The sequence below is a fragment of the Quercus suber genome, unplaced genomic scaffold (genome assembly GCF_002906115.3).
Source record: "Quercus suber isolate HL8 unplaced genomic scaffold, Cork oak 2.0 scaffold_659, whole genome shotgun sequence".
NCBI lineage: Eukaryota > Viridiplantae > Streptophyta > Magnoliopsida > Fagales > Fagaceae > Quercus > Quercus suber.
This window is the reverse complement of record NW_027070100.1, coordinates 172,944-245,032: the sequence shown is the minus strand read 5'-3', so window position 1 is coordinate 245,032 and position 72,089 is coordinate 172,944. Positions and strand designations below refer to the sequence as shown.

General features: G+C 34.7%; 1 protein-coding gene and 1 long non-coding RNA gene across 3 annotated transcripts; both read right to left on the bottom strand.

The window, feature by feature from the left end:
* Positions 1 to 56,345: 56,345 nt before the first annotated feature.
* On the bottom strand, positions 56,346 to 67,175 carry LOC112031479 (nuclear transcription factor Y subunit A-7). Of its 2 annotated transcripts, XM_024064172.2 has the most exons (6): positions 66,949 to 67,175; positions 63,167 to 63,237; positions 61,595 to 61,740; positions 57,733 to 57,834; positions 57,414 to 57,578; positions 56,346 to 57,107 (listed from the first exon to the last, which is right to left on the bottom strand). In XM_024064172.2, the coding sequence occupies exons 2-6, from the start codon at positions 63,192 to 63,194 to the stop codon at positions 56,922 to 56,924; spliced, it is 627 nt and encodes a 208-aa protein (XP_023919940.2). In that variant the 5' UTR covers positions 63,195 to 63,237; positions 66,949 to 67,175; the 3' UTR covers positions 56,346 to 56,921. The 2 variants fall into 2 exon arrangements, with proteins under 2 accessions (XP_023919940.2, XP_065621945.1); XM_065765873.1 differs by lacking the exon at positions 63,167 to 63,237.
* Positions 58,337 to 59,697, bottom strand: LOC136064298 (uncharacterized). Its single transcript, XR_010625938.1, has 2 exons — positions 58,762 to 59,697; positions 58,337 to 58,640 (listed from the first exon to the last, which is right to left on the bottom strand). It is a non-coding gene; the product is annotated as an uncharacterized LOC136064298 (long non-coding RNA).
* Positions 67,176 to 72,089: the final 4,914 nt, after the last annotated feature.

Here is a 72,089-nt window from a genome sequence, read left to right as displayed (position 1 = left end):
CAAGGCTGGGCTAAATTTTAGATCTGAAAATTCTAAAATCTGATCAAGTTGCAGTCAAACTATTTATCAAGCTTCACATTAAATTTCAATAGCAGGCATTTGTCGAGCTATCTACCGAGACTTAATAAACAACTTTTCTTCACTTATTTCTTGGACCAATCTCCATGTCTTTAATACTTGACTTAAATAACATGTTTCTTGAAGTACTAAACCCATTTTAGATCTACCCAATTAGAAGTAAAGTACATTTTATCAAAAGATTAGTCAATTACACAAAATATAACCCTAACAATGTTTAATTGAAGTGAAAATTTGTTTGGATCAAGTTATTTTTATTAATTAAAGCTTTGGAACTTACTACCACAAAGAATTTTGGAAGTCTCTCGAAAAAGAGAGACAAAGAGAATTGCTCTCAAAGGCATCTTCACACCTCTGTACAAAAGTGCACCTAAGTTGACATAGGGCAAAATTTACAATTTAATTTTGTAATTCATTCATTTTGGTATTTTTATGTAGTTTTCGTTATTTTAGGTTTAGAGTATTTATTTCCTTGTATTTATGCGCTTTTAATTTTTAAGTCGAATTTGGTTCCTAAAATGGTTAGATATTAATTATGATTTATTTTAGAATATATTTTTTGTATATCAAGTTTTACAAAGCTTTTAAATAGACCTCCAAATCTATAAACGTTTTTTTAAATAATTATTCAATTAATAAAAATTCAGACTTTAATCTCTCTATTTTCTAGTGGATTTCATATTATCCCTCCTTGTGGATTCAAGGAAGCCTTATGAATTCAAGGTTATTTTTTAGAGGAAAACATGTTTTGTTTCTTATTTTCTAAAGGTAGACATGTTCTACTTTTTGTCGCTTATGCACCCCACATCATAAGTCTGATAGGCCAAGAATATATTGACCCCCTTAGGTAAATTAACCAATTAATTAGCCAAGTGAATTAATTAAGTCAATTAACATGCAATACACGTGGTAGTACAAACAAATCACCAAATAATTAAATGCAGCGAAAATTAAATTTAAAGCCGTTGATTTGTTTACGAATGGAGACAACCACCGAAGCAAAACCCCACTAGATGAATTTGAGGCCACCACTCCCAAAAATCCACTATTATTAAAATAAGCAGGTACAAGTAAAGGAATCCCAATACCTTATACTAACCTACAGTTAAACCCTTACCCCAATACACAATTGGACCTGTAATGTAGCGACAATCTCTCCTTTCAATGCACAGCTCCAAGTACATGATTAACTAATCGATACATGGATCCCAATACGTGACTAATACACTAACTTGAGAAGAATGTTGACTGCAAAGTTCTTCAGTTCATCCACACGTTGAAGATCAAAAAACTCCTTTGTTACAAAACCCTATGTTGTACAAACACGACAACTTCTTCAAGAGAAAGATGAATTAGGGTAGATTGTATCCAATCACAATATGCATGTAACAACAAGTGCAACAACCTTTGCATCAACTAAGACAACCCTTAAAATAATCCTTATATATGTTTAGGGTTGTGAGAAAAGAAATCATACACAAATAACTTAGATATGCATGAAAAACAGATCTGGAAATCTAAATTTCTTAATTTTCGATAGATACAGCTGTCAAGTTATTTGTCAAGTTTCAAATATTAAATCTTGATAAATACATCTGTCGAACTTTAATGAACAGCACTTCTTCACTTGATTCTTGGACAGATTTGCATGGCTTCAATACTTGGACTTAAACTTTTGTTCTTTGAAGTGTGAAACACATCCTAGATCTATCCAATTATAAGTAAAGTGCATTTTGTCAAAGGATTAGCCAATTCTAAATGACATATGTTCATAACATGTTCCACATATGTCCTAACAATCTTCCCCTTTGACAATCCGTGAAAAAACCACAAAAAAACAAATGAAATATGAGAAAAATCATAAATCACTCAACTCATACTCATTTGTTGAATACAATAAAATCTGATCCTAACACAAACTCTTGAAAAATTTTACAAGAAAAGAGTTCATGGCATGATATATTTTGACAACCTATATTTCTGAAACACTTTAAACAAAACTCATTAAGGCATCTTAGTGTGAAACAGAAATTAAAGATTGCATACAATAACAAGAAACATGTGTATAAAGAGAGGAAAAAAAAACAACACATGGAGAGATAAGTGAAATGTGATAACAACATCATCAAATATATATATCAAGGATAAATACAATGTTTACTATCACTAAGTGGTCACAAGACCGATGGACAAGAGATAATGTATCTAAAAAGAGAAAGAAAAGAAAAGATACATAAGTCCTCACTACATCCCTCAAAAATAAAAACACTCCCCCTAACAAAAAGGTCATATGCTAACTCTCCCTCAAAGTACATGACTACTTTAATACTCAAAACTAATCTCCCTTTTTGTCACGAATGACAAAGGGCAAGTCACTGAGAAGTAGGCATCTCCTCATCACCAAAAGAGCTAGCATCCTTATCCTCATCATCATCACCGGAGCCATCATCATCGTCCTCATCCTCTAAAGCCTATGGAGATGGAGAGGGAGAAGCAACAAAGCCACCAAGGCGAGCTTGACGTCGTGCAATACGACCCACACTAGTGGTCACCTGAGTCATCTCATCAGTGAGAGTATTAAGGTGAGCATCCATGTGCTGAAATTGCGTTATGATTGCCTCAAGCATCACACCACCCACTTAAAAAGAAGAAGAAGAAGAAAAAAAAAAAAGCAGAGGTAAATGAAGTGGAATGGGCTAGAGAAGTCACCATCTGGTCCACGGCCGCTTCGATTGAAGATGGGCCTTGCTTCGTCTATCAGACACCGCACTGATGGCAACCATAACGGTGAAGTGAGTAGACTCAGGATAAGAGATAGAAGAGTGGCAAATGTTCGAGACAGTTTGCAGACGAGGACATCTGGGGTAATCAGGATGTGATTCCATCAGAACATGTAGCATATCGGAGATAAGCTCCAGAGTAACTACTATACAAGTACCTCGAACAAAAGTGATGAAATGAGGTATAGAATAGTCAAAACCGTGCATATTGGAGTAAAACTCTTGTATGATCATGGAGGGACAACTCACAGGTATCTCACAAAGAGATTCCCAACCCCACCTATGTATAACAGTCGAAAGAGTAGTATCGGAGAAGTTTGATAGGGTAACATGGCATTTCGAATGAATGCCACGTTTGGAGAAGTTCTCCGAGAAGACCTGACAGGCCTTCTCATCACAAAACCTAACATGGAGAGGTGTGGAATCAAAAGAAGATGCCCCGGAATGAAAAAGGTTTTGGGACGGAGTAATTTTACACTTTAGGCGCCATACACAGAATATCTGAGAGAGAGAGAGAGAGAAAGAGAAACAGAAAAGCACAAATCAACAGAGAGTACCAAAATAAGAAATGAAAAGGTACGTATGCATGAACAATGCATGAGCATGTGACGTGCAACAAAAATTTCATCATGGGCTCGGCCCAATCCAAACCTACTAGCACACAAGGTTCCAACATAGAAACATACATCTCTAATGCATGAAACATAGTTAAAAATGCAAATGAAATGTAATGTATGAGCACATAACATCATTTAAGCAAAACCCAACCCAAAAATTAACAAAATATTCATCAGTTTTCAAAAACCCCAAAAAAATTTCAAAAACCCAAAACCTAGGTCTAAATGTATGAAATGCATGAAGAATGAGAGAAAAAGGAATCATACCAGTGAAGAAAAGATCACACTAGGCCAAAATCCAAGTGGGTTTAAGGTTTAGAGAGAAAAGAAAGTGTTTGGGAGAGAAAAAGAAAACTTTCTATCGAGAGAAATCGAAGAGGAGTGAAACAGATTTCATGTTGGATCTATTTAAAGAAAACACGCCTTAATGGATCAAGGACCTATCAAGATTCTATTGAGCACTAATTCTCGATAGATGAATCTGTCAAGGTGCTGTCAAGAATCTGTTGACAGCAAAATGCCTCGATGGATCGAGAAGCTATCGAGAATCTATTGACCAGAAAAAAACTTTCTTGATGGATTGAGAATCTATTGAGAAGCTATTAAGACAAATTCCAGAAAGTTTCGATGGATTGAAGATGCGTTAAGATCTGTTGAGAAATATAAGTCCAAGGGTCTCGATAGATAGCTATCTATCGAGGAGCTGTCGAGATTGATAAAAATAGTTTTTCAAAGATGAGAAAAACACAGAAATGAATGCAATCAAGCAAACTACTCAACCAAAGATCCAATCAAAATATTAAGCTCTTAAAAATATCTCTCAACAAGAAAAATGTAAAGCATTTAGGATCCAAACACACACACACACACACACGCACTCTCTCTAAATAAGTCTAACCAATTTTATATTTTAAAAACAATTCAAGACAGTTTAGTGAGCATATAGTAACTCATGTATTCCTTGTGATGGCCAATCACATTATAGCTGTACATGTACCAAAAGTAGCAAAGAATTTTGCATGTTGTGTATGAAAAACATCGCAAGATTGCATAAATGTCTATATATTATGACGATTTGAGATATGAGAAAATCAATTTAACTCACACATAATCATAACTGCTTAATGGAGACTATCACCTTCAAGATACATCCTATAACTCTCACATCTCCTAGAAACACGCTTGCAACCATATTTAAAAGTATTTTAATTTTTTTTGCTTTTGATTTTTCTTTGCATATTTTTTCTTTTGAACATATCATGCATGAGCATATAAAAGAAAGAAAAGAAATACTCAATTATGTTAAGCTTAAACATCACAGTTTTACTATGCCGAAACACACAAATGTTATTCATGATTAACAGGCTTTACTGGTGAGATGGTTATTTATGCTTTTCTCTTAGGATTTTGTAGTCCTTCCTGTCAAAAAGAGTGATATGTGTGTTAAGTACAAAAGATTACTTAATCGTACTCATCACAAACACTAGCCACAAAACTCACTTGCTTAGTTGTGCATTGAGATACTCATCTAAGCTACAAAAGATACAAAATTTAGAAAATTTTGTTTCAATGACCATCCAAGGTACACAAGTACCAAATGTACACAATACACACACTGTTTTTGTATTTTCTGATTTTTCAATTTTTTTATTAAAAAAAAATAAAGCAAAAATTGAAAACAAAAAAAATAAAAACATGTTAAACAAAACATAGCATAAAACTAGATTGACTTAAAAAAAGAAAGCAAAACACACAAGTAAAGCATAAACGAAAAGAGAGAGAGAGAGTGACTAAATCACTTTGAGCCTTTTTCCTTCCACACATTGGAAGAATTTTTCCATTGAGCAAACCTTTGATTCGGCAGTGAAGGAGAAGAATTGAAACCGTTCAAGTTCGAAAGGAACATGAGGACCATAAGCAGATCTCCAAAAGGAGCAAAAGAGGATGGAAACTGATTCTAGTTTTCAGATGAGATCATACTGTTGCTCTGTTGAGTGGCTAACCACTTATAGCAATTAGGTCGAGTATGTCCTGAATCTCCATAGTGATGACAAAGATGCTGCTTCTTCTATTTAGACTTTTGATTACTTCCCTTCTTAGTCCTAGGGTTTCTAGTCTCTTTCTTATCAAGCTTAGGAGATGCTCCTAAGATAAATTTACCCTTATCTATGTTCACACTAGCTAAAATAGTTTTAATATCATTGTTCTTAGAATTAACATTATTAGCAGGTGAAACAAACACAGTAGTATTAGAAGAAGAAATATTAGAAGAAGACAAATCATACCCCAAACTGGTTCTATTAGAAGCAGATTTTTGAAAGCTAAGCACCTCATCAAGCTTTGCACTGGAAGTCCTCTCCAATTGAGCTCTGACTTGAAACAGCTCCGCTTCAAGCTTCTTGGTCTTTTCAGCCAAGAAGTTGTTCTCAAACTACAGTGCTCCAATAGTCTGATTAGCTTCGTCAAATTTTGTGGAAAGCTCTTCTCAATCAAGTTCCACATCACTTAGTTTCTTGGTGGCCAGCCTATATAGTTTCTCATGCTTCTCAGAAACTTTGTACAATTTTTCATAAGCTGTATAGATGTCATTTGGATCGTCCATTTTCTCAAACTTAGAGTCCACCAAGTCCTCTTCATCATCTATTATTTCGGAACCCCCATCAGTAGGATCAACTATAGCAGTGAAGGCATTCAAGATTCCCTCGTCATCTAAATCATCCTCAAGCTTGATGTCACTCAAGGTAGTAGCAAAGGCCTTGCTTTTCCTAATAGTCTTGAGATAAGTTGGACATTCTTGTTTCATGTGTCCAAATCCTTGACATTCAAAGCATTTTGGTCTAGAGGGGATAATATACTTACTGCCATCCCTAGCATCCTTCTTCCCTTTATCTTAGCTCTTGAACTGTGAAGAACTGGATTGCTTTTGATCTTTGTTGAATCCTGTTGCATTGGCATTCTTTATGAAGTTTTTGAACTGTCTTGTGTTATAGGATTTCATCTTAGAATTTTCATCATCAGAATACTCATCAGTATCATTGCTTTTGGCCTTTAAAGCCATGCTCTTGCTCTTACTTGATTTCCCTATCCTAGACAAACCCAATTCATAGGTTTGCAAGTTGCCAACTAGTTCTGTCAAAGGAATTTGGTCAATGTCCTTTGCTTCCTTAATGACTGTGATCTTTGCATGGAATCTCTCTTGAAAAGATCTGAGCACTTTTCTAACAATCTTGGGTTCTAGAATGGTTTCTCCAAGATTAAATGCAGGGTGGGTTCACTATGCCCTTCAGTTTGGCATAAAACTCATCAAAGAACTCATCCTCCTTCATCTTAATCTCTTCAAAGCTCGCGGTAAGCCTTTAAAGTTTTGAATCCTTGACAGCCTTAGTTCCTTTATAGATTGTCTGGAGGATGGTCCATGCTTCCTTCACAGTTTCAATAGAGGATATCTTCTTAAACTCCTTATTTATGACTACACTGAATAGAGCATTCAATGTCCTACTATTGAAATTTGCCACCTTGATTTTAGCAACATCCCAATCAGTCGACGCTTCCTTTGGCTTGGTCTAACCTATCTCCACAGCTTGCCACACCTTTTCATCTAAAGACTGCAAGAAAGCTCTCATGCGTACTTTCCAGTATGCATAGTTAGTGCTATCAAATAAAGGAAGTATAATTAAATATTGCCCTCTATCCATGACAAACAGGGGTCAATGGATCACACAGCAAAGATTAACCCTAATTAGAGTGTGTCTGCTCTGATACCACTTAATAGGCCAAGAATGTATTGACCTCTTAGGTAAATTAATCAATTAATTAGCTAAGTGAATTAATTAAGTCAATTAACATGCAATACGCGTAGTAGCATAAACAAATCACCAAATAACTAAATGCAATGGAAATTAAATTTGACACAGGTGATTTGTTTATGAATGAGGAAAACCATTTAGGCAAAACCCTACCGAGTGAATTTAAGGTCATCACTCCCGAGAATCCACTATTATTAAAACAAGCAGTTACAAATAAAGGAATTCCAGTACCTTATACTAACTTACAGTTGAACCCTTACCCTAATACATAATTGGACTTGTAATGTATTGACAATCTCTCATTTCAATGCATGGATCCCAGTACGTGACTAACATACCAACTTGAAAAGGATGTTAGCTGCAAAGTTCTTCAGTTCATCTACATAATGAAGATCAAGAAGCTCTTTGGTTACAAAACCCTACAGCATACAAACGCAGCAGTTTCTTCAAAAGAAAGATGAACTAGGGCAGATTGTCTCCGGTCACAACATGCATGTAACAATAAGTGCGACAACCTTTGCATCAATTGAGATGACTCTTAAAATAATCCTTATATATGTTTAGGGTTGTAAGAAAAGAAACTCTACACAAATAACTTGGATATGCATGAAAAACATATTTTGAAATCTAAATTTCGTAATTCTCGATAGATACAGCTGTTGAGCTATCTATCGAGTTTCAAATATTAAATCTTGATAGATACATCTATCGAGATATCTATCGAGTTTTAATGAACAACACTTCTTCACTTGATTCTTGGACAGATTTACATGGTTTCAATACTTAGACTTGAACTTTTATTCCTTGAAGTATTAAACACGTCTTAGATCTACCCAATTATAAGTAAAGTGTGTTTTGTCAAAGGATTAGTCAATTCTAAATGACATATGTTCATAACATGTTCCACACATGTCCTAACAAAGTCCTTAATGACTTCATTATGAGTGTCATTCTCAACGTGAGCCCTCCTCAACCCTTACATAGGGCCCAGTTATGGGTGTCTTGCAGCACTCAGTATCACTTTTTGGTGTCTTTGTTGCGCGTGTCCAACCGACCTAAATCAACTAGGTCTCCTTTACTAGTGGTGATCAAGCCACCTTCTAAAGCCCTTGGAGGGAGTCTCTAGTACATGTATAACTCAAACCGATTCGAATTTAAGTTCCTTAGCACCAAACCTTAAAATATTTCCGTGGGTTCTCTAGCTATAAATGGTTTCCTCTTGCGCTAAACCCCATTGTCTTTACCATGTGGTAGGATTTCTCTTCTGTATCTAGTTTTTGTGTCTTTAGGATGGGTCAAATTGTAACATTCTTCTTAGAGAGCATAGAAAAGTCTACCAAATTGAATTGGTTTTCTAAGAGCATTCACACTCGATGATGTAAATGGTATATGTTGCGATTATTTAGCATTTAAGCATCAAAAACACATGTTACTCGGTATTGTAATGGTAAAAAAAAAAATTGCAATTGTGCTACAGTACCTTAAAAATTTGCAATGGTATTGTAGCACAATTGCAAATCAATTTAATATTTTTTATTCATACCTTTAAATATCTACGTCTTTCTCTCTCTTCATCAATCTCTCTATCTCCTCTCTCTCTCTCTCTCTCTCTCGACATTCCAAGCCTCTCTCTAACATATCTCTCTCATGGTGGTGATTTTTTCTAGCGTGGGTCTGGTGGTAGTGTGATTTGGTGGTGGCATGGCGTGAAGGTTTTTTTAGATCAACGATCGGTGTGGTTGATGGGTCTCTCTCTCACGGTGGTTGATGGGTTTGTTGTTGGGTTTGGTTATGGGTTGTTTATGGGTTTAGCTAGGTTTCAGGTTTGATGGGTTTTGGGATCGGTGGTTATAGGTTCCGATGGGGTTTGTGTAGCTGTGGAGATTAGCGTGGGTTGTGGCAAGGTAGTGTGTGGTGGTTCTGATGGGGTTCGTGCAGTGGTGGAGATCGATGAGTTGTGGTTGATTTGTGGGTTTGTTAAGTTGTGATTGAATGAGCATGCTTTTTGTAAGAGAGAGAAGTGAGAATATTTTTATATTTTTATATTATTTTTATTTTTACTTTATATTATTTTAATGTGTAGTATAGTAAAATAAAAGTTAGGATATTAGGTGTGTTGTAAAATGGTATGATATGGTATAAATGAAAAAGTAGATTTTAAGATGGTAAAATATAATTTTTTGTATATTTCGGATATTAATGCTCTAAAAGAGCCTAGGAATGCTTATCATATTGTATAGATTTCCTAAGAGATTGTATTCATTTTTCTCAAAATGATTTCAAATTATTTTTAGTTATAACAAGTTAATTGTATTAAATATAATTTTTATGTTAATTTTGTAACAAAAAACTAAGGGGAAAAGTTAACGAATGCCCTCAAGGCATTTGTTAACAAAGTATTTTAGGAAAGTTTTTATAGGTAAAAAAAGAAAAATAATTAATGTTTTAACAGTTTTTTCAATTTCTCATAAAATTGCTATAAAAACCTTCATAAAATAATTTATTAATAATTGTCCTAAGGATATCTGTTAACGTTAACATTACCCAAAAACTAAGAGCTACTTTATTTTATGTAATAAAAAAAATAAAAACTAAAACTAAAAGTTACATTATTTGCACAAAAAAAAAAAAAAACACTAAAACAAAAGGCAAAAGGCAAAATTATTTAAACAAAACCCAAACACACACCTAGTTAGTTGAGTCAAGTTTGGTGGACATGTGTGAGTGTTGGTCGGCAATCAGTCATGCGACCTTTGTGTCCAGATATCTGCCGTGTTGAAAAAACATTAACAAATTTTGGTGAGAAATGCATAAATTACAATCTCAATGCTAGTTTCTATACTTTGTAATTACACTCATGCTTATAGAAAGAACTAGTGTTCATCACAAAACAAAAATAAAAAAGAACTAGTGTTTATAAAATAGGTAAAAGCACCACATATAAATGGGTAAAACTATGTAAATTTTGCCCATTTTTAAAAGTTAAGGTGTGAACATGATACACTTTTGAAAAAAAGAAAAAAAAGCACATAGTAAGGGGGAGTTAAAGGATGTACCTAGTCATAACTTTTTCACTGACTTTTTTCACACACGACATGCAAGTTTTATCACATATGGTACATTGCACTACTAGTGTGGGTTTGGATAGAAGGTTTAGTTGCGGCGCGTTTTCCTCCTGTGCGTTTTTTTTTTTTTTCGCACTTGTTGACTTTGGAGGACAAAATTCACTGTGTGTGTACTGTGCGTGCACTGTTCACACACTGTTCATGCACTGTTCACGCAATATTTAATATTAAAAGTGGGTCCCACAATACTATTCACACATTTAAAAATTATTTTGCTACAGTGTTTTCAGCAACAATCAGTTTTTATCAACTTTCAGCAACAATAAGTGCTATCCAAACGGACCCCTAATGTGACTTTGATAAACTATTGGTTGCATGACGTCTTTAATCTTACTAGGCTTTGTGCATCAATTCTGCAAGTTCTGCTTTGCAGAATTGTATTTCTGCATTATTTTATCGACTTTTGAGGTTTGAAATTCCTTCAGTTGATTAAACTCGTTCCTATGATCGCTTGATCAATTCTCGATCAATGAATTGAAACAATCTTCGACCATGCCTTGAGCCTTAATTTTATAGATAAATAGTCAACTGCCATGACTCTGATTCTTTATAGGAGCACTTGAAATGATTTGGTTTAATCGAATGCTCTCGTCAATGTTGATGAGCCCTTCTGCTCGTTGAATCACTAAGAACAAAGTTTCTACAATCCAATAGTGACTTATCATAGCTAACGGATGCTCTTCACCAAATTTGGTCAACACGTAACCTAATCCGAATGCGACTACAAGTCTCAATACTAACCAAGTGGTGGCAAAATCTGACACGATTCATGAACATGACATGACAAGAAGTTGCAAGTTATGAATTGAGGTTTAATGAGTTCGTGACATATTTAGGTTGACACAACTAATTTGTTTAATAAACATATCATGTTCATGTCCAACCACAAATCAAATTTGACTTGTTTGACTAAATTTCATTTTTTCAAGCCCCATGGTCACCTCTCACACTTAAACCTCAAACTCACCTAACCTCACTTTATTTTCTTAGCCACCATTACCCTTATGCCACTGCAGTTCCAAGCTGCCTTTGCCCTCATCTGTCAATTCCCTCTATCACTTAAAACCTTAGTTGACGTTGTCCTTTACTTTCATCTCTAAAATTTTTGTCACCATCGCATCATTGTCGTTGTCCTTTATCTATTTTCCTTAAATTGATTGCTAGGATTTAGCATTAGCTGTTGAGATTTAATTTGTTTGACAAGTTTTGATTAATTATTTGTAATATTGAGATATACTTTATTTTTTTAATGATTATTTGTTATGCAGTTATTATTTAAGTTTTGAATTTTTTTATTAAAAAAATCTATTTGTTTGGTTTTTCATAATTCATATCAATTGAATTAACACTTTTTTTTTTTCACTTTGATAAAATCTGATAAGCATGTCAACATGACTAACCTATTTAATAAAGACGTGGTATTAGAGTTGAAGAATTTTGACCCATTTAATAAACATAGTTAGTGTCAACTCATATAGTTGAATACTTATGAGTTGACACGACCCGAATCCAACACACAAACATGAATATATTGTCACCCCTATACTAAGTGCCTTCACTAAAATGCCAAAAAGAGGCTAAAATACTGCATAAAGAATTGTGGCCCTATACCGAGAAGCTATTTGCAAGTAAGGAGGCGTTTGGTAATGTTGTTCTAATAACGTTGTTTGTATTTTTTGAAAATATGTGTGGGTGAAAAGTGCGTGAAAATACGTAAAATGTTGTTTAAACACTGAAAACTATTATTGAAAATACCTTACCAAACACCCCTTCTCCCAGGATCTTTGACTCTCTCTCAATCAATCAAACAATTATGGGAATTTCTTTGAACTCTCAATGTTCTTGATCGATCATTGATTGGTCAAACTCAATTTGACTGATGTTCAACCATTTGATAGTCAAGAAATTTAAATAAACTACATCAGTTTCCAGTCATTTTATGCATTTCTTTTTCTTTCACATCTTTTGACTCTCTCTTGACACTTTTTGCTCAGTTGTTCAAGATTGCCCTTGAGGTATTTAATTCATCAAAATTCTTCATCTTTATGATTGGTAAGTCATCTCTTCATTTTCATAAATTCTTAATACTTCACATGCATTAAATCTAAGGTTTTTAGATTATGATTGTTCATGTTCTTACATTATTTGAAAAAAATATGACGATATAACTTTTTTAGTAGCAATTTCCACAATACTATTTAGTTTAAATAGTCAGCTTATTTTACTATTCAGTTTATTTTTGCTATTATTCATAGGTCTCACTGCACTTTTTTATACTATTTATGAGTCTCACTGTACTATTTCAGCTTTTTAAGCAAAAAGTTTTTAGGATCCCAAACAAACCCTAAAATTCAAATTTTAACATTCTATATTGATGTAAACTTTTGTTCTTTTAACTGAAACTTATTCATGGGTCTCACTGTACTATTTCAGCTTTTTAGGCAAAAAGTTTTTAGGATCCCAAACAAACCCTAAAATTCAAATTTTAACATTCTATATTGATGTAAACTTTTGTTCTTTTAAATGAAACTAAGTGATCGATTTAATTAACCACTTCTAGTTCTATTGGAGCTACAAAATTAATACCAACTACATCGACCTAGGGTAGCATAACGACTATCAAGAGCAATATATGTAGTATATTTTGAAAAAAATAAAAATATATTGCTCTTAGAACTCAATGTTTCACAACTCCGGTACACAAAAGATGTATGTAGTATATTTAGGGGTGTGCATGGGTCGGGTTGAGGGGATTTTTTGACCTAACCCACCATGGTGGGTCAAAAAAAATTCAACCCAACCCAACCCATCATATAAGTCCAACCCAACCCAACCCAACCCAACCCAACCCAACCCACATGGGTAGAGTTGAACCCATGGGTTTGACAAATTATTATTATTATTATTATTATTATTATTAAATTTATTAAATTTATTATTATTAGTATATATTATATATTTTTTAAAATATATAATAATATTATTAGTATATTTTATATATATATAATATTATATATAAACACTTATAGTATATCATATTATTATTAGTATATATTAAATTTACAGCTGATTTTAAAAAAAATTTATTCAATATATAATATATTTTTAAATATATATTAAGTATGGGTGGGTCGAGTCGGGTTTGGCGGGTTTGTAATTTTATGACCTACATCCAACCCAACCCGCTATAAAAAATTTTTTTGTGACCCAACCCAACCCACCAAGCCTTAAAAACCAACCTAACCCGGCGGGTCGAGTTGGGTCGGGTCGGTGGGTTTTCTGCACACCAATATTTTTATTTTTTCAATATTACCCTTTAAGTAGTAAAGTTGTTCCAAAAATATATAGACTGAGCTAGAACTTAGAGAAATAGGTTGACTTGGTTTTTGTTTGGTAAAGCATGCAATTCCTCTAGCCCCTCTCATTCAAGGTTTTAGTCCCTTTTGTGCATATTGCATGTAAGGATCATGTTGTCGTTGTTGTTGTTTTTTTTTTTTTTTTTTTTTTTTCATTGTGTTAGACTGTTTTCCTTTCCTTTGTGGCTTTGATTTTTCTTTTTCTTTTTTATGTGGCTTCTTTTTTCTAATTCGATTCATGTATCAATTATATTTTTATTCATTTTATTATTATTACCTGTTGTAATCATCATTAGTATGTCATTTACTCATTTATTATTATATTTTTCTCCACTTTATTTTTTGTCCATGTAAACTTTTTTTTTTGAGAGAGTTTTAACCTATGGCATCCGCTTCTGATGATAGCTCTTTATCATCAAACCAAGACACCAATCGGTTTTTGGTGTAGGCAGAGATTGAACCTCATATCTCTTATTCAACCATATGAGATTTTCCCAGTTGAGATAACTAGAACCCACTTATCCATGTAAACTTAAGTATTCAAATTTTCCGTTTCTAGTTTTGAGGAATATTTTCATTCTCTTTCTTTGCCTCATATATTTTACCAACCTATCATGTTGTTCTTTGTTTACATATATATATATATATATAAGTATCTTGTTTTATTACATTGAGCTTACAAACGGATGTGTCACAAATTATAAAGAGGCAATTCAAATATATAATTATGAGATTGTTGAAACACACCAATTAGACTCATTGCCACATAAGTTTGTAAGTTTTGTGTAATAAAAGTTGTAGTACCTTTACCATTTTCCTTCTTCTATTCTATCCATTTTGCTTTTTTCTGGATTTGATTATTCTCCTTTTGTGTCATATAACATTGGATTTTTGGGGATTTCTTCATTAATGGTGTTCAATCAAAATTAGCTAGGATTAGATGTCTAATTTTCCTATTCATCATCAATGAGAATTCTGCATTGAAACATGAAATTTAATTCTAGAGTGGTTTTAACTCACATGCAAGTTAGTTCACTAGAAACCATGAAATGCAGCTCAATCTCTAACTGGCATCTTGATGTAAGATATTTTTTTCTATTGTTAAAAATGGTTGACATACAAAGTTTCATGTGCCAATTTCAAACCAACCATTGAAATTACTCTTTCAAAATTTACCTATTGAGATGGGAGATAACCTAGATTTTTCGGAACATGCGTCTGATATTGTTCGGGCCATCTATGTTTTACAATTTGCTTCAAATACTTCGTATAAACATCCTATCAATGTTGTGGGACAAAATGGGCTTCTGTCCTTTTCGGGAAAATTATATAGGGAAATTCCCCTCTTTTAAAACTCGATTTTTGATAAATCAAGTTAGGCCTTATAGTGGCGTTTTTGAGGAGCCTATAGTGACGTTTTAAGGACTTATAGTGACATTTTTTAACTCGACTTCAATAGAATCGAGTTATAGGCAATGAAATCGACCTATATTGGCATTTTTTTTTACCTATAACTCGATTTCTTTGAAGTCGAGTTAAAAAACGTCACTATAGGTCCTTAAAACATCACTATAGGCTTCTTAAAACGCCACTATAAGGCTTCAGAATTTTTTTTTCTAACTCGATTTATCAAAAATCGAGTTTAAGAGGGGCATTTCTCTATTTAGTTTGGGAAGGGGGGCATTTCCCTATATAATTTTCCCGAAAAGGGCAAAGCCCATTTTGTCCCAATGTTGTGTTTATATTTTATGTGGATTTAGGTAATGATGCTTTCATTGTTCCTCACAAGAAGCTAATGGAGTGGCAAAAAAGTAACATCTTATGTTGATAACTCTCTGAAAATTTGTACTAGGATGGAAGAATTGACTTGTCTAGTTTATGTAGATGTATTTTCTGAAGTTGTACATAAAAATAAGAATTGAGTATTAAACGATCTTATATCTTTGGATAGAAAATTTGTCGAACATTTGGCATACATCAATTATGCTTGCCAAATAATATTCTTTGGCTAAATTTTTTAGTGTTTAATGGTTATTTGAAAAGGATAAAATATTTAGGGTAAATTGCAAATTACACCCCCTAAAGTTTGGAGGTGATTGGATTTTACATCCCGAAATTTCAGAATTTGGATTTTACTGCCTGAAGTTTGGTGATGCTTGGATTTTTCACCTTGACGTTTACTGCCTGAAGTTTGGTGATGCTTGGATTTTTCACCTTGACGTTGTAGAATTTGGATTTTACCCCTTATGTTCAAGAAGTGTTTGGATTTTACTCTCTAAAGTTTTTAGAGTGTTTGAATTTTACATCCTAAAGTTTCAAAATTTTGAGGGTATAAAATCCAAACAACTCTAAACTTTAGGGAGTAAAATCCAAATTCTAAAATGTCAGGATGTAAAATCCAAACACCCCAAACTTCAGAGGGTAAAATACGAAATCTAAAACTTCAGGGTGTAAAATCCAATTACCTCCAAACTTTAGGGATGTAATTTGCAATTTACCCAAATATTTATAAATATATAGAATCCAAAACAAATCCATAACATATAAGCAACAATATTTATTTTTGGCAAACTTTATTTCCATACCAAATTTTGTTTCTTAAACATCACCATTTTTTAAATGTTCGATCCAACATTAGTATGAGTGGTGCTGAGAAAACTGAATTTGAAATTGGACTTTTCCACTTGAAGTATTATCTATCTTGAAAATATTTTTACACATATATGCAGCAGTAACAAGTACAAACACAATAAAATTTGCTTTCAATTTCCTATAGATCTCCTAAATCATAAAACTTATTTTCAAATAAGAAGATCATTGCTCAAATCTTATATTGAACATATATTTAGACATAAATACAATTAGAATAATGAAAATATAACTGTAGAGTCAAAATTTAGGGCCCAAACCCAAAGAAGAATTGGATGATGGCCCAATGAGCCCAATACAATAAATTTGTAGAGAGTGGGCTAAAGAGCTAGACCTTAATGAAGTTAATAACAGCTAGTATGGATTTAGAAGATGATCAAGCAAGAACAAGACTCATTGGATTGAATAAATTCACTATCCGAGGAGATAACTCGGAGTATAAATCAATATATCTGTTTATAAATACAACTTTGATTACTACAGTGTTTCTTTTTTCTTTTTTCTTTTTTTTTTCTTTTTCGATCCCCCTCTCATGGGAGATCTTTCACATTATATAGTTTCTTTCAGACCATCTTGATCCTACACTTATTAATCATTTAAGCCTTCACTTGAGTACATGTCCCATCAAACATCCTCTTTGGCTTTCTGTGAGTTGTGGTAGCTGAGACTGCACTGTTCAAAGGTCTTCTCCACATAAATGCAGTCAGAAAAGTTGCTGCAGTGTATTTAATGCGGTGGTAGCAGCTTTTCCTTTAGATATTTCTGAGTTCCTATCGCTTTTGTATGTGCATAAGACTCATCCTTATCGTTGAAACTTCCTGGAAGGTCACCTAAATTTCCGAAATACAGTTTTGATCAGTATTCATCGTATTCGAGAAGAAGTTCCTCCTCGGACTATATTCCTCAATTCCTTCCTTATGTGACTCTCAACTTGGGGCCTCTCCCAATCATTTACTCCTTTTCGGATATGCCCACATCCCCAGATAAGACCCAAGGTCTAATAGCCCCTCAAAATTCCAGTTTTTCCCTCGCCTCTGAGGAGAAAAATGAGGTTTTGATTTATTTCAAATTCATGGATTAGGAATATCAAAATCCCTGAGTTTACACATGTGGGAGTATGATTTTATGTGTTTTATAATTGCTATTGATGCTTTGGAATTCGCGATGTGTCATTAACTGCTCCAGGCAGCATTATGTCCCTTGCATCTAACGGTGAGGTCTTAATCTAATGGCTGATATTTTTCTTCAGGATTTGGGCGGGATAACCCCCACTCATTTTTTGCCCTCTATATAAAGCTTTGAAAGGAATCACTTCTCCTTTGCTTTTTGAACTCTCAAGCTCTCCAGCGATCTCCAGCATTCAAATTCACAAGACCTGCTAAATCATTAAACTTCTCATACTCTTTTTTCAAGAAATCTTTGAAATTTTTTCTAAAGGTTTCATGGATCATCATATATTTTAGCTTGCATAAGTTTTAATTTCTTTCAACCTTTCATTTTCTCCTCAGCTAACCTGCTCGGCCTTCGAGTTTTCATTTCTCCACTTATTGGTTTTAGTAGCTCCCTTTTAGTTTGTTGAGATGGGAGGTTTATGCACTTAGTGGACTCCCCTGCCAAAATAGAGGCTTTTAAGGAACAATACCACATACCACAGGACGTCGTCCTGCGATATTGTCTCTCGAAACAAATAGAAAGAAACCGAGAAGAAGGAGAAGTTGTTATCCCCATGATAGCCTTTATAAAAGGGGGGATGACCCTCCCAATGGGTAATATAACAAGGGATTATCTCTTTAACCATAGGTTATGCCCCCACTAATGCATACCCAACCTATTCAGAGTTTTGGGTAGCGTTGATGCTCTCAACGAGCATCTGGGTCTACGGCTCACTTGGCATGATGTGATTCACATGTATAAGTGTCATTCCCAAAAATTCGTTGGATACTATCTCAAATCCAGCCCGAACATGGTGAGATTGATATCGTGTCTACCCAAATCCAACAAGGGTATGAAAGATGATTATCTTATAGCTTCGGAAGTGTGGCACGATAGCGTTCATTGCCCCGTCCGAGTGGGAAAACTAGGTGGGGTGCTCTAGAATTAGGTTCCTTAGTGATAGATTTGGTCTCTATAACCCTGACCTTGTTTTGTTTCTTTTTGTTTCATTCCTTTTTGATTACGGCTTTTAGCTTTTTAACCACATTTTATTCTTCGGTTGTGTTTACAGATAAGAGGCACGTAGCTTCAAAGATTAGGTTGACCAACGTTCAAGCCCTCAACTACTTATTGAGATCCGAGATCTTTATAAGTGAAGACAGGCAATTGCGAGCTGTTCATCTAATATTGGACTTTCAGCCTATCTCGGAGACATTCCAATAAGTCGACCACGCTATAAGAGCAGGTGACCGTCAAATAAATCGGATTGACATATCTTGGCCAAGCTTTTTAGCCTAAGACGACCTTCCACCAGTACCACACCCCTTCCCACAAGGCGTTCCTCTGGTCGTCCAACCAATTCAATAAGTTCCTCTTGAAGCAACAACAGTCGGAGAAGGGGTCACCTTCTCAAACTCTTTGCTTGAAGAAGAGATTGAAAAGTTTCATTTTGGAGAGGAAGAGCCTGACAGACACTCCAATGTTCATGCCCCAGTTCTTGTTGTTGCCTTTCCAGACGATACTTTAGAAGAAAAAGAAGAAGACAGGATGACTCTGAACAAAAGGAGCAAAACTTTAAAGGAACTTGTGGCCACGAGAAATCAAGTGTCCACTTCAAAAGAGGCCAATAAGTCCCAAGTCCCAGCTAACCTTCCTCCTCAAGTTCCTAAAGACCTCGAATTGAAGTCACTTCACGAGTTGAAAAAGAAAAGGCCAAATGAGGCTTTGGTGGAAGGCGAGGTGAGCCCTCAAAAGGGGAAAAAACAACAAAAAGTGGCCAAGGACAACCGAGGCAGGAGATCCCCATCCGTTGAAAGCCAGGATGAATCACTTGGGGCTAATGTGCACCGACCATCGCGCATTTGGTCCCTCAGGTTAGAAGTGGATGGTGCCGCCATCCCTTGGGATGATTCAGTTCGAAGTTTCCAAGGAGGGCACTCGGGTCACATTACTGAAGCCTTGGAGCAGCCACTTTTTCTGCCAAAAGATATGGACGCTTACAGGCATTTCAAGCAGCCCGATCTTTTCTTATCCCTCAAGAGGGATCTTGCTATGGTAAGTGATTTAACCTATTCTTCTAATTAGGCACTTTGTCATTTTTATTCATTCCTTCCCTTTGTCTTACATGAGATCCTTTTGTTCTTTTTATGTAGATTACCCAACAAGTTTTTGTGGCCAAGGAGTGGGTCAAGGATGCCCGCAATGAGGCTAAGGCAGAGGCCCAATCTCGGTCCGAGGTTAAGAAAGCGTTGGGGTATCTTAGGCAAGATCAAACTAGACTATTCAAAAAATTGAAGGAGACAATTAAGGCCAAGGACAGCGCTGATGCAAGCCTTAAGACTACAGAGAAGTAGGCCGAGGATCAACATTAGAAGTTGCATGTGACCGAGATTATCTTGGCCACAGAAAGGCAACTTGTAAAAGATCTTCGAGCTGAACTTTAGAAGGCTAAAGAGGTGGCTCAGTTAGCTAAGGAAGCGGCAGAGGCGGAGAAGTCAGCGTCTTATTTACTCGGCGTGGAAGAAACGTAGATAAGGCTGACCAAGGAACTTTCAGGGGTTTGCCGGGAATACTATGGCGTATCATGGGGCAAGGCCCTTGACGCTACAGGAGTCCCAGCAGACTTCGTTTTAAGGCAACCTGGGAGCATATACTATCATCCAAAAATTCGTGAGCTCCCAAGTTCTGATCCTTCTCCTCCTGAGCATCTTCCAGAGGTATCAGAGTAGCCTATAACAAGCCAAACTGCTCTCGCTTTTGCTAAGGCTTCAAAGGGATTCGGCCAGGCAGATGATCAGGGTGAGGAAGCTGAGGGAGTTCAAGATAAGGAGAAAATTCAGGCGAAAGGAGCTGCTTCCAAGGTGAAAGCAAAAGAGGCTAAAGGTAACCAAGTTGATCCCAAGGCCAAGGATGTTGCTTCTTCTCAACCGAGCCAAGCCGTCGATCCTCCAGCCCCCAAGACTAAGATTTAGTTATTAATACTTTTTGTAATAGTTTTTTTTTTTTTTTGAATTGTTGTCATTGAGTATAATGTATTTTCTCTCTTTTTTATTGATGAATGTACTTTTCTTTCTATCTCTCGCGTCATTATTTCATATACTTTTAGGCTTTTTGTTGTTGCAAATAATTTTGAACTATTGTCACTTTAGTTTCAATAAGAACCAACCAACAATATTACTCCACTGATAATACAAGTAATTTAACTAAGTACCAATGAAGGCTGATTCTAATAAAAAATAAGCAGTGAACTTGGTAAAGACTGAAAGAAGGAAATACCTTTCACATTTATCAATACTTGAATAAATAATCAAGAATTTTACCTTATTCAGATTTATCAAACTGAGGATTCAGTCATAGACTTAAACATTTATAGAGATGTCATTGAGTGTTAATTTCACCCAAGTATGTGCTCCGAGGAATCTAACATGACTTAGGAGTTGTTTAACACTTATAGAAGTTGTCATTGAGTGTTAAACGACCTATATCATCTGGTCTGAAGACTTCAGGTATGATCGAGTTTCAGTTTAAACATTTATAAAAGTTGCCATTGAGTGTTAACATACTTATATCATCTAGTCCGAGGACTCCAAGCATGATTGGTTTCAATTTAAACACTTATAAAAATTTCCATTGAGTGTTAACCTACTCATATTATCCGGTCCGAGGACTTCAGGCATGATTGAGTTTCAGTTTAAACACTTATAAAAGTTGCTATTGAGTGTTAATATACTCATATCATCTGGTCCGAGGACTTCAGGCATGATTGAGTTTCAGTTTAAACACTTATAAAAGTTGCTATTGAGTGTTAACCTACTCATATCATCTGGTCCAAGAACTTCAAGCATGATTGAGTTTTAGTTTAAACACTTATAAAAGTTTTCATTGAGTGTTAACCTACTCATATCATCTAGTCCGAGGACTTCAGGCATGATTGAGTTTCAATTTAAATACTTATAAAAGTAAAAATAACAGAAAGTACAAAGCCTTTATATAACAAATAAACATATTGATCAAGGAAAAACTCGTTAATAATAATACATTTTCAGGTTGTTTATATTCTACAGGCGAGATATTACATGATCATTTAAATCTTTTAGAAAATATGCCTCGATGCCATCCCAAGAGGTAGTACGGTATGACTTTTCCTAATTGGGCCTTAATTCTCCCCATGCTGGGTTCTTTGCAGCACCCAAAACTTTCCTCAACACTAAATCACCAGGTGTTAATGGTCTCAGGTTCACGTTGGCATCATAACCCTATTTGAGCTTGTGATGGTAATATGCTAGTTGGACCATTGCATTTTCCCTCCTCTCTTCAATCAAGTCTAAATTATTCTCTAGTAGCTCATTGTTATTGCTCGGACTGAATGAACTGGTTCTTAATGTTGGGAAACCAATTTCTAGGGGGATGACAGCCTCAGCCCTATAAGTCATTGAGAAGGGGGTCTCCTCGGTAGATCTATAAAATGTGGTTTGATATGTCCAAAGAACATGTGGCAGTTCTTCCACCCATTTTCCCTTCGCATCGTCTAGCCTATTCTTTAGTCCATTCACTATGACCTTGTTAATAGCCCCCGCTTGTCCATTCCTTCAAAAATAAGCTGAGGTAGAATATCTATTCGTAATTCTCAACTCACAGCAATATCTTCTAAAACATTTGCTATCAAACTGAAGGCCATTGCCTGAGATGAGGGTATTAGGGACCCCAAACCAGGTAACAATTTTTTTCTAGAAAAACTTCTTGGCATCCATATCTCTGATGTTTGCTAGGGGTTCAGCCTCAACCCACTTAGTGAAGCAGTCTGTGCTGACCAGATACCTTTTATTCCTTGATGCCTATGTCTAAGCCCCATTGAGCAAATGGCCAAGGGCTAGACAAAGAATTAAGGACTCCCCATTGGCATTGATCGCATTTCTTCACGTAATCTTGTGTTTCCCTTTGCATATTCAGCCACCAATAACCTTGAGTGATGGCTCTGTGCGCCAAGGATCAACCTCTAGTGTGGCTTTCGCAAATTCCCTCATTGAGCTCTTCGAGGAGTAATTCAGTTGCTTCAGGATGTACACATAACAAGTATGGTCCTGAGAATGAATGTTTATATAGTTTCTGGTCCTCGGACAGCCAAAACCGAGTAGCCATTCTCTGTACCTAGTCAGCTTCTTACTTTTCTTCAGGCAGAGTGTCTTCCTTCAAGAATAGCATCACAGGGTTTATTCCAACTAGGCCCTTCTTTGACCTGGTGAACTTGGATTGTCTTTCTCCTTACCTCCAAAGGTTTGTACAAATCCTCTACGAGAATAACCTGAGGTAGGTTCTACATCGAGGAGGTTGCAAGTGTGGCTAGGGAATCAGCATGTGTGTTTCCGCTTCTAGGGATGTGTAACAAGTTGAAAGATTCAAACTCTGATTGCAGGTGTCTAACTTGACTCAAATACCCCTGCATTCTTTCATCTTTCGCTTCGAATTCTCCTTTCACTTGGCCGACGATTAACCTTAAGTCCAAGAACATCTCTACTACCTTTCTGCCTATTTTTTGAACCATGGTCATTTTCATCAGTAGAGCTTCATATTCAGTCTCATTATTTGTAGCCGAGAAGTCCAGCCTCAATGACTTTTCAATAGTGATCTTCTCAGGGGATACTAGCACTAGCCCCACTTCGGAACCCTTATGATTCGCTGCACCATCAACGTACACTTCCTAGGATAAGGGACCTTGTTGGGAAATCATGTCAACCAATTTTTCATCCATGATCTGTGTCGGCATTAATTCATCTAACTGGGGTTCAGCGACCTCGGCCACCAGATCCACGAGGACTTGGCCTTTGATGGAGGTACGAGACATGTATTTGATGTCAAAAACTCCTAGGATCGTGCCCCATTTAGCAATCCTCCTTGTGTAATCAACACTTCAGAGTATGGCTTTAAGTAGAAGCTGGGTGAGGACAATAACTGTATGTGCTTGGAAATAATGGGCAGCTTTTGTGTACTATGCACTACCGCCATGATGGCTTTCTCCAATGGTAGATAACGAACCTCGGCCTCATGCAGTGACTTGCTCACATAATAAACTGGCTGTTGTACGCCTCAGTCAACTCGTATCAATACCAAACTTACAGCGTAAGGGGCCATAATGATATAGGCAAACAGGACTTCATCAACTTTAGGACTGGACATGATAGGTGGTCGATTTAGATATTCTTTAAGTTACTAGAAAGTTAAGGCACACTCTTCAGTCCACTAAAACCCTTTCCATTTGTTAATCAGTAGAAGAAAGGCCTGCACCTATCCGCTAATCAAGAGATGAACCGGTTTAAGGTCGCGGCCATTCCAGTCAGTTTCTGGATTGTTTTAGGATTCCAAGGTGGCTGCAAACTGTTAATAGCCTTAATTTGATTGGGATTGACCTCAATCCCTCTGTGGGTTACCATATAGCTCAGGAACTTACCTAATCCCACACCAAATGAGCACTTAGAAGTGCTTAAACATAACTTTTGTTTTCTAAGAACTTCAAAAATGTTTCCAAGATCTCCTATATGCTCAGATACCACCTTACTTTTCACTACCATGTCATCTATGTAGACTTCAATATTCTTACCCAACTGTGGCTCAAACATCCTCATCATCATCCTTTGGTAGGTAGATCTCGCATTTTTCAAACCAAATGGCATCACCTTGTAATGGTAGTTCCCAATAGGGGTGACAAAAGTAGTCTTCTCCTGATCATCCAAGGCTAATGGTATTTGGTGATATCCTTGAAAGGGTCCAAGAAGCTCATCCGAGAATAGCCTACAGTTGCATCTACTAGCTGATCTATTTTAGGCATAAGGAATGGATCTTTCAGGCAAGCCTTATTCAGGTCTGTGAAATCTACACACACTTGCCACTTTCCACTCTTCTTCTTTACCACCACAGTGTTAGCCAACCATTTAGGGTAGAAAACTTCCTTGATTGCCTCTACCCGTTTGAGCTTCATTACCTCGTCTTTGACAGAATTTGCATGCTCTTTGAATGGGTGACGAGGCCACTGCTTTTTGGGAATGATGGATGGATTAACATTTAGATGATGACAGATGAAGTTTGGATCCACCCCCGGGGCCTCAATAGCGTCCCATGCAAACACATCAAGGTTTTTTCTGAGGAATTCTATTAGCTTTTCCTTCTCTTGAGAAGGCAGTTGAGACCCGACCTGAAAGAACTTTTCTAGATCGTCATCGATAATAACCTTTACCAAATCCTCACATTTAGCCTCCTCGGCTAAATCGTTGATGGGCAATGTCGTAGGTTTTAACTTCTATAAATGATTTTCAATATAGGCCAAAAAGTCAGCCTTGGGCTTATGCCAGATGGCGGCCACCAAGCATTATTTGGCCATAGATTGATCTCTTAAAATCTCTTTAACTTGGCCTTCAGACAGATATTTAACCTTCTGTTGCAGAGTAGAAGAAATAGCTCCTAGTGTATAAAGCCAAGGTCTAGCTACAATCACTGTGTAGGGTGAATACGCGTCCATAACAATGAAATCTACCTATACTATTTCTGGACCAGTTTGTAAAGGTAGTCAGATTTGGCTTTTTGGGATGACGACCTTCCCATCGATACTCACCAGGCGAGAGCTGTAGGGCGTTAAGTCCTCAGGTTTTAAGTTCAACCCCTTATATAAGTCGGGGTACATTATCTCGACACCACTACCTTGGTCTACCATCACCCTCTTCACATCATATCCCTAATTCTGAGGGTAACCACCGAAGCATCATTGTAAGGCTAAATGGTTTCGATTTTATCTGAAAAGCCCAAAACTGGTTGAATTTCCATTCTAGCCCTCTTCATATCTTGATTAGCATCCTCGACGAATAACCGAGCCATGAACATTACTCTGGACAGACATGATCCGATTCTACCTGGTGCAGCAAAGATGACATTTATCGTTCCTAAAGGGAGTCTGGAAGAATCATCTCAATGAGAATCTGAGTTTGCCTGCCCCCCCCCCCAACCACTAGAGTGGTGTAAAAGTTGTTTTAATTTACCTTCACGAACAAGCCGTTCCAGGTGGTCCCATAGACTCCTACAATCCTCTGTGGTGTGTCCATGATCTTGATGGTATTGGCAATAGAGGTTGTGGTTGTGTCTTTCAGTGTTTCCCACCATTTTATTTAGCCGTTTAAAGAATGGCTCATTCTTGATCTTCTCCAGAACTTGATGCATCGGCTCTCGGAACACGGCGTTGACTGCCTGAAGATTTGCTGATCCTGATTGTCCAACAAAATCTCTACGTGGTTTGTTATTACTATATCGATCCGACTTGAAATCCCTCCTCTCTTGAGGGATAAACTTATCCTTTCTTTTCCTTTGATGCTGATCTTCTTCAACTCTTTTATGCTTATCAATAATATCCATAAGTTGACGAACACTGGTAACAGGTTTACCAGTTAGAGATTTTCTTAAACCGTGCTCAGCTGGGAAGGCCGAGCTTAAAAGTACTGATGGCCACTTCATCAAAGTCACTATCCATCTTGTTAAACATCTCCTAATATCTATTTAAATACGTTTTTAGGGTTTCACCCTCTTGCATGCCTAAGGATAGTAAGGAAGCCAAAGGCCAAGGAACCCTGTGACATGTGACAAAACAGGAACCAAATGCCTAGGTGGGCTCTTTGAAGGAACTTATAGAATCTGCTCTCAGGCTGTTAAACCACCTCATTGCGACTGGTCCTAGACTGCATGGGAAAACCTTACACATCAAGGTTTCGTCCTTGGAATGGATAGCCATCCTTTGGTTGAAATGGGTCACGTGCTCCACAGGGTCTGTTTGACCATTATAGATGGTGAACGTTGGCTTATGAAAGCGCCGAGGAAGTCTTACTTCTTCAATCTTACGCGTGAAAGGCAACCTAGAGATTTGGTTCAAGACCCAATTTATAGCGCCATTTTCCTACACCTCTACATAATGGGCTTCGAAACCGCCACTCAAGATGATGCTCTTCTTCATAGGAGAAGAATTCGTTGGGTAGGGTTCAAGACCTCTGCTTGTAATTAACGTCCCTTTCATCATCAGAAGAAGCGTTGGAGTTCGCAAAAGCTTGTTTCCTCCTTACATGGCATAACTCTCTTTTTAAATGATCGATCTCTAGTTTCATGCTTTTATTGTTCTTCACATAGGAGATATGGCTCCCACCTCAAGGTTGACTCCTGTCAGTGTGTGTGGTAGAGATACTTCCTTCACGGTCACCTCTTTGCTGAAGACTAAGAAAAGGGTCACCGTGTTGGGATCCTTTCAACTCTGCTTGTTGTGGACCCGGTTCTGCCATAGTTAACCGTTACTTTCAATATCACACAAGCTCTTTTTCACAGACGGCACCAATTGTAGAGTCATAATTTAGGGCCCAAACCCAAAGAAGAATTGGATGATGGCCCAACAAGCCCAATACAATAAATTTGTAGAGAGTGAGTTAAAGAGTTAGGCCTTAATGAAGTTAATAATGGCTAGTACAGATTTAGAAGATGATCAAGAAAGAACAAGACTCATTGGATTGAATAAATTCACTGTCCGAGGAGATAACTCGGAGTATAAATCAATATATTTGTTTATAAATACAACTTTGATTATTACAGTGTTTCTTTTTTCTTTTTCTATTTTTTTTCTTTTTCGATCCCCCTCTCATAGGAGATTTTTCACATTATATAGTTCTTTTCAGACCATCTTGATCTTACACTTGTTAATCATCTAAGCCTTCACTTGAGTACATGTCCTATCAAACATCCTCTTTAGCTTTCTGTGAGTTATGGTAGTTGAGACTGCAATGTTCAGGAGTCTTCTCCACATACATGCAGCTAGAAAAGTTGCTGCAGTGCATTTAATGCGGTGGTAGCAGCTTTTTCTTTAGATATTTCTGAGTTCCTATCGCTCTTGTATATGCATAAGGCTCATCCTTATCATTGAAACTTCCTGGAAGGTCACTTAGATTGCCGAAATACAGATTTGATCAGTATTCATCGTATCTGAGAAGGAGTTCCTCCTCGGACTATATTCCTTAATTCCTTCCTTATATGACTCTCAACTTGGGGCCTCTCCCAATCATTTACTCCTTCTCGGATAAGCCCATGTCCCTAGATAAGACCCAAGGCCCAATATACAAATTTGGGCTCTTTCCCCTATAATAACTACAATAGAAATTATTTTAACGTTTTCATTTGATCTAAAACATCATTATTTTAATTGAAATTAGCCTCTTGATTTTAATTAAACAACTTTTGTAAGTGGTTTCAAAATCAGCACTTACAACACTTTAATTATTATTGTAAAGTTGTTATTTACAACTATTTGTTTTGTTGGTTTATATTCTTTGCCAAATTTGATTGTAATTATATTCAATCTGTTGTACCTTGTATTTATTGTGGGATATCTTTGTAAGGGTTGTGTGATAAAGAGAGAGAGTGTGAAGACTCAAGCATTTGAAGACTGAAGATTTCTCATGGGTATATCGCGACTTAGCTACTCGCGAAATGAATCATGTGCCCTGCACGTGATGGAATGCGAAGAGTTAGGCTAAATGGAGACAGCTGTGTCTCACGAGTATCTCGTGGGTAAGGCCTTCCCGCGAGACACCCGCAAGGCATTTTGTTTTGTTAGGCTGTCCAGTTTGATACACACTTTCTGTGCCTACACTATTTATACCCACATTACCCACAAATGTTAAGGAGAGCCTCTGAGAGAAAACCCTAGCCAAACACCTTGAAAGTTAGAGATTGTTATACCCATAATCCTCTACACATTTGTTTTGAAAATTTTCTCATCTCCTACCTCTCCATTTCCATATCATTGAGAGGTTGATAGCCCATACACTTACCACACCCTTTGAGAGTGTCAAGTGAAGTTTTAGTGCTGCTGAAAAGCATTGGAAGAAGCCTGGAATGGCAGATGCAACATGGAGCTTGTTACGGGATCCAGAGAACTAGACAAGACATGGTTTCAAGAAGCCTTGTTGGAGTAGGAGCTTGGAGGGCTTAAGTACAAAGGGTAAATTAGGCTTGGAGGGTCTCTTGCTCACCCTTGTATCCCAACTGATTGTCTAGTAGATCGATTTTCACTTGGAGGGCGACAGAGAGGTTTTTCGCCGAGTTCTTTGGTTTCCTCTTCGATAACATGTCTTGGTATTATCTGTATTTGCATTTCTCTTCCCTACTTTTGTTCGTTTCCTTTTTACTGCTGGGTTGCTTTAAATATGGATTAGAGTAGTTGTTTTGCTTATACGCTTGTGTTTACACTGTTCCGCACTTAGTATTAAGTTAATGTAAAATCAACCAAGCTGTAACTTTAATTTAGGGGTCTAAACAGTTTGTGTATTTTTCAACACTTTTCCGAGCTTTCAATTGGTATCAGAGCAGGTACACTCGCTGTGGTTTAAATACCTGAGTGTGATCCTTGACCCTTTTTGAGATGGATAGGTCTCAATCCCTAAATGTTACACAAATTTTTTTTATGGTAACAATTATGCTTTCTAGAAAGTCAGAATGAGGGCATTTTTGTGCTCTATTGATGATACCATTTGGGATACGGTTGAAGTAGGTTGGACTAGGTCGGAGGCTGCTAAATCCACTTAGGATAAAGCAGCTCTTGCGGCAGCTAACGCTAATAGTAAAGTTTTAAATGCTATTTTCTGTGGTGTGTCTCTAGATGAATTCCATAAGATCTCTCACAGGACAGTTGCCAAGGAAGCTTGGGAGATTTTGGAGACTACCTATGAAGGTACAAAGAAAGCTAAGAACACAAAACTCCAAATACTTACCACCAAATTTAAAGAGCTTAAGATGGGTGATAATGAATCTTTTGATTCGTTCTATGGGAAGCTCAATGAAATTGTTATTGCTAAGCTCAATCTTGGTGAGAAGATTGAAGATACTAAGGTGGTGAGAAAAATCTTGAGGTCCTTGCCTGGAAGCTTTAGAGCAAAAATTATAGCCATAGAAAAGAGTAAAGACTTGGATGAGATCAAAATCCAAGAGCTAATTGAGTCTCTCCAAACATATGAACTGGAATTGCCTTCCTATAAGACGAGTAAATCGCTTGCTCTAAAAACCATCACCGAAAGAATGGATGATTCATCCAAAGAAGATGGAGTGGAGAAGGAAGTAGCATTTCTTGTGAAAAACTTTCGCAAATTTCTGAAGATGAAGAACAATGAGAAATCATTCAACAGATGGAAGTTTTCATCTTCAAGAGGTGATAGGAAAGAGTTTAAAAGGAAAGAAGGGAAGGATTCTCAATCTCTTCAGACATTGTGTGTTATGAATGCAATGGCCATGGACATCTCAAAAAGGAGTGTCCCAATTTCTTAAGAGGGAAAGGCAAGGTGTATGCCACAACGCTGAGTGATTCAGATTCTTCAAGTTCTGATTCTGAAGAGAGCTGTGATGGAGAAGGAAACTTCTCCGCCTTTATGACCATCACTCATAATGAGTCGTCGGAAGACTTGAAATTGCTGGTACAAGAACTAGGAGATCATAGTGATGAAGAATCAGTAGGAGGTGCTGAAGAAATGATGCAGAGGAAGATGATAACACAGCCAGTCTTCAAGAAAATTACAATTTCCTTCTTGAGAAGTCTGGAGAATACACAAGGGTAGCGAAGGCGACTGTGAAGAAGATGAAGAAAGCTGAGGAGGACTATAAAAGTCTTCTAGTGCATTATAAAGATGTCAAGTGTGAAATAGAGACAATGAATGGTGAGCTGACTGAAGTTTATTTAAAAATCAGATTTCTTGAGCTAGAAGTTGTTAGGTTCTAAGGTCTTAGGATTTTATGTATTTAGAACTCTAATTTGTAATGTTGGCAAACCATGATCAAAACATTGTATTTAGTCTTATTTAGACTTGCTCAAAGTTGGTTTAATATTGTAAAGTTGGAATCGAGTGGCTGCAGAAGTACTTGGGACTTTCGGCCTACTAAATGTAAATCTCAAAATGAAAAGAGATATCGAACTGCAAAAGCCTGTCGCACATACTAGTATTTGACTAGAAAAAAAGGAAAGCGACTTGTATTTTGAAATGTATGGTGCTCAAAAAGCCAAAGGCTAATTCTAAATGTTGATATATCAAAAATATCATGTACGGATCTCAAAAAAGAGATGTATCATCCAAAATGGATAAAATGTAATCAATTTATGATTTGTGCGGAAGCCAAATGAAAAGCTTCTAAGCTATCTAATCAATTTGTGGGAGGTAATATATACTCATTTCTATAATTGAGATAGTCTATTTGATTTCGTATCAATTGTGTATGACTCGATTGAATTGATCATTGAAACTTTACTTTGGTCTAAAGACTATTTCACACTTGATACTCACCCACAACACACAAGACTTTGATTCAATGAATGCTTATCTCATTTGTGTGATTGTATATGTTCAAATGTGATGTGTATGCTCAAATACTTGTTGATCAAGCTCAAAAAGATTTTTGAGTGTTTTATTTGTTTTTGAAAGTGATTTTATACTTTCGTGCTCTTTGTTTTTTTCAAAATGCATTTTTGTGTTTTTCTTCAAAAATTGGTTCAGAGGTGTTCTCGTGAGAAGCTCACGACTTAGAGCTTCCCGCGAAAAAGGCTTGAGGGAAATAATTTTTTTCATCTTGTTACACAGAAACACTCGCGATTGTGTCCCGACTATCTCACGACCAACAGCTTCTCGCGAAATGCTGTTTGGCTAAAATTGGATTTTTTCAAAATCAGACAAAAGCTACCGCGATTGTCTTGCGACTATTTCACGACCTAGAGCTTCTCGCGAAAGCTTATATGCTTCAGTGGCCATTCTCACGACTGTCTCGCAATTGTCTTGCTACTCTCTAACCCGCAAAAACGTGTATTTTTAGTTTTTATGTAGCAGAAGTGATAGTTTTTCAAATCATACTCTTTCCCTCGCTAAGTCCTTCTTGAACCTTTCTCGACCCAAAATCAAATTTCTCTCAAACCTTATCATTCTCAAGCATTTTTTTCTACATTTTCAACTTCAAGGTATGTTTTCTAAAACATTTGCTTCATGTTTTTTCTTCAAGGTATGTTCTCAAACCTTTTTAAGAGAATATTTTTCAAATTCTTTGATTGGGTTGAGTCCCATTTGCTGGTTTGTACATTTGTGTTGGCCCTTTATGGCATTTTAACTTGTATTGAGGCTAGATTTCACTATGTTCATGCATTGTTCATACTTAGAGTACATGTGTGCATGCTAGGTGTTTGACAAAATGTCTGAGTGACATTTTTGTGCTAAATTGGATTCAAGTGACTTCAATTTATGGGTTTATATTTATTTGATCTTGCTTTATTAGTTTTTGGTCTCTGTTTGTGTATTTCACACTCTTTGCCCATATTGCACACACTAGGCACACACCTAGGCACCCCTCATGCATTGGGTGCTGCACCCTCATGCATCACCACACACGCACACATGCATCAGCACATGCACAGAGACGCACACACATGCACAGTTACTTGTTTTCATGCATTGTGTTTATGTTTTCTTGTTTTTATGTGTTTAGCATGTTGTTTAGAGTTAATTATGCTCTGTTTTAAGTTTTATTTCATTTGTTTTTGAACTAACTTGAATCTAATCAAGTTTTGTGTTCTGGTTTGTGTTTGTGCCTTGTGTACTTGGTTCTTTTCTAGTTATGTTGTTGTACAGATGTCTCCTTTTAAAAGATCCGCAGTGAAAGGAGGTAGCAGCAAAGGCAAAAAGCCAATCATTGATGTTGATGAACTATCACTAAGATCAAAGAGGCCCGTTTCTCAACTGAAGTCTATTACCCTGATCTGTTCAAATCTTATGCTACTTTTCAGAACTATAGGAACTATTTTCGAGATTCTCCTTTGCTAGTTGAAAGGGCCGTTGATCAACCATCACTCCATGACACAAATATACCCATTTGGTTTGCCACGAAAGATTGGAACTTTCTACTTTCAACTCTCGAGGATGCATACAAGAACATGGTTAAGGAATTCTATGCCAATGCAATTATTGTCGGCGAAGAGATAAAATGTTGGGTTAGAGGAAAAAGTTTCTCTGTAACACCACTGTACTTGGCGAAAATTCTACACATTAACCGACCAATACTCCCCATACTGCCAGTATATGATGAGCTGAACCCAGATGAAGAGTTTCTCAAAAAGACTTTAGGAGCTAATTTGGAATTCTCCTCCAATAAGAAGTCAATCAATGTGGCATCCCTTTCTCCCGAATTAAGACTTCTCTCAATGATCATATGTAGCAATCTCTATCCCTTGTCCAGTACCAGATATATGAATCTTGGTCGAGCATTATTCTTGAATGATTTGATCACTGACGAATAGATTGATATGTGCTCTCATATTTTTCACATATTGGCAAAAACAGTTAACCAGATTGCTTCAAGGAATTGTATTCCTTTCTGTCGTCTTATTTCAAGGATTTTGAAGCTCAAAGGTGTCCGTCCCTTGGAAGATGAGCGCCCATACACAAGGCCAAGTCCAATTAATATTCGTACTCTCCATGCAAGTATGAGTCACACCAAGAAAACCACCAAGCAAGAAAGTCATGCACCGTCAAGAACCTCAAGCTATACACCCCATACCTACAATGAATAGTTCAACAAGATCACCAGTGCTCTTCAAGAGATTAGTACCAAGATATCCGAGCTAGCATCTATCATGTACTCCCACCACAGTCGTTTTGATTCAAAGTTCACATCTCTCCAAACTCAATTGGACGAAATTCAACGGAAGCTAGAAGAAAATGATTAGCTATTCCATGAAAAAAAATGGGGAGATGATGTCATTGATAGGGGGAGTATGGTAGCCTTTGATAGAGGGAGTATGGTGATAGGGGAGAAGAAGCTAGAAGAAGAAGCTACTATTTCTTGTGTTGATATTTTATGCTTACTGTTTTTACTGCTTTTGTTTAAAACTTAAATACTGTGTTTTAATCTCAGTTTTATTTCAGTTTATTTTGTGTTTATCTTAATGCTTTTGTAGCATTTTTTTTGGTACTTTAAAGATATTGCTAATATGTCTTAAGTACCTCACTCTTGTGCCCTAGTAGGATCTTTTATCCTAGATGCAAGTACTTAGTGTATTGTACATTGGTTGAGTGTTGGACATGCAATTGATCCTTTGGATTGTTCTTAATTGCATTGCGTGTCCGGATGAGCATTTATTTGCTAAATGTTCATTGTAGTCATTCGTTAATGACTGGTTCCTTTTTGTTTGATCAAGATATGCTTACATGTTATAATGTGCTTACAAACTTGATCGTACTTTACTTGCCCATGTACGTACCTTGTATTTAACTTGTCATAAGCTTAATGAAAGTTTTGTTTGTGTACAAGTGTTTCAAGTAACCAGTATATGCTTGCAAGTGCTTCACAGTTTCTAGATTACGTGTGAATGAGTTTTGCCACTATTTCCAAACTCACGTTTAAGTCTAGAGTCTATTTTAGGGTTTTTGTCACGGAATAGCCAAAGGGAAAGATTGTAAATTGTTATTTACAACTATTTGTTTTGTTGGCTTATATTTCGTACCAAATTTTATTGTAATTATATTCAATCTGTTGTACCATGTATTTATTGTGGGATTTCTTTGTAAGGGTTGTGTAATAGAGAAAGAGTGTGAAGACTCAAGCATTTGAAGACTGAAGATTTCTCGCGGGTGTATCGCGACTTAGCTACCCGCAAAATGAATCATGTGCCCTGCACGTGCTGGAATGCGAAGAGTCAAGCCAGATGAAAACATCTGTGTCTCACGAGTATCTCGCAGGTAAGGCTTTCTCGTGAAACACCCGCAAGGCATTCTGTTCTGCTAGACTATCCAATCTAATACACACTTTCTGTACCTACACTATTTATACCCACATTACCCACAAATGTTAAGGAGAGCCTCTGAGAGAAAACCCTAGCCAAACAGCTTAAGAGTTAGAGATTGTTATACCTACAATCCTCTACACATTTGTTTTAAAATTTCCTCATCTCCTCCCTCTCCATTTCCATATCATTGAAAAGTTGATAGCCCAAACACTTACCACATCCTTTGAGAGTGTCAAGTGAAGTTTTGGTGCTACTGTAAGCATTGAAAGAAGTCTAGAATGGCAGATGTAACATGGAGCTTGTTGCGGGATCTGGAGAACTAGACAAGACACGGTTCCAAGAAGCCTTGTTAGAGTAAGAGCTTGGAGGGCTTTGGTACAGAGGGTAGATTAGGCTTGGGGGTCTCTTGCTAATCCTTGTATCCCAACTGATTGTCTAGTGGATCGATTTCCGCTTGGAGAGCGGCAGAGAAGTTTTTCGCTGAGTTCTTTGGTTTCTTCTTCGATAACACGTCTCGGTGTTATCTGTGTTTGCATCTCTCTTCCCTACTCTTGTTCATTTCCTTCTTACTGCTGGGTTGCTTTAAATATGGATTAGAGTAGTTGTTTTGCTTATACGCTTGTGTTTACACTATTCCGCACTTAGTATTAAGTTAGTGTAAAATCAACCAAGCCGTAACTTTAATTTGAGGGTTTAAATAGCTCGTGTGTTTTTCAACACTTTTCCGAGTTTTCAATTATAAAAGTGTTAACTATTAGTAATGCTGCGACATGAAAGTAATGTTGCAACTTCTAAATTATTGGCATTACAATTGTAGCCCTGATGACTCTAAAATTGGATTGCATGATAGAACTTAGTGCTTTGAGAGGTTAAATGGCTATCAAAGATACTTTTATCTTGTACCAAAAAATGTAGAGTATATATTCTTATATGATTATGAATTTCTCACTTTATACAATTAGGTTTGTTTATTAAATTATCTTATATTCTTTTTTTTTTTTTTTTTTATAGAATTATCTTATATTCTTAAATAGACAAATTTGTTGCACATGATGCATACTTAAGTTACGCTTGAAAAAAAAAAAAAAAAACATTTAAGCAAATATTTTGATGTATTTTTAAGGTTAACAAGAAAGGAAAAAAGGATTTTAGAAACATGCTAGTGGATGTTAAGAAGTATGTTATGAAAAATATTAATTTCGTGCAAGTTGTTGGAGTTTTGAAATGTTGTCTTATTTATTATGTTATAAGAAAAGGTTGAATAATTAGGTAATTCCAATATTTTACAAGGAAAAAACCTTAATAGTTGGATTTATAAACATATAAAATCATAAACGTTCTCATAAACATATAAACTACAACAATTATTTTAGGAAAACTTTATTTCCATAGCTAATTTCGTTTCATAAACATCACCCTTTCTTATATGGTAGATACAAAATTTATAAGGAATGAAATTTAGAAAAAAGAATTTGTAGTTGAAATTGGATTATTCCATTTAAAGTACCATCTTAAATGGAATACTAATCAATGAACCAACTAGAGGTATAATAGTCAATAATTCTAGAATATCTTCATCAACTGTTGGGGTGTGGTGGAAGAGAAACTTCAGGTCCAATATACTCGAGCTTATCTGAACCGATGATAATGGGGTTATAGAGAGTTTATGTTCTCTAATCACTGTTAATAGCTCATGATGACGTGGATTATAAATCGCTTGCTGGGTTAACCTAAAGCTAAACAAGAACAGTATGAATTAGAAGATCACCGGCATGATAATATTCTAGTGGATTTTAAGAAGTATGTTATGTAAAATATAAATTCCATGCAAGTTGTTGGAGTTTTGTAATGTTGTATTATTTATTACATTATAAGAAAAAGTTGAATAGTTAGGTAATGCCAATATTTTATAAGGAAAAAAACCTTAAAGTTTGATTTATAAACATATAAAATCATATACGTGCTCATAAACATATAAACTAAAACAATTATTTTAGGCAGACTTTATAATTCCATACCTAATTTTGTTTCTTAAACATCACCCTTTCTCATATAGTAAATACAAAATTTATAAGGAATGAAATTTAGAAAAAAGGAATTTTTAGTTGAAATTGGATTATTCCATTTAATGTACCATCTTAAACACTTCACACATATTAGCAACAATAACGAGTACAAATGTAACAGATTTAATTTACCTTTGAATAAGAAGATGACTCATTCAAATATTATGTTGAACATATGTGTAAACATAAATACAACATGAGGACCAAATTGAAAATATGGCAAAAATATAGGGACAAAAAATTTAATTTCCCCAATATGTTATTAATGGGTTATAAATTTTATACCTGCATGCACTATCTCCTTCAAATGGCTTAATGGTAGATTTAAAAGTGAATGTGTCTCTTTGAATTGTTGGATCTCTTAATCCCCATATTTTCCTCGTCATTGATGGAGGGAGTTGTGTGTGTTGATGAACGCAATATGTTGTGATGCATGTTGTAGCTTGCTTGACTTAGACAATTTAAGCGTTTGGATATATGTAATGCCTCATTTTAGTTAGTTCCCTCAAAATATTGCAGCATCTAATGATTCTCAAATTTTAGTAAGCTTCATAGCTACAAAAAATTGGAATCTCTCAATTTAGTGATGAGAGGTTCTCTTTATAGAGGGGAATGGATTAGAGGGTTCGAATTTCTTTTATTTCCATCCCTCTAAGTGTTTTTATACTTTTTTTTTTCTTAATGCATGTTTAAACTACCTTTAAGCTGATATTGTGTACCAAAACTCAAATTTTGTGACAATCACAACATAGGTGCCGATTGGCACCCATGTCTTTGGACAAGGTGCAAATCTACACTTGTGTCTTGTGCGTACATCTTAGCTCGAATCTTGACTTTTGGTGGGTTTTGCTTGAATTTCTTATTTGTTTTAGGATAATTACAAAATTTTAAGCTATTTAAAGCCACTTAATAATTAAAATATTATTTTAATGATTTTCAAATTCTAATCTTCAATTTCCCTCTTCTTTTAAGCAGGAGAAATTAAAAGTAAATTTTTTTTGTGACTTCTTAGTTTTAAACATTTAACGCGTCCTTGACAACCATAAAAGCCTTTTAGGAGACAAGTATGTACCTATGAAGTCAATGCGAGAGTTGGGATTCTTGGAATTGGGAATTGATGAAAGTCAAGATGTATCGTCAGCAATTATATTCTCAAACATGATCATTGTAAAAATGGTTTATCCGATTCATCGGTGACACTCGAATGATAAAGTGAGTTTGAGATTTGTGGAATAGTACTATCTGTTTAGATTGAGGGGAAGGATGAGGAGTAGCGTAGAGTAAGGTAGATTTGGACCAAAATTAGCCAATTTCTATCTAATTCTATTATACTCTCCTCAACTCCCCATTCTTTCTCTCTCAATCCAAATAGATCATTAAAATTACGTAAGAATCACACCTTCTTCTTCAAGTTGATATATATCTTTTATAGCCATCTCTCTCTTTTCTCCCGAATTAAGCCTCAAAGCCCTCATTTCTCTAGTTAGTTTGATGCATGTCACCCGATTTGGTGACATCCAAGGTATAATTAGGCGGCTGAATTTTATAACCTACTTCAAAGAGGGGGGAGCAATCACATCACATTAAATGCAATGGGAGTTTGTTAGGTACAACAAATATGAAGATAACTATTATTCTCTATGAGTAGCGTTTCTTTCTAAATAAGGGATCCGATGACTTCGCTCAATCTCGCTCCTCATATCGTTGAGGTATGGCCTGACCCTCTATAGATAGGCTTATGAGAAACGGTTTTTAAAATAACAGGAAGTGGCAAGGCTTCATGGATGAGGAAGAAAGATTGACCATTGATAGATCATTTACGAATACCTGGTACTTTTATTAGTTGTATAGGTTAGGTCAAATTAAAAGTAGAGTAATCTCTATTATGCTATAATTTCATGTGCAGTGTCATCATGAATTCAACTTGCCCATGCTTTTCGTTTTCTATGTGCATGCCAAGTGGCAAAAAAGATATATTAGGGTTCAGTCTTACTGGATTAAGAATATGTTTTCTTTGTTAAAGCACACCTTGCTCACTATGTAGAATCTATATTTTCTTTATATTTAAATTCTACCAAGCTTTTAAACCTCAAAGCTAGAATCTGGCCTTAAAATTCACCTTTTTTGGTTAAGGTCGACCAGCACCAACCACCCCTTTTGGTGACAATTGAGAGTGTTTCCCACCTCCATCCCTTGGCTCAGAAGAATCCAAGAGAGAGAAAAAAGAGAGAGATAATGGTAAGAAAAGCAATTGACTTTTAGATTTCACAAGGTTGACATTTCACATATAAAAGATTTCATATCTTGAAAGCATCCAAAGCTTGGAAACACTCCTTCTTCAAAGATGGCTCTTCTTTCTCTCTCTCTCTCTCTCTCTCCTCTTAACATGTATATAATTAATGGGCTTATGATGGGAGCTCAAGGGAGAGGAGTCAATGGCTACACAGACTCACTTGGTGTTTTCTTGTCTCCCTGGCTATATAATTATCATGAACCCCTTTGCTTCTCTTTTCTTTCTTTTTAACTCTCTTTTTGGAAGAGAAGGGGTACACAAAATATGGGTTAGTCCAGGACACCAAGACCCCACCACTGGGGTAGGTCCACTGAGCCATGTTCCCATATCAGATTGCGTGATTTTGCAAAATTAACAGTGGTGGAAGTCCCTTTCCAGCCCCGTCTGAGGGACCCAAAAGGGTTTTTTCTTCTCTCTTTTTTTGGTTGTGGAGATAGAGTATTTAGGAGGGTGGGTGACCCCATTTTGTCATGCAACAAAAGATTGTTATGGACTCGCAAAACATACCCCACCCACCACAATTTTTTCACTCTAGATTTGTGTGCCTTTGCTTCCATTTTACATCTCTCTCTCTCTCTTTGTCTGTGTGAGGTGTATGTATTGTTAGGGGTCCATGCATGATAGGAGGGTGTAAAGGTAGAGACATGGATAGAAAGGAAAAGAGAGGAACCCAACTTGATAGGATGCTCATCTGAGGGAAAATCTTGATATCTTTGCTACTAATTATGACACAATATCATATAATACTTGCTATGATTAGGAGTGGTATTAAAGTATATGAATTCAATTTGTCAAAACCTTCGAAAAGTTCAAGGAAAAACTACGAGTGAGACTGCAATTAATGGCAACATTAATNACTTGCTCAAAGTTGGTTTAATATTGTAAAGTTGGAATCGAGTGGCTGCAGAAGTACTTGGGACTTTCGGCCTGGCTCGATCGATCGAAGAATAGACTCGATCGATCGAAAATCGCACAGGTTGAATTTTCTGCAGAATTTCCAACTCAGCCCTACTTCATTAAACGTTTAGGGTTTCATGTTTTTACCCTAGGTATATAAACAAAACCCTAGCCACGTTTTTGGAGGTTGTCCATATTGTATTGTTGCTCATACATTGCTGTTTTGTGTGAATCTCTTGTGAGATCTTTGAGGAGCTTTCCTTTACACAAAACTTAGGGTTTTCATGGTAGAGATGATTTCAACATCTTGAAGATCATTACTGTTGCAACCATTGGAACTTAAAAGAAAAGCAAGCGGGGAGCTTGTAGCTGATTGAGGAATTCAAGAAAGAAGTAGTCCGTGGATTCGGAGCCTGCGCGTGGTCGTGTCAGGAAGTTCTACTGGTGGGTAGCATTAGGAAGTCGAGCGGGGAGCTTGTAGTCCTTTTGTACGAACTTCAATTCTTTCATAGTGAATTCAGGTTAGCCTTGAGGATCGGTGGGTCAAATCCTCCCCAGGTTTTTACCGTGTGGTTTCTGGGTGATCATATCTTGTGTTATTTATTTTCCGCTGCTTTATATTCTTGATATGATTGTTTGGATTGTTTTAACCTAGAATTGCTTAATTTGACTAAGTAACAACTTGGCTAATTAATCTAGGCTACGCAATCTGTGTGTTTAAGGGGTCTAAAACCGTTCAAGTGGTATCAGAGCCGGTAGCTCTTTTTGTTTGAGATTTTTAATCTCTGAGCTGATCCTTGACCCCTTTGTCATGGAGCATAGACACTCTCTGTTTGTTCCTCCTCATTTTGATGGGAACAACTATGCTTATTGGAAAGTAAGGATGAAAGCATTCCTGAAATCCATTGATGAAAGGGTTTGGAATTCCGTTGAATACGGATGGGTGAAGCCCGCTACTCCTGTGAGTGAGTGGCAAACTTCTGAAAAAGAAGCAGCAAGCTTCAATAGCAAAGCTATGAATGCTATCTTTAATGCTGTTTCTATGGAGGAATTTAAGAGAATCTCTAATGTTGAGGTTGCTCATACTGCTTGGAAAATCCTCCAAACTGTGCATGAAGGCACAAAGGCAGTTAAGATAAACAAACTGCAGCAATTAACTTCTAGGTTTGAAAGCATTAAGATGTCTGATGATGAATCCTTTGATGAATTTTATGCCAAACTGAATGATATTGTTAATTCTGCTTTTAATTTGGGTGAAATCTATGATCAACCTAAGATTGTTAGGAAGATACTTAGATCTTTAACTGAAGACTTTAGACCCAAAGTGACTGCCATAACTGAAAGCAAGGATGTGGACTCCATCCCTGTTGATGAGCTTGTAGGATCTCTTCAATCCTATGAGTCTGACCTACCTAAAGTGAACAAATCCAAATCAATGGCTCTTAAGTCAGTTGATGATGTTGATGGTGGTGGATTTGATGATGAGCTCTCTGCTACAGAGATTGCCTATCTTGCCAAAAACTTTAAGAACTTTCTTAGGAATACAAATAGAAAGGCAAGAGGTAGTTACACTGCTGAACCTAGAAATTTTAGGAAGAATGATCCCACTAAGGTTAACAATTTTGAAAACCTAGAGAAAATTCTGGTCAATCTTCTAATAACTCTTTGGGTCCTCAGTGTTTTGGCTGTCAAGGGTATGGTCATGTGAAATCTGAATGTCCTACATTCTTAAGGACTAAGGGTAAAGCTATGGCTGTAACCCTTAGTGATAATGAGGTTTCTGATGATGAGTCCGGTGGTGACGAGGATGGAAACTTCATTGCTTTCACGGCTATTGCTATAGTCAATGAAAGCATATCTGCTGAAGAGAACCCTTCTGATGGGGAACTCTCTGAAGATGCAGATCTTCAAGAGGCCTATAACAAACTTTGCAAAATTGCTGCAAAGGATGCTATGAAAGTTGATCTTGGCCTAAAGAAAATTGATTCTCTTGAGCTTGAAAAGAGAAGTTTGCTTGTTAAACTGTTTGATGCTAATGAGCTTTTGAATAATGTTAAATCTGAGAACATGCTTTTGCTTAATAAAGTTAGAACTTTGGAACATGATTTATCTGTTGCTAGATCTGCTAGTTCTAAACTTGATCACATGCTGAATGTTCAAAAGTATCCTTCTGATAAAACTGGGTTAGGATATGTTGAAAGCTTCTTTGATACTGGACCACATTCCACTACTTTTGTTCCTTCTTCTTCTTCTGAACCTTCTGTGAATGAGGTTGTGAGTGAAACTGTCAAACCTTCTGTGAGTGAGGTAGTTAAACCTGTAGAAGTTTCACCACCTAAGAAGATTAGGGTAGACTTAAGAGAATCTAAACCTAAGGAGCCTACCAAATCTAAGGACAAGATGCATGGTAAACCTGTTTGGGTTTGTCATTATTGTGGTAAGTCTGGACATATTCGTCCTAACTGTTACAAGCTTCAAGCTGATAAGAGAGCAAATAAACCAAAAGTGCCTGTGCCTCAAGCACAAGATCCTATGGCATTAATTGGTGAATTGGTAAAGGTGTTAAACCTTTACTCCAATCATGGAGTTGGGAATCACTCAAATGTGAATAAGAACTCCAATGCTCATGGTGCATCTAAAAAGTTTTGGATGCAAAAGACTCGAACTAATTGAGTCTTTCTGACATGGTCCTTGTGCTTCATTGCTCTATTCTTTTGTGACCATTGTTCTTTGTTTTTTTTTGTGTTTTTTTTGTTCTAGGACTTGCATTGCATTACATTCATGCATTTCATTCTAGGATTTATTTGTTTTCCATTTAAAAAAAAAAAAAGGAAAAGGAGAAAGCAAAATTTATGTTGAACATAATGTTCTTGATTTTTGAAAACAAGGTTGGTCAATTTATTTACACATAACATGTCTTATGTACCTTGCTTAGCTTGGATGAGCTTACTTTATTGCACTTTACTAGTTTGAGCTTTGTAGTGCATGTGTGTGGGAAAGATGTTTATGGTGTTTATCACTTTGTCTTAATCTTGAAGTCACATGTTATTTGCCTGTCGGACTTGATCCTTTTGAGAAAGGCATAAATAACCATCTCACCACTGTTCACTAGCCAATCATGAACACCTTAGTGCATATCATAAGATTCTGTGCTCGAGAAAGTGTAGCACAAGCACAAAAAGAACATAAGGTGTAGCCTCAAATAAATTTAAAACTGGTATGTACTATTAGGCTTAATGCCAATTCACTTAATTCAAACCGGTGTATACTATTAGGCTGAATGCCATCTCATACAAATAAGAGGCAAAAATACAAGAAACTTACATGATTGCAAGCTTTTGTTCTAGGAGATGTGGGAGTTATAGGATGTAACTCTTTAGGTGAAGTAAAAAAAAAAAAAAAACATTTAAGCAAATATTTTGATGTATTTTTAAGGTTAACAAGAAAGGAAAAAAGGATTTTAGAAACATGCTAGTGGATGTTAAGAAGTATGTTATGAAAAATATTAATTTCGTGCAAGTTGTTGGAGTTTTGAAATGTTGTCTTATTTATTATGTTATAAGAAAAGGTTGAATAATTAGGTAATTCCAATATTTTACAAGGAAAAAACCTTAATAGTTGGATTTATAAACATATAAAATCATAAACGTTCTCATAAACATATAAACTACAACAATTATTTTAGGAAAACTTTATTTCCATAGCTAATTTCGTTTCATAAACATCACCCTTTCTTATATGGTAGATACAAAATTTATAAGGAATGAAATTTAGAAAAAAGAATTTGTAGTTGAAATTGGATTATTCCATTTAAAGTACCATCTTAAATGGAATACTAATCAATGAACCAACTAGAGGTATAATAGTCAATAATTCTAGAATATCTTCATCAACTGTTGGGGTGTGGTGGAAGAGAAACTTCAGGTCCAATATACTCGAGCTTATCTGAACCGATGATAATGGGGTTATAGAGAGTTTATGTTCTCTAATCACTGTTAATAGCTCATGATGACGTGGATTATAAATCGCTTGCTGGGTTAACCTAAAGCTAAACAAGAACAGTATGAATTAGAAGATCACCGGCATGATAATATTCTAGTGGATTTTAAGAAGTATGTTATGTAAAATATAAATTCCATGCAAGTTGTTGGAGTTTTGTAATGTTGTATTATTTATTACATTATAAGAAAAAGTTGAATAGTTAGGTAATGCCAATATTTTATAAGGAAAAAAACCTTAAAGTTTGATTTATAAACATATAAAATCATATACGTGCTCATAAACATATAAACTAAAACAATTATTTTAGGCAGACTTTATAATTCCATACCTAATTTTGTTTCTTAAACATCACCCTTTCTCATATAGTAAATACAAAATTTATAAGGAATGAAATTTAGAAAAAAGGAATTTTTAGTTGAAATTGGATTATTCCATTTAATGTACCATCTTAAACACTTCACACATATTAGCAACAATAACGAGTACAAATGTAACAGATTTAATTTACCTTTGAATAAGAAGATGACTCATTCAAATATTATGTTGAACATATGTGTAAACATAAATACAACATGAGGACCAAATTGAAAATATGGCAAAAATATAGGGACAAAAAATTTAATTTCCCCAATATGTTATTAATGGGTTATAAATTTTATACCTGCATGCACTATCTCCTTCAAATGGCTTAATGGTAGATTTAAAAGTGAATGTGTCTCTTTGAATTGTTGGATCTCTTAATCCCCATATTTTCCTCGTCATTGATGGAGGGAGTTGTGTGTGTTGATGAACGCAATATGTTGTGATGCATGTTGTAGCTTGCTTGACTTAGACAATTTAAGCGTTTGGATATATGTAATGCCTCATTTTAGTTAGTTCCCTCAAAATATTGCAGCATCTAATGATTCTCAAATTTTAGTAAGCTTCATAGCTACAAAAAATTGGAATCTCTCAATTTAGTGATGAGAGGTTCTCTTTATAGAGGGGAATGGATTAGAGGGTTCGAATTTCTTTTATTTCCATCCCTCTAAGTGTTTTTATACTTTTTTTTTTCTTAATGCATGTTTAAACTACCTTTAAGCTGATATTGTGTACCAAAACTCAAATTTTGTGACAATCACAACATAGGTGCCGATTGGCACCCATGTCTTTGGACAAGGTGCAAATCTACACTTGTGTCTTGTGCGTACATCTTAGCTCGAATCTTGACTTTTGGTGGGTTTTGCTTGAATTTCTTATTTGTTTTAGGATAATTACAAAATTTTAAGCTATTTAAAGCCACTTAATAATTAAAATATTATTTTAATGATTTTCAAATTCTAATCTTCAATTTCCCTCTTCTTTTAAGCAGGAGAAATTAAAAGTAAATTTTTTTTGTGACTTCTTAGTTTTAAACATTTAACGCGTCCTTGACAACCATAAAAGCCTTTTAGGAGACAAGTATGTACCTATGAAGTCAATGCGAGAGTTGGGATTCTTGGAATTGGGAATTGATGAAAGTCAAGATGTATCGTCAGCAATTATATTCTCAAACATGATCATTGTAAAAATGGTTTATCCGATTCATCGGTGACACTCGAATGATAAAGTGAGTTTGAGATTTGTGGAATAGTACTATCTGTTTAGATTGAGGGGAAGGATGAGGAGTAGCGTAGAGTAAGGTAGATTTGGACCAAAATTAGCCAATTTCTATCTAATTCTATTATACTCTCCTCAACTCCCCATTCTTTCTCTCTCAATCCAAATAGATCATTAAAATTACGTAAGAATCACACCTTCTTCTTCAAGTTGATATATATCTTTTATAGCCATCTCTCTCTTTTCTCCCGAATTAAGCCTCAAAGCCCTCATTTCTCTAGTTAGTTTGATGCATGTCACCCGATTTGGTGACATCCAAGGTATAATTAGGCGGCTGAATTTTATAACCTACTTCAAAGAGGGGGGAGCAATCACATCACATTAAATGCAATGGGAGTTTGTTAGGTACAACAAATATGAAGATAACTATTATTCTCTATGAGTAGCGTTTCTTTCTAAATAAGGGATCCGATGACTTCGCTCAATCTCGCTCCTCATATCGTTGAGGTATGGCCTGACCCTCTATAGATAGGCTTATGAGAAACGGTTTTTAAAATAACAGGAAGTGGCAAGGCTTCATGGATGAGGAAGAAAGATTGACCATTGATAGATCATTTACGAATACCTGGTACTTTTATTAGTTGTATAGGTTAGGTCAAATTAAAAGTAGAGTAATCTCTATTATGCTATAATTTCATGTGCAGTGTCATCATGAATTCAACTTGCCCATGCTTTTCGTTTTCTATGTGCATGCCAAGTGGCAAAAAAGATATATTAGGGTTCAGTCTTACTGGATTAAGAATATGTTTTCTTTGTTAAAGCACACCTTGCTCACTATGTAGAATCTATATTTTCTTTATATTTAAATTCTACCAAGCTTTTAAACCTCAAAGCTAGAATCTGGCCTTAAAATTCACCTTTTTTGGTTAAGGTCGACCAGCACCAACCACCCCTTTTGGTGACAATTGAGAGTGTTTCCCACCTCCATCCCTTGGCTCAGAAGAATCCAAGAGAGAGAAAAAAGAGAGAGATAATGGTAAGAAAAGCAATTGACTTTTAGATTTCACAAGGTTGACATTTCACATATAAAAGATTTCATATCTTGAAAGCATCCAAAGCTTGGAAACACTCCTTCTTCAAAGATGGCTCTTCTTTCTCTCTCTCTCTCTCTCTCTCTCCTCTTAACATGTATATAATTAATGGGCTTATGATGGGAGCTCAAGGGAGAGGAGTCAATGGCTACACAGACTCACTTGGTGTTTTCTTGTCTCCCTGGCTATATAATTATCATGAACCCCTTTGCTTCTCTTTTCTTTCTTTTTAACTCTCTTTTTGGAAGAGAAGGGGTACACAAAATATGGGTTAGTCCAGGACACCAAGACCCCACCACTGGGGTAGGTCCACTGAGCCATGTTCCCATATCAGATTGCGTGATTTTGCAAAATTAACAGTGGTGGAAGTCCCTTTCCAGCCCCGTCTGAGGGACCCAAAAGGGTTTTTTCTTCTCTCTTTTTTTGGTTGTGGAGATAGAGTATTTAGGAGGGTGGGTGACCCCATTTTGTCATGCAACAAAAGATTGTTATGGACTCGCAAAACATACCCCACCCACCACAATTTTTTCACTCTAGATTTGTGTGCCTTTGCTTCCATTTTACATCTCTCTCTCTCTCTTTGTCTGTGTGAGGTGTATGTATTGTTAGGGGTCCATGCATGATAGGAGGGTGTAAAGGTAGAGACATGGATAGAAAGGAAAAGAGAGGAACCCAACTTGATAGGATGCTCATCTGAGGGAAAATCTTGATATCTTTGCTACTAATTATGACACAATATCATATAATACTTGCTATGATTAGGAGTGGTATTAAAGTATATGAATTCAATTTGTCAAAACCTTCGAAAAGTTCAAGGAAAAACTACGAGTGAGACTGCAATTAATGGCAACATTAATAGCATTAATCAGCCGTCAACATGGCATGCATCACCATGCATTTTTGTTCTCCTCCTAATGTGAGTATGGACTTTGGATTAGAGAAGCATTGTTATGTTTATTAAGTCGTCTTCTTTCCATTCAAGCTTTATTTTATTTTTTATATATATTATAATAGTATTTTATTTGTACTGGGAATCTTCATTTTCTTATTCAAAAGTATTGGAAACTTTTGGTCGCAATGCAAATAATGGCCATGCTATATATAATATATTTTCAGACGTTTCCATAAGGTAAATTATTGTAGGGAAGAAATTGCATGGTATTGATTAAATTACAACTAAATTTAGTGACTTTTTCTCTTAAACCTGTTTTAATTAGTTATGGCTTGTACTTGTATTGTATGATATGAACCATGTACTTATAAATAGATTTCTCAAGTTACCATGCACGTAAATTTATGGTCCATGTTGTAAGCTAATTAGTGTTTTTTTTTTTTTACGGATACAGTGTTAATCTTAAAAAGCTTTATCACCTTATAATGTCATCTTTTGTCGTGTATATTTGAGAGATTGCCGACGGTCTAAATTAACTTATGAAATGATAGGCGATTTGTTTCCAAAGATAGTGAAATTAGCGAGAAGAGCCATGTATAAATTATGCTGCCAGCCTGCCACCCCTTCAAGCACGCAGTGACTGAGTTGATGACTCAAACTCAGGCCCAACACAGTTATAGCCCCTGGACTATAATATAGGATCTAAGAGAGGCAGCTGCTTTTTCTAAGTATCTATAACTCATTATTATTTTTCTTCTCAAAAAGAGAAACACCTCATTATTATTTAAGTAAATTTTTTCTTAAAGCAATTTGATAGTCGGGAAAAGGATTTAACCCATAAGCTTCTTTGTTGAAACACGTGTACTAGAAATTTTAATTGAGCTACAGAATTCCTAGGTATCATCTAACAAACATCGGTTCTTTTGATTACGGTTACTAAAGACCCAATTCAATTATACAAGGCCTATCGTACTAGATTGGGAATCAAATCGCTATAGGATATAAGCTAATTTTCAAAATATAAAAAATCAAAACATTGTGGTGGAAATTTAATTTATTAATTACATATGTATTTATCTAGGAAGTAATAATACTTCATTTAAGGTATTGTACCCGTGTCGAACATGGGGCACATTTGGGACACTACGCATGTCCCAGTCTTTTTTTTTTTTTTTTTCTTCTCTGAAAATTTGCAGAACACAAGAGGGACACTTATGACTTATCTTCTATTTATTTCTAGTTTCAATTTTAAACACTTACATAGTTATCTTTTATTGACTCTTTTGAATCTTATTTTTGGTTTGTATTCTAATTTCTAAATATCGTTTATTAGTCATGAATTCTCTTTAGTATCCATTATTACTCTTAAATTGATATATGTTTAACATTATATGCAAAGATAAATGATTAAAAATATTTCAAAATATAAATAAATGAATATTTAATAATTAATTAAAATACATATTTTTGTCGTATTGTATCTTAATTTTTTAAAAATTTCCTTGTTACCATGTTGTATCCATATTTTTTTTTCTTCTCTGAAAATTTGCAGAACACAAGAGGGACACTTATGACTTATCTTCTATTTATTTCTAGTTTCAATTTTAAACACTTACATAGTTATCTTTTATTGACTCTTTTGAATCTTATTTTTGGTTTGTATTCTAATTTCTAAATATCGTTTATTAGTCATGAATTCTCTTTAGTATCCATTATTACTCTTAAATTGATATATGTTTAACATAATATGCAAAGATAAATGATTAAAAATATTTCAAAATATAAATAAATGAATATTTAATAATTAATTAAAATACATATTTTTGTCGTATTGTATCTTAATTTTTTAAAAATTTCCTTGTTACCATGTTGTATCCATATCCGTAGCTATACTCGTATTCATGCGTATGTGCTTATAGGTCTCTATTTTGTGTTGGAAGATAGTAAAAGAAGCGCTAAATTCTTGAGGAGCGTTCACTATTAAATCATGCACACAATATTTCTTTAAAAAAAAAAAAAAAGTTTCATGTAAGCCGGAAAAGAGAATCTCTTTCATTGCATGAAGATTCAAAGACTATATATGTAACGACCCAAGGAAAAGCGCTAGCCACATCTGCGCTATACCTCAAAAGGATTAATCACTATTGAGGCTCCTTGCAGTTGTTAATAAAGCCCAGATTTACCCAGTAAATTATTTAATTTATTAAATAATTTAAATAAGTCATTTATTTGACTATGTGTCTGTTTGGATACCGCTTATTTTACTGAAAACTGAAAACTTATTGCTGAAAATACTGTAGCAAAATAATCTTAAAAAAAAAAAAAAACATTATAGCAAACTTTTTTTTTTTTAACCGGAAAAATATAGAATAGGTATATTTAAATGAACAAAAGTACAAAAGGTGTAGGCCAGCCGTATGGCTCAGGACATTGTAGCAAATTTTAATAGAATTTTTCACAAGTTGCGACTCCATGAACAATACTGTGGGGCCACTAAAAAACACAAACACAAACTTGGGGAGAAACACTTGTATCCGAATGGATACTATATATCAAGTAGGGTTACATAACTAAAAGTGTAAGTATATGCTTATTTGACTTGACACATATTGAAGGAACTTTAACTTGTTCAAATCAAATTGAAAGAAAATTCTATCATTCATTAATTTCATTTTCTATCTATAGCAATTTTGAACTTCAAATATTCCAACAGTTTAAAAATGCTAAAATAGTCCCAATTTTTTTTTTTTTGGTTAGTGGGTGTGGATGTAAAACAAACAAGTAATAACAAATATCATAAAACTAATTCTTTGAATTGAACGGATAGATTTTTGGTTATATATCGCAGTCACTTTACAATTTCTTGACAAGCAGCCTATTAATTTATTCAGCAAAAAAACACAAGCAGCCCATTAATTAGCATCCTTCTTTTTGCACCAAAACACACAAATGTATACATGCGCTTTCCAGTAAAAGTGACAAACACTCTTATTCCCATTAACGGATGATGTGGCATGATGATAGATGATCGTAAGCCAATTTAATATTTATTAGTGGCAATTGTACATGGTAACTTTAAATATAAATCCATAACAAATCAAATAGTATCATGCATGTTACTATGGTCTCTATTCCTCGAAGACCCAGGAAAACTGTTACTCACTTGTGTATTTATTTCAAAAGGCTTTAGAATACTCTGTCCTTACTTTCCACTATATTTACTCATTTCATTTTTTTAATTAACTTCAAAACAAAATGTTAAGATGCTAAAGGAATTGCAATAACTGATTTTCATATTACTTTCCTTTTCTCTAATCACAAGTGGCACTGCAAAAAAATTGACCTATACCAGCATTTTCTAAAACCACCACTATGGATCACCGATTACAGCAGTTTTAGTGATTGCTGCTATAAACAAAGGCTTACAGCAGCGCTTTTGTAAGTATTGACATAGTTATGGTCAATACTGGCGTTTAAGATGACTATAACGACGTTTCTGAAGAATACCTCAACACATGTATCTATTACAGCGGTTAGAATGCGCCAATATAGGTCTTATTTTTTGTGAAATTGAGTTTTTTTATTTTTTTAAATACAAGGCTTATTACAGCGCTTTTAAACTACCACAATAGGTAATTACTCAAAAAAATACCTATTACAGATTCAGTTTATTTCTTACGGAGAATTGGGTGATTCTAGAAAAACGAAATTTTTTTGTCCCACTCTAATATTTGAGATTATTTTTCATCAATTATAATATGTCATTTGTTTGATTTTTTTTGGTTTTAACTTTAATTACTTTATAAAGAAAAGAAAAATGGAAGTACATGTGACATGTTGCAATTTTAATGAAGTATAAGATAGCATAAATAATTTTATTCATTCGAAATTTTCTTATTTTGAAGTTCTGGTTGCAATTACTTCCTGCATATTGACTTGCTTCTCTATCATTTATATATTTGGGTCACATTTTCTATCATTATTTCTGGATACTGTTATTTCTGGATACTGTCACTGCTAATCCTGACAAATGTGATTCCTGGTACCTCCTGAATTTTACGTTCAACATTTCATATGATTTACTATTATTAAACAACTTCCAATGATACATGTAGTGACAATTTTCAGTGATTTGCGTCAGTTTCCCATTTTATTTGACTTCAAGAAAACAATATTGTAAATAATAGAAGGTTGTCCAAAAGAAAGAACCGAAAGGTATTTTGCATATATCAATTATCAACAATAATTGATGTGATACGACTCATCATCGGTTCATGAATGGTGTGCTTAAATACAAAATAATAATCCTGAAGTCTAAATGGACAATTTAGTGGTAAATTAATATAATGCTAATTTCCCTCATAAGTCCAATTGAGATACTTTTTTTTGGGCCGGGGGGTTTGGGGGGGGGGGTGTTGGGTGGGGGTGGGTGTGGTGGTGATTAGAGGATATACATTGATACATACACTAATACCTTGAATCCTGCCTAAATAGTCAATAGGGTGATCTTTTTTTTTTTTTCTTGATTTGATTGACATGTGCAAAGCATTGTTGAAGAAAGTGAGTTCTTCTATAATTAGTGCTCTAATAAATAATATAGGTAAATTAAGGTGACAAAACTCACTAACCCCACCATATTTGTGTGTGTGTGTGTGTGTGATGGGACTGTTTGGTTTACAGCTTACCAAAACTTTGTTGTATTTGGTCATGGGGGTTTAAAGTAGCATCATTGGGTAAGAGAAAATAAACCAAAAACAAGTGCAAGTCCAAAAAGCCTCTCTTATTCGATCCATCACCTGCCAACTTCAGTGTGAGAGGTTAAAAAATTCATGCAATTTCTAATAAGACAAACCCAAACAACGTTAGAAATTTTAGGCAAAATTGGAATGATTTCAAGGTAGAAACATCGGGAATAAGATAACGTGAAATAAAAGAAGGTAATAGTGACTCGTTGAAATTTGAGAACCCATGCCCCATCTTTGTAGAAGAGATAATTGAACAATATATCATATTGTTTGAATGACGCCTATAAATCATTGACAGTGGTCAACAGTGAAGGCCAACTTTTTGACCTTATTTTAATTAATAAGTTTCTCATTTTTTTTCTCTACCCCACTAAAGGATAGGAAATTCACATGGGGAGAATATCTCTAAATAATGTCATTTTCCTTATAAAAGTGTGATGAAGATTGAGGTACAGATCGACTTTCATGATATTCTATTTGTCTATAAGTGAATATCTAATTTCGTCCATTGGAATTAAAGTTTACTTAGAAGGCTCATATGCTACACAATGGGTTAGGGTGTCCTATCTCATAAACCTTTCATTAAGGTATAGATTTAGGTTCAATAATTACACACAAAAAGATATTTTAATCTCATGTTTTCAGTACAATAATGGAGAAAAATTTGGGAGTCACAATAAATTGAGAATTCATGGGTTTGAGGTTGTGAACATGGATGTTAAGATTAGGTGGTGGTCAATTAAATGATGGTTTTCTCTTTTTCAAAGTTTTGATGGGACTTATTTCACAAAAAAATATAGGGTGTCAAAGGGAATAAAATGATTTTCTTTCCTATGATCTGTACTTAAGCTCTAATATATAACTAATGCTAAGGTCCCCTCCCCCAAAGGAATATGATAGATAATTGTTTGGCATGCATCCAATGTCCTAGAATTTTAGATGCAACATAAATAAAATACGTGTCTAAAAATGATCATGTATCACTTTTGCGTTTCTCTAATACACTAGAACACTAGACATAAACTTTACTCAAAATAAATATGGCCATTTTTGTTGGAAATTAACCATTGGCTTGTTTACACATTCTTATTTAGAAATTTTTTGAATTCCCCTATAATGTAATAAAGGATATTACAAAAAGTAATATATCCAAAAGAAAATAACTATCCAAAATTTTGAAATTGTGGTGAAGCAAAATGATATATTAGTGCCCCTATTTGTTTCGGTATAAAATATTTTAAAAAAAAGATATGGTTGAAACACTTGGTCACAAAATCATCTTCTATTGACTAGAAAAAAAAACCCTTATTTAGGGCTGAAAAATGTTTCACACCTATAAAATATTGTATAACATTTTCAATCTCAAGATAACAAAAACCACCAAAATAATAGAAATATTACCAAAATATCCTTAAAACCTCTAAACTGATATCAAAACCTTCAAAATGATTGATGCTTCCTTGAAATCTCTAAAATGACAAAAATAGTTATAGATCTCCAAAATGATCAAAATACATTTAAAACCTAAAAAAATGCCACAAAAACCTTCAAAATGACCAAATTACCTCTTGAAAACCTTCAAAATAACTAAAATACTCTCCAAACCTACAAAATGATCAAAATAACCTTGAAACCTTCAAAATGAGCTAATATCTTTAAAAACCTTCAATGTCAATATGACTAAAATACCCTTAAACCAACAAAATGAGAAAATACCCCAAAACCTCAAAATAACAATTACCACCTCTCAAAACCTCCAAAATGACCATGATATATCTCAAAATTTCAAGACTTGCTTCTAATATTTTAAAAGTAACACAAAAACAACTCTCAAGTGTATTTTTGGAGGTTTCAAGTATCTATAATTATGTATGAAAATGTGTAAGTTTAGTTGATAATTTTTGTTAAATTTTTTTTGGTACTCTTATTTTGGTTGTGCATATTAGTGTAATTTTCAATAATTTGATTTTGATTGTGCTTCTTTTTTAGGTTGATTTTAGATGTTTTATATTAATTTTAATAGAATGAATTAAAGTTTTTATTTAATATATATTTATTAAATAAAAACTATGTTGAAATTTTGTGATTTTTGGTTGTGCATATATATATATAAAAGAAATTTTGTGATTTTTTGTACAAGACAAACACCAAAAATGTTTTTCAAGACATTTTAAAAATACAACCAAACAATATAAAACAAGCCATTTCCATTAGATTTTTTTTTGAAAATGTATTCCCAAAAAAAAAAAAATTATGTTGAAACAAGTGGAGCCTTAGTTATTATGTGAAAATTTTAACACTAAATAAAAAAAATATATAGACCTAAAACCCCACTTACCCACTTACTCTAATAGTACTATAATAAATCTATAATACATATAAACTTAAAGACTTCTGACTTTTGGTTGAACTCATAATATTTTGTCACTTAAACTTTTGAGACCTTATAATTTTATACGCCATTATTCTATTATATTTTTAAACTAATTTTAAACTTAGTCTATATTTAAAACATTCATTAGAATCTTACTAAATTATATTTTCTTTAAATAGTAGAATGCATGTCAAGAACCTTGTAATTGTATGTTTGTAGCTCAACTAGCACCCCTTTGTGTTTCTAGCAGTGACTACATGGTTCAAATTCTCTCACACCCAACTATTGAATTATCAAATATATATGGTTTTATATGAAAACAAAATTATAATAAATACCTATGAGTAATTATAATATATAACTATGAATAATTACCATAATTATTAAATTTTATATTTAGACAAAAAATAAAAGATAGAAAAAAAAAATTTTGTTTAACTTTATCGTTCATTGCACCAATTACCGACTAGTTAGTATTTATCTTAAAAGTTTAATTAAGTGATAGAAAAGGTGTTTATTAATTATTACCCTTGTTTTAAAAATTATAAAGGCTATTACTAAACAAGACTCTAGTGAGTAAAAGACAATTATTTGATTCTTTCTTAGATTAAGAATTTTGGGTGAGACCAAACTTTCATCATAAAAATTAGATTGAACTTGGACAAGCACAAGCGCATGTAACAGTGCCTTTTTTTTTCTTTTTCTTTTTTTTTTTTTTTTTTCCTGCTAAAATTTAATTTAGTTCCTTAACTTTTACTTCAATTATTAAATTAGTACTTTTACTTCAATTATTAAATTAGTTCCTACGGTTTAATTTTTGTCAATTTAATCTCACTTTGTCAAAACAAGTCAATGGTCCTTGTATCTAATTTTCTTAGCAAACAATGCAGGCTAAACACTTTTTTTATATTAAAATTTTAACTGAAAATATAATGAGACTTGTTTTATGAGTATTATTTAGAAATACTTTTTTTTATATTAAAATTTTAACTGAAAATATAATGAGACTTGTTTTATGAGTATTATTTAGAAATAGGAACATTTTAAAAAAAAAACATACGCATACGCACGCAAGAGAGAATAAAATTCTAACATAAAGTCACACCAGATTAACTCATTTAGAAACAAGAACTGTTTAAATGACTGCAAAAACTACAAAGCCATATTTGACTCATTTTAATAAATACCCGAAATGATGGAACTATGACTATTAATATTTAATAGTAGTAATAGGGCTCAGCTAGTCCGCTTAAATTATTGTTTCTTCTTTTTCTTTAAAAAAAAAAAAAAAGGAATTATGGTTTCTTGAAGTTGTCCACTTATCCAAGCTTAATTAAAGTCTGCCTAACTCTCAAAACAAAACAAAAAAATAATAATTAAAGTCTGCCTCTGAGTTCTGACCTTGATTCTTAACCAAAAAAGGATGAATATTGTTTGACATAAATCAAAAGCAACTTTTTCCTGCATATACTTAAACACCATGCAAGCCCCTGAATAGATTGGTATGTGTTGTTAATCCGCTGGAGACTGTTAATCCCATTGATGTTCTGAGTTACTGGTTTTCCCATTCATGGTATCTCTGGAGGCCGCCGTGTCACATACCAACGCATTACATATACCTGTTACATAATATCCCTTTTTTTTAGCTACTTTTGCCCTCATCTCCAACACAGTAGTTCAAAAACGACATAGTTGTACAAAGGCTGTAGACCTTGTACTATATTATCTAAAGATCAATTGTATGGGTATGCCTTGAATGCATGGTTTTCTCAGGCCTGCTTAATTCTTTTCTCAATGCCTCAAATCAATCCACACCTTGATGAATGCCTTTACCACAACTCTTTTTTTAGTAGGCACCTGTACCACAATTCTCTAAGATGGCTTGACCCTGCAAGTGCAACAACCTTCTAGTCCCATCTGACAAGTGCAACAATTTTCCAGCCTAACTGCACAAGTCTGTATTGAATCAAATGAGCATTGGTTCATGGAGAACTATATTTTTAGCTCATTTCTAGTTGTACATACAAAATGATAAAACTTCCATTGGCAATGCAACTTCTACAAATATATTACATAGTACCATGACCATCACCCCCTAGATTCACCAACAATTTTAATTAAACAATTCTGACTTATTCTCCCAGCTGACAACACAGGGATCAGACTGATACTATAGAGCAACAACCAATCTAATCTTTGCCAAGCTAATTAAACATAACCAAACCAAACCAAACAATCAACACAACTCAAATTTTGTGTTAGGAAGTCCTGACCTCGCCACAGATTCAAATGCATAAAACACCCACACAGCATATTTAACCATCACTATCAAAAGGAGAGAAAAATAAAATAAAATAAAATAAAAAGGTGAAGCCTGACGAGAAACCATCGGAGAAGCTAACAGTCACTGTTCTTCAATAACACTATTTCTGCCTCATCTTGCAACCACCCTACGAACTGCCTACAGATTTAACCTATACATGCTACTGAATTCTAAGTATAGATCCAGATTGAAGCAATACTGCTACCATTGGGACTGGTATTGAGCCTTGGTTGAAAGGACACCTTTGATCAATAACTGGTTTGTGCAGCAAAACTTCAGGATGTGCCATCTGAGGAAGAAATATCATTTTTATCAGAGTTGAGATTGATATTGGCCTGCAAATTGTCACCTGATGCCACCTCATTTTGTTGATTCTCATCTTTCTTTGAATTGAGAAACCGACCCCCACATCCCCTTGCTCTTCTCAGTGCATGCAAATGTCGAGATTCATGCAAATATGGCTGCAAGATCAGTTGAGTGAGGAGCAATATATCAATTTACGTTTAAATAATATAAAATTGAAAGACAATTAGAACCAAATAAGACTAACACTTAAAAGGATAAAAAGGCCAAGCAACCTCACAGATCACTTATGTATTTATTTGGCAACCCACAGATCATTTATTTATTTATTTGCTCAGCAGATGTAGGAGGGATTGAACCCCAGAAACTAACCCCACATAGGCCAGAATGCCATTGTAGCCTATGAAGCAAACTCAACACAATTTTGAATAAAAGAGGCAAGAAACGTGTGGCTCATAACATACCTTCCTAGACTTAATAGCTTTATGTTCTGATTCTGCTTTTGCACGAGACTGTCGACGTCGCAGGATGCCATGATATTGTTTTGCATTCACAAATACAGGTTCCTCAACTGCATCTGATGGCAAAGGAACACCAGCCTGCTGGATTCCCATCAACTGAAGATGGACCTGAGAGGTAATTATCCAATAATTGTAAGGTGGATGGTCATAAGCAATGTGTGGTCTCAATATCAACAATGACCATATGTCATAAAGAATTAGAGATCAACATATGGCATCTTTTTTATCAATGTATCGACAGATAGAATCAAAGAGAGCATACCATTGGTTGCCCACCATAGGGCTGTGGAGGATAGGGTTGTGCATCATAGGGAGCAAAGATGCTTCTATAATAAGGATCTGGGTACGGGTATGCCGCCGGTCCCTTCAATAGAAAAGCCAATATGGAATTAGTTAAGTGTGTGATATGACTTGGTTCCAAATTTAAATTTGAAAAAAAAAAAAAAAATCGGAGGGAGAAACCACAATCTTTCTGTCAACTAGTTCAGTAATAAAACTTCAATAAGAACTGTTGCCACCAAAACATTTTTTAATAATACAAGAATGAACAAGAGAAAGTTTAGAATTCATGCTGCCTTGAAAGGGAGAAAGGGGGTTTTCTTTTTTGGGGGGAGGGGTGGCTACTACAACCACCTACAAAAGAAATTTTTCTAAGCCTATTGTTCTAATCTGCATTCATTAATCATGAGACATTATTGTAATGCAAACATTTGAGTTATGGCTTTCACATGTAATCAGATCAAGAAATGATAAAATACTAGTTGAGTCTTTCTTTTTTATTCCATAATTTTCAGTGTTGCCAATTCATATTTTTTTTCAAATCCTAAAATGAGAGCATACACATCACCAACTTCACTTGACTGCTCTAAAAAAAAGGTTGATTCTACTTCTTTTTCCTTCTATTTTTATTTTTATTTTTTATAACTAATATAATGTTATTAAGATGGAGGAACTACCTCATGTACACAGGATGCATACTTAAGATAGCCTAAAATTGCAACACATGCAAATTACAATCGAAATAAAGGGGAATCAAGTGAAATCTACAAAAGAAAGAGTGACACTATAACTCAAAGCACTAGACCATTCAAACAATGATCTAGTGAAATACGTCTTCAATTGAACCGCAAAGTTTTCCAAATCTTCAAAAGTTCAGCAATTCCTCTCCCTCTGCAAAGTCCACAACAATCAAACCATAAAACAGGGAAGTAGGGAACCCTAGTACCCAGGTTATAAAAGCAAAAAACCTGTGACCTCAGTCCTCACTCAATGACACTACAAAGCAGATTACCTTAGCTAATGTGTGTAGAGCTGTTGGCTAGATGGTTGAAAATATAATGCGCTGCATTGGTTGCTTAATGCTCCAATTCTTCTGCATTTGATTTACTCATAGAACACCAATCCACTAAAATATTTCACAATTTTTTCAGATCGTCCATTGTCAAAAAATTTCTCCTTGCTGCTGTCCAAACAAAATAATCCCCACTTGTTAGGGCCCTTGGCCTGATAAATATTCCTCCATGGAATGGTTCCCGTTAAACCTCTATCAGAGCCAAATAATAAGATTTTACCTCACCAATCAATGCCCTCCCTATTCACGATAACTGAATAACTCAGTAAACTGATCCGCTGACCCAAGTTCCCAATCCTGTACAGCCCTTATACGTTTGGAGTTCACTATTGAACCAATTCATTTAATCAGCCATATACGCATCCCTATCCAGTGCAACACAAAAAAGCTTAGAAATCAAACAATTTAACATAATCTCCCCACACTGTGGACCATTCCAAAAGCATACTTGATCCCTAATCCTCACTATGAAAGTAGCATGTCCGGAGAACTCCCAGCTCTTCCAAATGCTTTTCCACAAACTTACCCCCTTATGCAACCCTAACTATCTATAACTTAGATATAATTATGCCAGCTTTATCTATAACATTGCAGTCTTATTGTTACCTAAAAACACAATCATGTTCCATTGATAAAATAAAGGTGAGACCTAAAAGTAAAATAGGGTCTCTCTTAGCTCAAATAATCCTGTTCATCAATGACAAAATTGCAACATGATTACAAATAGTTACAGAGCTTAATTTTTTTCGGAAGCAACCCAACTTTTATCTTTTCTCTAGTTTCATTCTAAAGTAAAACACAAATACAAAAAAAAAAAAAATAAAAGAATTCATTACAACTTTATTTATTTAAGATGTAGTACTTATCAAAAAAAAAAAAAAATATATATATATTTTACAACTTTATTTATTTAAGATGTAGTACTTATCAAAAAAAAAAAAAAATATATATATATATTTTTAAGATGTCGTAAACAAGGACCGCCTAGTAAGACAATTCGAAAACCAAATATGGTTTCAATCGTGTAAAATCAACAGCTTGATGAATTCCTCATCATCATTAGCATCCATTAAAAGAAACATTAATTGAAAAGATATACAACCCATTTGTCATGAGTTGTGAAAGATAAAGGATCAAAGTCACCATTGAAGCAAGAGTGTAGTAGCTTAAACTCCTGTTTTACAACAAAACGCCAACACTTCATAAATTGCCTTAACACAACTTGTGGTGCTCTTCACCACTACCAACTCTTTACCAGATATGCATCACCCAGGGAAAACCACTGACTAGTACATTCTCTAACAATGAAACACAATACCTGTTTGTAAGTACAGTGTGACAATGGAGGGGTGTAGTCGTGGTACACAGTAAACAAATGATAAACATAAAAAATAAAAAAATAAAAGATGAAAGAATGAAAGAATGAAAAAGAAAAGAGAAGGCAAAATGATACACCTATGTAGAAGAAATGTTAAAGTTAAGTGTGTCAAAGAAGTTTTCACCTTTAATCTAGTACTCCCAATTGGTCACCAACATGTCACATCCTCTCTAACACCAGAAACATGAATAGCATTAAGAGCATAAAACCGCCAATCCACAGCCTCCAATTCCTAAATCATGGATGGTCCTATTGAATCTTAGATTCCAATGGAACTTCCTTCCGACCAATCCATATGGCTCACCACAGTTGCTCTCCTAATAATGGCAAAAGAATAGAGGTGAACATATCCTTTAAGGAGAGCTCATACATACAACCATGACAGCAATTGCTGGCCACATCAAACCTTTACTACTTCAAAACCAATTCTATTTCCACCTAAATTATCCGAATAAACTAAGTTTTTACCTCAGATTCTTTTTTTCTTTTTCTTTTTTCTATTTATATCCTTGCATTCCACTTTTTTCTCTCACTGCCTGCATCCAGAGTTAGATACCATGCTCCTGAATATAGATAACAATTGTATATTGATCGCTCCAATACCAAAGAAATGAGAAAGTCTATTGGTCTCCTTAGAAACCTCTCTCTCTCTCAACCTGTTTTAGATTTTCTTTTTCCTTTTCTTTTTTGGGTTTGATTGATTACTCTGCTTCGGTAACTCACCATATATGGTATCTTTTCCCAATATTTGATTTCAAACTTCTTGACCGCTGTGTTCTCACTGCAACTTCAAATCCTGAATGACAATCATCTTGAGTCTACTAAGGAAGATACCCACAAATTAATATATATCAAATAATATAAGCATGAAGAGATCCTTTTCAGGTGTATCATTTAACACATTTTCAATTATTCAAATGTGAATTTTTAGAAGAAAGAAAATAGGATAAAATCAACATATACACTACTATGACACAATTTTTATTCACAACGTTCATGACCGCAAGGCTGGAATTATCACCAGTTACAGATATGTTCAGAAAATAAAAAATGAGGATTATTAGAAGGTTATCAGGAACAAAGAAGATTCCTAGGAATATTTGGAACTTGATTGAATGACAGTAAGGAACCTGGTTTCAAGGTAAGGATTTAACAAAAAGAAAGAGTAGGGAATCAGTCTCTTTTAAGGATCTAACAAAGACAGTTTATCATAATACAATTGGCTGATGAAGCCCAAGTGCCCAACACTATGTCCAGGTTAACTTCAACCTTTTTTTTTTTTAAAGAAATTTATATATGTAGCAAACAGATTATTTAATTGAAAAAAAAAAAATTCAATGTGGAATATGCTAATAATAACACAAACAGTTTAAAAGTTGACTTCAAAAGTAGTACCATAGCAGGTCCTGCTCCAAGTTGTGGAGGTGTTGGATACTGAACATTAGAGGTAGTAACACCAGGGTGAGACATTCCAGTTATAGGAGACGAAGAATGAATCCGGGATTCTGAGTGCTTTTGCTGCTCATCAGCTTCACTATTATCTGGACAATCATTATTTACAGAACATAAGTATTTAAGTAAAATTTTAAAAAATAATAAAAAATAAATAATACAAGAAAGACAAGATAAAGCATGTTTAGACCAAAGAAAGAAACTAGCAACCAGTAAAACAAAGTGTAAAGGCACCAAACTTTACAACTGAAGTGAGGGACTCCAGCTTTAAATAATCAGCCTAGTGACTCAACTTGTACAATGAGATGTAGGTAAGTTTCTTGAACATAATTATCATAGCATAAGGGCAACACACGTAAGCAGACAATAAGAACACTGTAAAGCAAAATTACCATGGATGGCTATGCACTTTGACCGTGGTTCAAGAGGTAAGAAAGTGAGCTGAGATCAGGGTAATTCAAGTTCTAATCTAATAACTAAAAAATATTTTTTTGATAAGTTAGTAACTAGAAAAATATTACCACAGAAGGTAATGAAACTGCCAACAACAGTGCACAAAAGAGCCCTTTGTTAACAAAGATTGAGACCTGCCCTAAGCCACAAGAAAAAGAGCTATAGTTATAATGTGAACAGCGTCTTTGTGAAATGGGAAGCACAGGGAAAGATTTCTTTCAATTTAGACTTACTTAAATTTGGAATCAATTGTATTATGAATTGGTCAATTGTATTTTATTTTAGCATTTTAGGTTTAATAGTACTTTTATTTAATGAGCTATAGTCAAAGTCATTTTTGTAATTTAATAATTGGGATTCCTTAAGTCACTTAGAATTAGGTTTACCATGTCAATTAGAATTAGGGTTTCCTATGTTAGTTAGAATTAGGGTTTGGTATTCTATTTAAGCAAAGCATTGTACTCCTTTGAGAGAGGATTAGTTTGATGATGAATAAAATTTCTCTTGAAATTGTCCCAATGGTCTGGTGCTGCTCATATCAGTTCTCTCTTGCTTGGTGTTAACTCCAAGTAGGCCCAGGTACCAAGTATAGGTTAACTACCCTTCATTTTCTCATTCTCTATTGTTGCGTCATTTTGGTTTGTCCTGCATTACTTTGGATCTGGTGATAAGGTAGCAGCAAACTCATGCTGAAGATCCTAGAATCAAATCCTTGGAAAAGCATGAGCTAAAAAAGAATTAGATCTTCTCTTGTTATGGTTATTCTGTTTCTATGGAACTGATAATGATGAAGGGAAAAAAAACTTCTACATTTTAAATGAAAAAAATAGTGTAATTTCCATATAACAGACGATGAAGAGTTAGGGAACAAAGCAGAGGCAATTAAGTTAGACTGAAGCTCATAACACCAAATATGCCGGTTCAATTACAGCATATTAGAATTATAATTTAATCTATTCACAAAGATCAAAACAGAATTTTTCTATTCACAAAGATCAAAACAGAATTTTTAACAGGGGAGCACTGATATAAGATTTTGAATCCAGATTTTCTAGAAAATACCGGAAAGATCGTTCACAGAAGAAGTCATGAGGCTGTAATGCACCCCAAATCCTGAATCCCGACAGTCAAATCTGGCAGCACAACCAACACTGTTAAATTAATGCCAAAGCATTCCAGAGGCATGTTAAAAAAGAGATCCTAGTCACCAAAATCATGCTCATTGGTCCAAACTAGGACCTTTCAGTCACTAAATAGTATCAAAAGGTTAAATGCTTAATATTTAACATTTATGAAAGCGCCTGAGGAAAAAGAACAGGGGAAAAAAACTGATATTCAGCACCATAATGCCAAGCACCAAAATAGTGCAGTGAGAATACAACTGCAGGAACTAATTTAATTTACTGTTGGAATACACAAGTATACCGCAAACCAACTAAAATATTACACATAAATAATACCACTGATCAAAAAACATGTACTATGCTTATCATCCATGACATTACTAGGGTTGATTAACTACCTATCAAAAAACAATTACTAGGGTTGATTAACAAATACCAAAAAGAAGTAATTGATATTAGAAACTAAATTTATTCAAGTAGTTACAGCTACTTACTATGGTATATATAATCATTCATGGACTGAGACATATTAGGACTCATATAGTTCATTGCAAAAGCATCAGAGCTTCATTATGTCATTAAATAATGGACAAACCTAAGGTTCATAGAAGGTGAATTGCTTCAAGAGAAACAATTCATATCAACAATGAAATCATTCAGTTCTTTTCCTTTTTTTGTACTATTGGAATGTTCTTTCAATAAGATCAGAAAACCCTACCATTTTTTTCTATGCATACAGTGGTAGAGACTAGAAGATGGACAGACAATTTTTCATAAAGAAATCAAGAACCCACACATTCACAAATAGCAGATAAAACTGTTTAGGGTTGATGGCAGATGAAGTATATCTTCTCTAGGGTATTTAACCAACAAACATGGAATATGCTCCTAACAATGATGATTTTATCAAAGTTAGTCCATATGTCAATGGAAATAATCTATTGATTTATACAAGGACAGAAACAAAGGCAAACTGCCTCCATTTTAATGACTAAAGAAACATAGCATAATAGTCATGTCAAGGAATTATAGTATCCAATGACTAAGTCAACTTAGCATATAGAAAGTGCAACATCAGACAAGGTTTTAATTGAGCTATATTCAGTATTTATAACATTAGATTTATAATGATCTAGACCAATGTATTTGCACACAGAGCTCTTCATTAGGTAATTTATTGGCAGGTAAACCATTTTGATATTCTTTTGAATTACTGAAGAAGCCAATGGCTGAAAGGAAGAAAACAAGAAATCAATTGGAAACTCGATAAACTTGCTAATTTTTAAACCCAACAAATGATGCATATCCCTCAATCTTCACTTAAGGCTGCATTTGTTTCGACATAAAACGTTTTCCCCCAATAGCATTTTCCACATTTTTGGGTGTTTGGTCCAGCTGAAAATGCTGGTCAAACAAAAAAAAATTCTGCTTGACCAGAAAATAACCTTCACAGATACAGACACAACACCCACCCACCCACCCACCCTTTCTCCTCCCTGTTGCTACCACATATTTCAGTGCCACACTCAGCCAAATCCTAACCCAGCAACCCCCAATCCAACAACCCACGACCAAGAAACCCACGCCATTGCTGCTCCAGTGCTTTTAGTATATTGATCTGCTACACCCCTCCAAGCGAAGCTGCCAATTTCTTTTTTTTTCCCCCCCTCATATTTGATGAGTAACCTACAATTTTCTTGTGATTGCAAAAGCCTATTATGGGTTTTTTTTTTTTTTTTTTTTTTTGAGAAATTAGTTGATTTGTGTTGTTATGAGAAATCTATCGTGGGTTTTTTATTTGCAACAGGTAGTATGAAATTATTTGTTAGATCTTGTGTATAGGAAAAATTGTGATTTTAAGTGCAAGCCAAACACCTGAAAATGTTTTCCAAAGCATTTTCAACAGAAGACATTTTATGCCAGAACAAACATAGCTATATATTCATCCAACTCTTGCAGTTCAGATAATCACAACAAATATTAGCACCTCAACACCAAGGGCATTACAACATCATCCAGCACACTGCAACTTCAATAGAAGCCACTACATGAAGGTACTAGGTATTGACAAAAGATAAACCACCACCAGCTAAAGAAAGATCTTTTAGAATTTTTTATTGCTCAGGAAAGACAGTATCTAAAATTTAAAAGATGAACATATATTTTCTTCTCATTTTAAACAATGTCAAGAAAGCAATTGGTAAAAAGCCTACTTTGATCCTTATATAGCACAACATAGTTTAATCCATATTTGGTAGCAGACTGAGAAAACATATCTATTAAATGGAAAAAAAAAATTAAATAAATAAAGAAAAAATAAGATAAAAATTTCTTTTATTAAATTTAATTGTGCTTGTTATCATACTTATTGAAAGAATCATGGGAAGTAAACCATTGATGTACCAGTGACAATTTATTTAAAAAGAAGTATGATGACCAACTCCATTAAAGAAACTATATGCCATAAAGCAAGGTTGACTTCAAGAGAACTAAAGCATGACAAACATAATTGGGTTTGGGATAAGTTTGTTAAAACTTATAATACTTTCTTTTCTTTTTTTCTAATAACTGTAATTAATTAACAATTTAACAGACATTCAATTTCCAAATTGACCATGCAGATGTCTCATGAAAACTGACCCATAAATTTTGATTTTACCTGTGGTCTTTTAAAACGAACCGTAGCTTTCATCTTATATGATCATAACCATAATAAACTCTTTCTGAATTGATAAAAGACAGTACCTATGCAGACATGAATAGAATAAATCTTTCTGATTCAATGGATAAAGCTTAAATGCTATCACCTTCACTTTAAAATGTGTAGACACAAGGTGGCTTCACAAACTTCTTCCCTACATGCCTCATTCCCTTCCTCCATTACCTTACTTAGTTCAACCATCTAACAACCAATCAGCTCTGGCCACACATTTGGCCTTTATCAACATTCCTATATGATATGCCCAGATTGAATTTTTTTTTTTTTTTGGGATAATTCGATAATTGGGGGAGGGGAGATTTAAACTCTGGATGTCTCAGTTCAGCTACAAGGCTTTGGGCATGCCTAGGGTATAATTCGCAGATAAAATACGAAATAACTAAGGAGTGATGTTTACCATAACACCACTAATTCCCTTGTTCACAATTCTAACTCAGTATCAACACAAATAATGCATTAATCAACAACCTTAACTGTCAAAATAACAAGTTCCTCAGCAAAAATTATTAAAAATAAATATATAAATCAAATTTCAATCAAATTACCAGAAATCAATTCAATAAACTAACTTAAACCCGAAAATTCAACTATACTACGACACCAAAACCTGGAAAATTCAGCTCAACTAAATCCCACCTCAATTATCCATGTAAGCCCCAAAAATCAGCTCAAATTCATGTAAACTCAGGTAATTCAACTCAATTAACTTACAACCCATTTTAAATAAATTAATTAAATAACATTCAAAACAATTCATAAAACTCGCCGAATTACCCGTTTGGTTGCCCAGAAACCATCAAAAAAAAAAAGTTACAAACTCTCATTTTTCTCAGCAACCAAACAAACACCAGAGATAGATAAAGTTCAAAAACTCTAAACAATTTTTCCATTTCTTCTAGTTTTAATTTCCGAGCAACCAATCACGCTTCCGAAAACAAACTATTAAAAGAAAAAAAAAATTGGAAATTGAACAAACTAGGGTTTGGAATTTCGAAATTTACCTTACAGGGAAAACTTCTTCCCAGGCCGCTGTAATTTGAAAACAAATTCTCTTCTTCTTCTTCTACTACTACTTCTACAACTTTTTTTTTGTTCTTTTCCAAAATTAATAAAAAATTCTGTTTAGGAAAAACTTTTACGGGAATTGGAAATCCATTAACCGCTCTGCTGTACTTCACTGCTACCTATCCAAGCGACACACTTCCTTTTTGCCCTTTTCCAATTCCCCTAATAAATCCTTTTTTTTTTACCATCTACCTTTTTCCAATATATCGGGTTTTTTACCCGATATATCGGGTTCAAACCGGGTTTGTGCGGTTACATGTCAAGCACGTTTGGTGGGCCAGACATTGATCATGACCGTTAAATTGAAAATGGGGAATTCGGGCAGCAGAGTAGGACTGACGGCAAAGAATGGAACAAATCTGAGCCACAGAATATGTTGAGCAGATTGAATTTGTGGTTAGGATTTAAGAAGTGACTGCTGACCGCTGACCGTTGTTGTTGCCGTTTGTTTTTTTTGGCTCTGTGTAAGTGTACGGATCAGATGAGAGTGGGCCCACGGAAGAGATGGAAGATATATAGGCGTCATCATCGATGATGATCAATTACGTAATTTTGATGTGATATCTATATTTTTTTATTTTATTTTCCAGTTTGCTTGGCACCAATAAAGTAAACTTCTTTTTTGCTTTGCCACCTAATTAAAGTAAAGTCATGTAATTTTTATTTATTTTTATTGTATGCTACCTAGGAAAGTCTAAATTTTTAGTCTTCATTGCTTAATTTCGTGGTTAGTTTTGGACCGCAGAACTTGCCAAAAAAAAAAAAAACCATAGAGAAATTTTTGGTCAAGTTTATGGTTGAGGCAGGGTACAGAACCCATGATAAACTTGGTCAAGTATATATTACACCATTGTTTTTGCAATTAATGACAAATGGTGACCAAAGTAAATTTGAAGTTTTCTCTTCTTTTTTTTTTTTTTTACACATTTTTAGTTAGAAAATAAGGGATTTAAACCCTATACTTTTTTAGGAAAAAAACATTAGATTTAAGTGGTGAAATTGAATTATAAGACTCTTAATAATATGTTAATATGATATTAATAAAACGAATGAGTGATGAGAGAAATGAAAAATAATGAGTCCCTAACATTACTCTACCATGCACAAAGAAGTTTCTTTTATCTACTTTCTCAAAAAAAAGTTTCTTTTATCTAAAATTATTTTTATTCTATGTGTTTCAATTAGTTTGACTAATAAATTTTTTTTTTCCTCTCAAGTAAGAGATTTAAGATTTCAGTTCCATCTACCACCAACCAATTAATATCTTGGTATAATGTTTAAAGAGCAATTATCATATAGCATTCACCACAGTTTGATATACTACATGATCTTTATTAAAAAAATTAAAAAATTAAAAATATTAGGGCTAATAGCCTTCATTTTAAAATTATATAGTATATATTACGATAAATCTTATCCCTATTTATGTTGTTGCTTTCCCATCTATCCGCTTCCATATTCGCTACCATTTTACAACTGTAGCTGATAACAAGCAGCCATAGGATTATGAGATATGTTCTGGTTAGTTTTACCCTTCCTTTTCTTTCTCTATCTCTATCTTCCTTTTTCTTTTCACTTTTTCATTTTACATATTCCTTCTTTTACTTTCACCAATCCTTTTCTTCAATCAAAAACCTTATCCACTCCACTGAAGATGAAGCACTCGTCATCTATTTGGCACCAAAATAAAATCCAATCTCCAAAGTGCAAGCATAAGGTTGCTTTATTAGGTAAGATTGTTTTTCCGATGCTGTTGTTTTTGTTAATTTTGGCTAAAGCACCTTTTTGGTCCATAAGATTTTATCTAAATTTAATTTTTACGACCTCAAATTTCATCCAAGTTCATGATAACTTTAAAATATATCAATTTCATTGCTTCTTTCCTTCTACAACTAAAAGAAATTGTATAGGTAAAACATAAAGGTGACACAAGATTACCAATAAATATGTTGAAGTTACTATGTGATATTGTTACAATCCAACATAATTATATAAAGCATTCAATAAAGATTTAAAAAAAAAAAAAAAAACAGAGACTTAAAACACAAGAAAAAAAAGAATGTGACATAAAGTTACAAAAAAATGTGATGTATCCATAAATGAACTATTACATCAAATGTGACTTTATAAGAAATCTATATATATATATATATATATAAAGCTAAACCCTAGAGAAAATTCAATTAGCTTTCAATTGAATTTACAATTTTGGGCCATGTATTCCATCTTATTTTTATTTTTGTGCCAAAAAAATTATATATATATATATATATATATATATATTAAAAGCTAAATCTTAGAGAAAATCAAATTATATTTTAATTGGATTCTCAATTTTATGCTATGTGTCCCATAAAATGAGAAACCATTACATAGATTAGTAAGGTATAATTTGAACATCTTTTAAAAAAAAAAGTTTAATTTGAACCGTATAATTGTGATTGTTTTTAATTGTACTCATGCATATGCATGAGATTACATACTAGTTGAGTGTAAAAATCAAAAGCTCAAATCCAACTAGATTCTAAATTGGAGTTCAATTTTGTGCCATGTGTCCATATAATTTTTTTTTTTTTTTTTGTGGCATATGAATTATTTGGTGCAAAAACCAAAGAGTCTAAATCCATGTAAAGTCTAAAAAAAAATGTGTAAGCTAATATCATATATAATTTGAACATAATCCAAAATAAAGGTATAATTTGATTCGGGTAATTGTAGTTGTTTTAAATTGAATCTAATGAAGCAAGATTTCACATCGTCAGTACGATGGATGACCTGAAGATCCTGTGTAAGAGAAAACACTAAGTGGATAATGGCTCCGATTTGGGGCCTACTAAGGACCCTCCGATGCTTCAATTAGCTTAAACTCTTTAGAATAAGTAATCTGTAGAGTAATTCGTGTGTGTGTTCAATATAAATCATTTACCTGTCTTTCCTAGCTTTATATAGCCTCTGTGTGAGTAAATGCTCAGTCTAACGTTATACCACAGATGGAGGATTAATGGCTCAATGATGACCACTTAATCCCAGCCTTTTTTAGTTCGTAATTGCCATTTAAATGCACATCATTAGACGGTAGTAACGGTTCCGTGCCCATTTATCACTTAGTCATTAAATGCTATCTAAAATTAATGTACTTACGCTCGTTCATACTCTTACTCGTCATTATTATGGACAGTTTGCAAGTAAGGACAACCATTTATGCGCTACTCGTCAGTTGCCCCCTTTATTCCTTTGTCGTCCTTCGTTTGGACAAGCAAAGGAATATGGAAAGTCTTTTTTGGCGAGTTAATTTATCTGTGCCTTGAGATTCTTGTCTCATCACATTTAATGTGAGGCAATATTCCTGTTAGGTGATTGCCAAGTTTCCCTCTTGTATTCATTACCCGTGTGTGTTTTCCTTGTGTTTCCCGCGCATTGATTTTGTTCCTATTTTTAGCAAAAACTCGTCATATACTCCTTTTTCTTCATCGTATGCTGTATTTGAAGTTTGAAATTTTTCAAAAAAAGAGAGCTCCTGCACATTCAGTACGGTAAGACTCCTTTTCTTCAAAACTCCATTAATGGTTTATTTTTCTTTCATTAGGCAGGAAGCTCCTTCTATTTCATTCTTCTTTGCTAGATTAGGGGTGTTTCTAGAGTTTTCTGGTGGGCATCGTCCTCAAGTAGTAGTGTTTTTTTTTTTTTTTTTTTTTTTTTTTTTTTTTTTTTTTTTTTTTTTTTACCTCGAGACTGTGGAGCTTTTAGACTTATTTTGACCACCCTTTACCCCTAATTCATCATTCTTTGATTGCGCATCACTTAGAGATGACTGCCATAGAGTATAGGGACACCGAGGTTAGGTCTAGTGAACTCGAAACTGGTTTGTCTTCAAGTAGTGAGTATATGGATAAAGATTTTGAAATTGTAGTATCAAAACCCTCGTCATCTTCAAAACCTTCCTATTCTTCGTCTTCAATCCCTTTCCATGCTCTCTCCGAATCTTGCTCTTTGGAGCAAAGACACCTGAAATCTATAAGAAAAAGGTTTCAATTCCCTCGGGAGGTTGTCACAAGATTACCTCGTCCAAATGAAAAAGCCTGCTCCTTTGCCCATGGCGAGGTGAGTTTTTATGAGGCTACTTTTTCGTGTAGCCTTCGCTTTCCTGTTCATCCTTTCATCATGCAACTCCTTTCTGTTCTTAATGTTGCACTTGGACAACTCGTCCCTAATGCTTGGAGGACGATTATTGGCTGAATGTCAATTTGGGTATCCACCTATGATGGTGACACGATAACCCTAAATGAGTTCCTCCATTTATATCGCTTAAAACCTTCTACCCACTATGGGCATTTTGAACTTTTACCTTGGAGTAGGGAGTTTAGGATCATCTGTAGTTTTCCTACTTCTTTTCATGACTAGAAGTCATGATACTTTTTTGTTTTTGGATCTAGATGGGAAACCATGACTGACGACCTTGGGGTGAGGTCTTGTGGTTGCTATGAAAATGGGAAATTCCCTCTCTTGGTGCGTTCTTCTACCTTTCCATTAGACCAACTATTTCACTTATCGTTTTCTGATTCTTCTTTTTCAATTTGTTTTGTAGTTTTTGATTGTCCTAAATTGGAAGACCGTTATCAAGAACGAGTTCAAGCCACTCTTGAGTTTGCCATCACAATTGACGATTTGATGACTTGGTAGACCCTCATCATTTATACAACTATTGCCTTGGACCTGAACCCTCTGTATTTGTGTTGAAGAAGATTGCTCGGGAAGAAAAGAGTATGTTTAACTTACCTTCTCTTCTTTTATTTCACTTTTCTTTATAGGAGCTTGGCCTTTTGACTTTCTGTTTTGCAGAAATGGCTACTAGGTACAACAAAGACAAATATGCCCATGTTAAGAGCTTGAAAAATGAGCCTTTGTCCCAGCTTATCTGTAGATCGGAGAAACGCAAGCTAGACGAAGGAAAAGATGAAACTCCTGCCCCTAGTCTCTTTTGGTACCCCATCTTCTCCCACACCTTCTCTCGAGATGATGACCTTTACACCTCTAACCACTCATTCCAAAGGGAAGGGTAAGGTTGGCAAGAGCATTT

Excerpts from the sequence above, each read along its gene's own strand:
- LOC112031479 (XM_024064172.2), bottom strand. The coding sequence starts at position 63,194 with ATGACTTCTTCTGTGAACGATCTTTCCG. Across the intron at positions 57,835-61,594 it reads TTGGAGCAGGACCTGCTATG|GGACCGGCGGCATACCCGTA; the intron begins GTACTACTTTTG and ends TTTCTATTGAAG. Across the intron at positions 57,108-57,413 it reads AAGCTATTAAGTCTAGGAAG|CCATATTTGCATGAATCTCG; the intron begins GTATGTTATGAG and ends CTGATCTTGCAG.